We start from the raw sequence: 51,016 nt of genomic DNA, 5'->3' as shown, positions 1-51,016 counted from the left end.
CTGGGGTCGTGGTCCCGGCCCAAGCAGAAGAGGCAAGAAGAATGAGGGTCCTGAACAGGAACCTTTCCTCCGCAGATGTCGCATTTTTTGAAAGGAGGAGACATCCTGAGAGGTCGAAAAAAGCGAAATCCAAAGAGAAGTCCAATAACAGTCCGAGGTCAGATAAACGAGGAAGACGGAAAGCCGAAGTCAAACAGTCCGAGTCAAAGATACCAGTGAAATCCGAAAAGAGCAAGAGCGAAGTTCCAAGCAGCCACTAGCACGGCGGAAAAAAGGAACTGGGGAAAGAGCGGGAAGGCAGGGGCCTTATAACGGATGGGCGGGGTTACCGCCAAAAAGTTTCAATATGTTGCAGAGTTAACTCTGCCCAGTGATTCCAGTAGGTTCCGAGCAGCACTGCGCAGGCGCAGTGAAACCCCATTTGTATGATTCGCAGAGACCACGAAGAAGAAATGTAAGGTACTGCACTAAGGGCAGAAAAATGCAATGCACAGATATAGGATTCTGGAGGACACCTGGCTGAACAAGAGACTTATACGTGTGAAAGGGATCTGGAAGTCCAAGTAGACCATAAATTGAACATGAGTCAACAGTGCGATGCGGCAGCTAAAAAGGCCAATGCAATTTTAGGCTGCATCAATAAAAGTATAGTATCTAGATCAAGGGAAGTAATAGTGCCACTCTATTCTGTTTTTGTCAGGCCTCACTTGGAATAACACTGTGTCCAGTTCTGGGCAAAACAATCCAAAAAGGACACTGAGATACTGGAGCCATGTGTCCAAAGGAGGGAGACCAAAATGGTGAAGGGTCTGGAAACCATGAAGCCCTATGAGGAGAGACTTAGGGAGCTGGGGATGTTTAGTCTGGAGAAGAGAAGGTTAAGAGGTGATATGATAGCCCTGTTTAAATATTTGAAGGGATGTCATATTGAGAAGGGAGGAAGCTTGTTTTCTGCACCTCCAAAGAATAGGACACAATGGAGCAATGGATGCAAGCTCCAGGAAAAGAGATTCTAGCTCAACTTTAGGAGGACCTTCCTGAGAGTAAGGGCTGTTTGACAGTGGAACAGACTCCTTCCTCGGAGATTGTAATGGAGTCTCGCTCCTTAGAGGTCTTTAAACAGAGGCTGGATGGCCATCTGTCGGGAATGCTTTGATTTGGATTTCCTGCATGGCAGAATGGGGTTGGACTAGAGGGCCCTTGGGGTCTCTTCCAACTCTATGATTCTATAAATGGAGCGGGGGGGCTTGCTGGATTCCCCATTTCCTGGCACAGGTAGGGGCACCGCGTGCCCTGGAGACAGAGGGACTCACCTGCCTTCGGGCCTCTTCGTTCCGACGCTCCTCTGCCTCTCGTTGGGCCTGCAGCTTCCTATGGGGGGAGACAAAAATGGGGAGAAGTAACTAACCCATGGGGCCAGAGACCCCAAACTGGGGGGTGGGGGGGATTCCATAGGGCTAAGTTGTCCTGGAAGGGGTGCTATGGCTGGTAAGTTCCTGTAATACCTATTTGGGTGCCCTTGTCTCCAAGATGGACTGTCCTATGGCTGGCTAAGTGGGCACCTGTTTTAAGCTGGCTGCTTGTGGGGTGAAGGAGGTGCCTGGCTGTGGTGGGATGCATGTGGTTACTCTCCAGACTACCTAGCAAGCGCACTAGAGCTCCATCCTGTGCAATCCTGAGATTTGTAGTATGGTGAGACACTAAGGAGTGCTTTGGCTGAGAATTCTAAGTAACTCCCAAAATTACAAATCCCAGGCCTCCATTGGATGGAGCCAGGACCCTCCAAGTGGAATCCAAGTGGTCTAGTGCCAAAGAGACCATTGCAAATGAAGCCCAGGGAGCCACCCTAAGTCAGCCATCCATCTCAGTTGTCTCAGTTGCTGACCACTGAATGGCAATGATGACCTGCAGCATTCCTGGCAAGAGTCCTTTTGACCACTGCCCTCGAAATGCTGCCCTGTTTGAAAGCCCATATGTGACTGTACACATAATCCTGCACTATTTTTTTGAAGATAGTCCTGCCCTCTCAGTTTTTACAATGGGCAACATTGCTCAGAACAGGAGACGAGGCCAAAGGGATCGGGGGGGGGGGGATCTTCTCCAGCATTGCACAAGGGACCCCACTCCCATCAAGGAGGAAAGGGGGGGTGTCACAGGCAGGGAAAGGCCTTTTGGCTCCCCACCCGCTGCCCAGGGTGGGCAGATAGATGGGCAAAGGCTCCACCAGGCATTTCACATCTCCAAAAAAAGGACCCACCTCTGCTCCTGGATGAGCTGCTCTTTCTCCTGAATGTGCCGTTCCCGCTCTGCAGCCTGCCGGCGTTCTTCTTCCATGCGCTGGCGCTCCCACTGTCGGCGCTCCTCTTGGGCTCGCCTGCGCTCCTCCTCGCGCCGTTCCTCCTCTTCCCTCTATGCCAGGACCCCAAAGGGGAGTGGGGATGAAGGGTGGCTTGGGCTCCCCTTCTTAACCCGCTGTGATGGCTCCTTCCCTCTAACCATGTGCCTGCGCATATACGTACGCTCTCACCTCAGCCTGGGCCCAGAAGGAGCTCCGCTTGGTGCGCAGGATTTCCAGGGCTGGATTTGTCTTCTTGTAGTTGGTGCCCTGAGGAGGAGGAAGGGGACCAGAAGGCCTGGGTCAAAGGTGGGGTTGGGGAAAGCACCCCATTGCCCACCCAGCCCTCCTCACAAAGGCAGCCTGCACCTGGGGTGGGCAACCCAAGGCAAGGGCTTGTTCCCCCTGCACCCACACAGCTAAATTTTGGGCAAAAATGGCAACCATCAGCAATTTCCAGATGTGATTCCGGGTGTGGAACCCAAAGTGAAGCTGGGGGGATAAGGCAGGGCTAGGGATCCACATCAGAGGTACAGCTGAGGCCTTCGGGCAACCTATGGTTCCCCCACTTTGCAGCCCTTGAATTATCCCTGGAACCCCCAAAAACATCTAACCCAGAAAAGCATGTCTGAGAAGTGACTGAAAGCAAAACTGGAAGTGATTTGAGATCACACCCGGTTGCATTGGGACGGGTGGTGTGGCCCCGTGGGGCGCATGGGTGCAACAAATGACCTCTGTCCTCCTCCCATATACATTTTGGTTCATTTTCTTCTCATGCATGAATGAAAATATTTTGGAAGCCTCCTTTGTGCTAATGGGCAGCGTTTCTGTATTTATTTATTTTTAAAGAGGGGCAACATTTTTAGGACACCCCCCCCCACACACACACACACACTGTTCAAAAGATGTATGTGAAAAATGCAATCTGTGTGTGGAAAAGGAAAGATGTTTTTGTGCAGAATACACAAAAACATCTTGCATTTTTCACATTTGAAGTCATTTGCAAAGAGAAGCCTGGCCCAAATTGTGCACCTTAACAGAACAACTAAAGCATGGGGCTTCTCCATCTTGTGCAGGGGCAAAAAGTCTCATGGTGGCTAAGCATTTTTTCAAGTCCCATCATCCTGACCGATGGCCATGGCCCAGCATGGACTAATGGGAGTCAAAAGTCCAAAATGTCCTGGAGGGCCACAGGTTCCTCACCCGGCCTGAAAGGGCCTTACAAACAAGCTGGCTCCAGGGACCCCCTCTCCTTACCACCAGCTCCTCTTGGTCCCCGGGCGGACCCTTCTTGGTAGGAGTGCGGCTTGATGGAGCAGCCAGGGACATCATGCGCGACAGCCTCTCCTGGGTCACCTCCTCAGTCCGGCATGCCTTCACCACCAGGTTGGCTTCCTGCAGAAGGAGAAGGGGAGACAGCTTGGCATTGACTTGCATGGTCCGGCGGCTGGAGTAGATGGCCTCCAAGTGGCCCCTTGCATTAACAACAGCATGAGGACCATGCATCTGGAGAGTGGGGAAGCCAGGTATGGATGCATGTAAGAGCATGAGCACATGGCCACATCACAGCTGGACTCCGATTTCCCCAACCCACAGGATGCTAGGAAATTCAATATGCTCCAGTGATTTGGGTATGTGGTTATGGCAGTGGTGGGGGATGACGGTCAGCACAGTCATTTGAGCCCCAAAGCCTAGGGACAGGGGCAGCAAGACCCCCAGTGTTTCCTCACTGTAAACTCCCAGCATCCCACCTGTGACCCTTTTACACCATACAAGCTGTAGGGCTATGATCCCATTTTAACTGTCATAGTTCCATCCCATGCAATCCCGGGATTTCTAGTGTAGGGGTTATTGTTGTGTGCTTTTAAGTCATTTCCAAACTTCTGGCAACCCTAAAAAGACTCTATCTCAGGGTGTACTTGGTCATATTTTGTCAGAGTGGGCTTTGCCTTTGCCTTCCTCTGAGGCTGAGAGAGTATAACTTGGCCAAGGTCACCAACTGGGTTTCAATGACTGAACAAAAGGGATTTGAAGCCTGGTCCCCAGAGGCATAGTCAAACACTGGAACTAGTACCTCATGCTGACTCTCTAGTGTAAGGACAGGTACTTAGGGTTCTTAGCCAAAGGGCTCACCAAACTACAAATCCTGGTATCCACAGCATGCAGCCATGGAGGTTAAAGTGGAATGGTAGCGCAATGGCAATTGTAGGGCGGAAGGGTCCTTGGAGAGAGACCAGGCTGCCTCCAGACTCAGCCCTGGAGTTCTCAGCAGGGTCCCTTTGAGCAGACTGGCCTTTTCTGCCTCCCATCCAGCCCTTGTTTCCCCTCCCTCTTCCCATCCCAAAATGGACTCACACTTAGGCTGCATCTGCACTGCAGACTTAATGGTTTGACACTGTTTCCACCAACAAGGCTCAATGGGATCCTGGGGCTTGTGGTTTGTTGTGGCACCTGAGCTGCTAAATTTCTCCCAAAACTACAAGTCCCAGAATTCCATAGCACTGAGCCGTGGCTATTAAAGTGGCATTAAACAGCTTTATTTATTGGTTTGAATATTCGACTCTGGAGGCCTGGGTTCAAATCCCTGTTGACCCACTGGGTGGCCATGGAGGGCTGAGTCTTGAGACAGGTCCGAAGCCCTTTCCGCCCTATAATTATCACTGCACTACAATTGCACACAGGGACTTGTAGTTTGGCGAGCCCTTTGGCTAAGAATCTTATATACCTATTCTTACACTAGAGAGCCAGCATGGTGTAGTCATGCTCTTTCAAGGATAGGGTCACCACAGGGTTGCCATAAGTCAGGAATAACCTGAAGGCACACAACAGCCTACATAGGGAGGATGCTATTGCAGCAGGGAAGTCAGGGTGCAGAGGAAAACGTTCTGCCTTTTCTGCATCTGGGCACCCCTAAAAAGACCCTCTCCCAGGGGGTACTTGGTCAGATTTCTTCAGAGTGGGCTCCAATAAATACTCCTAGCCCATTTCCGCCCTGGACCCAGAAAGACCCCAGAGCAATGGAGAGCAATGGAGAAGGGGCAGAGCTGGGAAGGATCACGGGGGAAATATGGTCTCCAGCCCCCCTCACCCCACACATCTGTGGCTTCCTGGCCCCAGATTCCTGGCATTCTGAGCTCTTGGGAACCAGATGTCTGCAGCTGGCTGAGACCAGACAAGGAAGGAAGGAAGGAGGAAGGGAAGGAGACAGTGCCACTGGGGAGCAAAAAGGGACCCAGACATATGGATCCCATGTGTTTGTGTATGCACACACGAGTGCGCATGTGCACATGCCCTCTGATGTGGAGAGAGCAAGCAAGCCCAGGAGAGGGTGCCTACCCTTCAGGAACCAGAGATCCTGGTTGGAATCCTGCTGGTGCTTTACTTGTGCATGCGAGCGATTGGATGTTTTTGTCTGAAGCCAAAACACCTGCATTCAATTCAAGGTTGCAGAAAGGAAGTTGCGCATGTGGTGTCTGTGTATGCTTGCGCATCGCACATCGATTTGCATTTGGTCACCTTCCAATCCTATGCACTGTGCAATTCACAAATAAGGGCAGCACCTTGGCACATTGTGTGCTGCATATACAAGGTAATGGGATGTTACAGTTTTTTGTGGGTTTTTTGGGCTCTTTGGCCATGTTCTAGAAGAGTTTATTTCTGATGTTTTGCCAGCATCTGTGGCTTTGGTGTCTTCAGAGAAAATGAAGATCTACTCTGGAGCTGCCAGCCACAGATGCTGGTGAAACGTCAGGAATAAACTCTTCTAGAACATGGCCACAGAGCCCAAAAAACCCACAAAAAACTATGGAAGCTGGCCGTGAAAGCCTTCAACTTCTAATTGGATGTTGCATAAACTACAACTCTGGAGACCAGGTCAGGATTTGATTCCCAGTTTGGCCATGTAAACCCACTGGGTGCCCTTGGGCAAGTCACACTCTCTCAGCCTCAGATGGCAAGGGCAACCCCCTTCTAAATAAATCTTGCCAAAAAATGCCATGCTAGGGGGTAAATGACTTGAAGCAGGGATGTAGCCAAGGGGGGGGGGTTCTTGGGGTCCGGACCCCCCCCCTTTCATTACAAAAACGAATGGTGTGTGCTGCTGCGCCGCCGCACCCAAGCCCCATTACTGTATAATGGTGGCACTTAGTCTGGACCCCCCCTTCCTAAAATCCTAGCTACGTCCCTGCTTGAAGGTAGACAATAACAGCAACAACATCCACTAATGAGGCAGCTTCCCCTAACTCCATGGGAGTAGTGCGCCATCTCTCTGCCATAGGATCCCAGCTCCTGGATGTGGGGCAGGGCAGCTTGCATTGGGAACGGGGAGGTCATTGCTCCTCCCATTCCAGCTGGGGATTATTGCAGGGCCATTTGGGTTCCCATTCCTTCCATGCCTCCCTGAGGATGGCAAGATCTAGATCCCACCAGGAAGGGGCTTCAGAAGAAGCATCCAGGGAGGACTCAGCCCTTGCAGCAGAGTTCAAAAGGAAGGAAGTGATGCTGGGAAGATGAAGGAGGCTGGGCCCGGGGAGGTGGAGGGCTGGGTGGGACTCACCTTAAAAAAGGCCCGGATGGAGGGAAGGTGCCCAGCACAGACTTGGCGGCGCTGGTCCGAGACGTTCTCTCCAACCTGGAGGCAAAAAGAGGGTTGAGTCCTTTGCTCCCCTTTCACTCAGCTGTATTTTTGAGGACCCAAGGGAGGTGGCATTGGTCAAGAAAAGGATGCCCAGGGTGGGGGCTCCAGAATCCCGTGACCAGATGTCCTCACTGCGAAGGAGGACAAGGCACCGCAAAATGCAGACGTTCAAGAAGAATGTAGGACATGGGCAAATGAAAGCTAAAAGCACTCATATGAATATAAATTCATGCTTCTTTCTCATACTCAAAATGGAAGGCATTCTGGAATTCCTTCTGGACAGAAGGCTGGCATGTAGGACATGTCCTGGAAAAGGAGGGCATGTGGTCACCCTGTGGGTAGGCCGCCTGCCCCGCTCTGCTCAGCTGCGCCCACAGAGCTTCTTCCGCCACTGAAATGGTCCATGCAAAGCCACCTGGCACCGTCAGCCTCAGCCAGAGAACTATATTGTGGGAGTTAGAAATAATACAGAGAATGACTGACACACAACCATAGACTCATAGGGTTAACTCTCAGTGGATGGGATGCTCCAGTTTTATGGGGACTGAATAGCCCTTCAGGATACACCAAACTCTCTCTTACTCTGTGTATTTTCACCCCACAAAGGGTTGGAATAGATGCCCTTTGAGATTCCTTCCAACTCTATGACTGCATTAGTCTTTTAAAAAACATCAGAACAGGCTCGGTTGCTAAATCTCGGACCAGTCATGAGCCACAAACCTCCACCGCTGACCACAGAATTCCTGTCCCTTTTCCCAACTGAATCACCCCAGTAATTATTAACTCACTGAGAATTAAAGTATGTATGTCCAAATACTCCTCTTAAAGTTTTGCTTTACAAAAGGCCTTGCCAAGGCTTTGCCTCAAAAGGCTCAACAGAAAGAACTGCTTGTGTTTTTCAGAAGCCCCACATAGGAGCCTGCTGGGTGCAAAGAGGACTGGTTGCAGCTGCAGTAGACCTGCACTCTGCACATGCTCTTTGACACTGTTTCACACCCTTCTCCTCCGCCAGGGAAGAGTTCTGGGGCTGCTTTTAAAACCTAGCTCTGGAGCTTTCCCCAAAGAGTGCATGCACACACACATGCCCCCCCCACACAGCCTGCCCAAGGGGAGTGTGGCCCCAGGGACCCCTCAGGTCATCTCCTCCTGCCTCCTTCCCTGTCCACTGCCCACCCCCTGGCTGCCTTGAGCCCATGGTCCCTGGGCCTTAGGAAGCAGAAGGAGAAGACTTGGGGGTGAGGTCACCATCGGGCACCCGGCCAGACCCCTCCTCCCTTCCCCTGCGGCCGGACGCCACCCCACCCCACCTTCCCCAGGCATCTGGGAGGAACGGGAAGGTTCCCACAAACAGGAGCGCATCCGCTGGGGCTGGCTGAAATGTCAGCCCTGCTTGTGCATGGCACAGATGAGAGTGAAACAGGGGTGTGCACACACGCCCCACACGCCCCAGAAGAGGGTTCACAACAGAAGGGATGTGGGGAGAAGCTTGTCCCAGGTCGACCGAGGCCCCTCCAGGAAAACCACCTGGAGGGCTGTTCAGTTGGAAGAATAAACATGTGCAATGGTGTGTGAGAGAGAGATTTCTGTTTTTCCATTCCGTCTGCCTTCCTCTCCAAGTCAGCCACTGGTCCTATTTTTGAACTTGCTTTCTAAAGTTTCTAAAGAGAAAACAGAGCTCCAAGGGACCCCACAAGCCAGTGGCCCAGAAATCAAACAGGAATCCCCCAACACCCCTTTTTGAGCTCATCCTGCCATGAAAGGACATAGGCACTGCATAGCAGAGACCCCAAATCCCATCCCAGAAAGATACCATGGTCAATGGTATTAAATGACACTGAGAGGTCCAGCAGAACCAACAGGGACGCACTCCCCCTGTCCAGTTCCCTGCGTTGGTCATCCACCAAGGTGAGACTTCATCCCATAACCAGACCTGAAGCCAGACTGAAATGGATCCAGATCATCTGTTTCATCCAAAAACGCCTGGGGCTCAGAGGCCACCACATGCTCCAGAACCTTGCCCCATATTGAAGACTGGCTGATAGTTCTCCAGTACAGTGGGGTCCAAGGCGGACCTCCTCCCACCAGTGGCCTCCCCACAGCCTCTTTCAGGCAAGGTGGAAAACTGCCTTGATGCATTGGGGCATCCCTCACCCACTCGGCCATTCCCCTTTTTTAAGCCAGGGAGGGTATGCACCCAGTCCTGCCCTTATTGCTGCACTGCTGCATTTATTAACTGGAGACAACCAGCTGCTGTGCAAAGGGGGGGGGCACAGGGAATGACTATTCAAGAGGAGGGGGCCTTCTCAGCTTTGAGGCCAATTTTCTTTTTTGTGATAAAAATAAACACTGGGGGAAAAGAGCAACTCCAAAGCTGAACAGATCCACCTCCCTCTGAATTGCCATTCCCTGCCTCTTGCATTAGCCTTCAGTGATTATTCTGTGCCCCCCCCCCCAAATACACAATCCATGGAGGAGAGATCACCCCACAACCCCCCAATGGTGCATCATGGAGAGGAAGGGAGGCGGAAACCTCAACAATGCCAACTCTAACAATTATGTTCCCGTCTGGAGCAGTCTCAGGGGAAGCCACTGGAGCCCCCAGTCTGCACCAGACCGCAGCGAGAGGAAGGTTTTTGCCTTCTTTGGCCTTGTTTTGGAAAGCCTGGCTCAAGGAGGGAAGACAGAGGGAGGAAGGGAGGCCCAGCAGAGAGATTTGCACCCGAGATAAGGAGAAGTCCCCCCCCCCCCAGCCACTGGACAGGACTGTGAGAGAGGCTGCAACTCTGGTCCCAGAGAGGAGTTTCCAAAGTGGCAAGACATTTTGGGATAGGAAATGCCCAGTGGCTCCCTTTGGTCTTTAGGGCTGGGACCCCAGCTCCTGACCCCCACAGAAGCTTGCTTGCTGCCTGCAAGGACCCCCACCGAGGGCTGGAAGGAATCTCCATTCCTGGTTGTTTCTCTGCACAATCGTGGGTTTCCTGACTCTTGCAAAAACCTTGGAAGAACAATAAAGCAGAGGCAAAGATTCTTTGCAGCTTTCAAAGTCTTTGGGGGAATGATCCCAAGCAAAAATGCAGACTATTTGCTCCAGCTGGGAAATGCCCAAATGATTCAGCCCCAGTATGTTTTGCGCACTGGTCTCCCCCCAACACACAAAATGCTATTTTGAACAGAAAAACCACGGGCATTTGTGTGCAAAATAATTCTCCAAAAGCTTTCTGAGAGTGGGAATCTCAGGGGAACATCACCCAGAGATCCTGGCACCTCCATGCAGCAGCGAGAACAGTGTGGGATCCAGTCGTCCTTGGTGTGTTTGTGGGGGATGCTGTGAAGATTTGCACCCTTAACATACAGACCCCCTCCCATGGCTCACCCAGTTGATGAGGACGATGTGCTGCTGCCCTGTGGCACCATCCTGCAGACGGCACAGACCGTACATGACGCTGCCACTCTGGAAGCGCTTGGCCAGTTCATCGGGACCGCCAGCTGCAAGAGGAGGCAAGAGGTCAGAGGTCAGGAAGGGCCCTGGGGCTCTCACAGGGCCCCGATCTCTGCCTCAGCGTGGGCAAGGCCTGAGCTGCCAGGGCAAGATGCTGAGCCCATTGCGAAGGGATGAGGCGGGTTGCAAGAGGGCAGGGAGACAGCCGTGGGGGCCAGGGCCATGGTTTCCCCTCAGGCTACTGCCCACCCAGGGCTGCTGGGACTGTGGGGGAAACCCAGCAAGCAGGCAGACGGGGACCAAGAATTGGGGAGGGATGCAATTTGGGGCAGGACTCTGCCTGACCTGGCAGTATGTTCCTTGCCCTGGCCCTGACCAGGGAAGGCTCAGCTGGACATCCCTGACTGGGACCAGCTCCAAGAGGCTACCTGGAGTCAGATGGAGCAAGGGAGGGGGGTACAGTTCAGCTGAAGGTGGCCCCCTCCCCACAACAGAGGCCTGAGGCTCCTGGTCTCCCTGCCCCAGGGAGAAGGGAGGTCTCCATTGATTCCCTGGGGCTCAGTTTCTAAGGTGGACAAGGAGGAACAGACCAGGGAAGAGAGCCAAAAAGCAAAGGAGGGTTTGCTCTTACCTCCAGAGTCCAGGAGCTTGAGTTGGTTGGATTTTTCGTAGGTGAAGAGGGCCCTGGATTGGGGAGAGAAAAGAAAGGGGTCAGCATGGGGAGAAGAGCAGACTCCCTTCTGCCCACCTTTCCTTGGCATGAAGGTGGTCCTCCTATCCATGGCATCCATCCCAGCCCAGGAAGGCTCCAAGGGGCCCTCTGGCAGGTGAGGGGTGCCTCTGTGGTGGTCTCCGTCTGCTGCCTGAGCCCCACTTGCTGCCACCCTCCTTGGCGTGTGGTCCTCCCATGTGTCTGCCTTTGGGTGCCCCCAGGGCTCTGACACCCACATCACAGCTGCTGCATTTTCTTTTAGCTTGCTTTGGTATGTTTTAGGCTGTTTTGTATTTTAATATGCTTTAAGTTGATTTCATAGGACTCTTCCCTGAGATCCTTAGGAAGGAAGCCGGATGCCTTTGGGACTCTCTGTCTCAGGAAAAAGGATGTGGGAAGGAAGGAAGGAAGGAAGGAAGGAAGGAAGGAAGGAAGGAAGGAAGGGCTGGCCAGGAGCCACTGTCTCTGCCTCTCCAAACAAGGCAGAGGTTTGGTGAGAGAAACAAAGGAAGGAATGTTTCAGGCAGCACCTCCTCCAAGACAGGACCATGTGCTGCTTGCCAAAGGGGATCATTTAGAGGAGAGCTGGAGGCGCTTCTTAGGCCAGGGTTAATTAAACGGAGCCTCCATTTCCAGAGGCAGCCTACCTACCCAGTGCCAACCACTGCCACTTCCTGCTGTCCTTGGGGCACCTCAGAGGCACAGTCTGGGAAGGTAGGCCCTTCAGCCTGAGGGGTTCCTCTCTTTTGACCAACAACTCCCTCAGGGTTCTGGAGGTCTCTCTGGAGAAGGGGGGGGGCTATGGAAGCCAGAGAAGCAGAGACAGCCCCCTCCCTTCGTGACCCATCTAGTTCTCAGGCCCAGGGAGACCAACAGAGAGCTTGCTCACCAGTACCACCAGTTTCTTCACCTGAATGGGAGGAGGTGCAACTGGCCAACAGCAACCATCAGGCTGAGGGGCCCAGCCCCATGGGGAGGGGAAGAAGGTCAGGTACCTCCTCCCTACACCCCCAGCCCCCTTTCTGTTCCTTTGGAAAGGCAGGCCCTAAGGCCAAACCCAGCATACAGGATCTTTTGGGGGGCTGGCTGGGATGCTGCCATGCAGACATACGGCAGGCAGCTGCAGGCACACCCTCAGGTCACATCTGGGCCCAGCCCCCCTGGAAGCACCGCCTTTGTTGGGAGAAAGGGGTGCCAAGGGCCTTCAAGAGTGCCAGCATGGACCAAGGCTGGAGGCAGCCCACACATTTGCCCCAGTCAGAACTGGGGTGGGCCCACATCTGGGCCCAATTCGTTATGGGGTGCCATGCCAATATGTTGGGTGCCAAGGTGCTTCAGGAGATGCCCTGCCTGGGAAGGGGAGACGCCAAGGCAGAGCATGGCTGAGAGCAGCTTACTTAGTATCATCATCATCATCATCATCATCATCATCATCATCAATTGCTGGCATGTATGTCCTGCTCTTTCGAAGGGCCCTCAGAGCAGCTTCCCAATTCTTAGCTAACCGGACCTCTGCCCCCCAAGTGGAGGTTGCCCCCCATCTGGGCCCACTCCCTCAGCAAGGACCCCCCTCCCTCTTTATGGGGTGCCTTTGTTCAGGAGATGCCATGCTGAAAAGGGGGGGGGGTGCCAGGATGGGCCAATGGGGTGGGCACCCCCACCTCTGTCCCGGATGGGGCATAGTCTGGCTGCCTTGGCTGCCAGAGGAGGGGTCCCTGAGGAGGGCGCGGGGGGGGGGGCTGCAGGGAGGCAAGGCGGATCTCCCTCCCTCCCTCTCCTCCGGGGAAGAGGGCCCTAGGCGCCTCCCTTTGGGCGCCGCAGGACTCGCCGGGCCGCCTTCCTGCCCCGGGGGCCCCGGGGGGCTCCTTCCTTCCTGCCTGGGAGAGGTTTTGGGGGGCAGCCACTCAGGAGGCCTCCTTCCTAGAGGCCGGGGCCATCATCCCCAGGAGAGAGAGCCAAGGGCCTGCCCTCCCTCCGGCCCTTTGGCCCCTTCGGACCCAGCCCCCTCCTCCCCCGGAGCCAGGCAGCGGCAGGGAAGGGGCCCGGCGGGAAGGAGGGGGCCCGGCCTTGGCCAGCCTCCGGGGCCCCTTCCCGGCCTCCTTCCTTCGCCCGGGAGTCCAAACTCCAGCGCCGCCGGCCTTTGCCAACAGCCGGCGCCGGCTCCGACCTTTGCCTCCGCCAAGAGCCCCTTCCAGGCTGAAGGGGAGCCTCCCCCGAGGGCCCTCCAAGCTGGGCTTCTCTTTCTCGGGTCCTCCTCCATGGGGCCCTGCCTGCTTTCCCCTCGGGGCCAAAGAGGGGCAGCAGCGGGAGAGGCGAAGGCCGGGGCGGCTGGAAGAAGAGCCGGGGAGGAAGGAAGGAAGGAAGGAAGGAAGGAAGGAAGGAAGGAAGGAAGGGGCGAACGGGGGAGGCCCCGCGGCTCTTGGCTGGCTTTCTCCCGGGGGAGGCTTCGAGCGAAAGGGCCCCAGGGGCCTTCTCCGGGAGGAAGGCAGAGGCAGGGCCCCCTTCCCCTCTGGGACCCCTCCCTCCCTCCCTCCCTCCCTCCCTGGGTCCGGGGCTGACCCACCAGCTGGCGGCCGCCCTGCCGCTGACCACGTCGCCCTTGGCGGCCAGCAGAGCCAGGCCGTGCGCCTCCAGGTCCAGAGAGCGGCGGGGGCTGCCCATCTCGCCCGACGGAGCGGACCCTCCGGCGGCCAGGGAAGCTGCCAGGGCAAGGCCAGCCAGGGCAAGGCAGGGCAAGCGCCCGCCCTCCGCCCTCCGGAGCCCCGGCCGGCCCCCGAGGGACGGACCGAGCCAGAGGCAGGAAGAAGGGAAGGAAGGAAGCGCCGCCCGCCCAGGCAGAGAGCCCCTCCGGACAGACTCCTGCTGCCGGCAGCGAGGCCCCTGGAGCGCAAGCCCCTCCGGCCCCGAGGAGAGGGGAAGCAAGCCGCCTGGCCCTGGCTCCGCCGGAGGAGAAGGCGAAGGAGGCCCTCCGGGGTGAGGGGCCTCCTCCTGCCGCCAGGGGAGGGAGCGGGGCGGGCCCCGAGAGAGGGAGAGAGAGGGAGAAGGCAGGGCTCTCGTCGGGGCCAGGCCCTGCTTCGGCCCCGGGAGGAGGCCGGGAGCACGCTTCCCCCAAGGCCCCTCCATCCCTCCACCCCGCAAAGAAAGGAAGGGCCGGCCTTGTCGGGACTAGTGGGCCTTTGCCAAGTGCTGCTCTCTTTGGAAGGGGCTTTGGGTGCTCCTTGGAGGAACTGCTGCTGAGTAGCTGGAGCCCGGAGAAGAGGCGGCCAAGAGGGGACCATGGGGCAGCCCTGCTGATGCCATTCGGATGAGAAGGGAGCAAGCCTCTTTTCTGGGGCTCCAGAGAAGAGGCCCTAGACTCAGAGCAATGGACAAGAGAGCCCGCCTCAGCCTTAGGAAGAGAAGAAGGGGGCTCCAACCCTCTTTGGGGGCCTGGGCTGAGCCTCCCTCCTTGGAGGCTGGAGGGCCGGCTGCCAAGGGGGATGCTTTGAAGGAGAGTTCCTGCAGGGCAGAAGGAGGGCCTTGGGCTGGATCAGGGCCCTTCCAACTCTGTCCGTCTATGATTCTGGCTTCCCAGCTTCAGGGGATGGGGAAAGCCTCCAAAGGGTGGCAAGAGTCTCCTCCAGGCCTGAAGGCAGGGGAGTGTATCGGGGCTGTTTGCAAACGTGGGCCACTGGTCTGCTCTGGGTTCCGGTCCCAACTTCTGCTTGGGATCGATCAACACGATTCAGGTCTGTCTTCCCAATGGAGCAGCCCAGGACACTTTGCAGATCTGACCCCCCTAGATGCCCCCCCCCTTCCATCTCCCTAAAGGTCAGCGGACATCCTCCTCAGCCCTTGTTTGGGACAAAAGAGCCAAGCTTTCCTGAAGGAGAGCAGCAGCTAGAGCCTAACTCTGGCCTGTCTTCCCCTGAAGGAGGCAGCTCCCAGGCGCAGCAGAGCACCTTTTCCCGGGGCTTTGCTGTTCCCTCCCGCATTTGGAGAGCCGGCCTCCTATCTGGGGAATGGGAAGAAAGGGCTTCGGCCTGAACTCTGGATGGAGAAGAAGGGAAGCGCGGCCAAAGCGAGGAAGAAGAGCCATAACAGTTGAAGGGCTGAGAGGAGAGGGGAGGCCTTTGCCCAGGTCAGTCCCTTGGAGACACAAAAGCCATTCATGGCCAGCCGTTTCAGGAAACCCAGAAGGATCTGCCCCATCTGTTCCTGCCTGAGATTCCTGCCTGGCAGAATGGGGCTGGACTGGGGGCCCCTCGGGGGCTCTAGGCCTCTATGAACCCCAGTTGCTCCAACAACAGCTGGACTACTTCCACACACCTGAGCTCTTCTCCTCAAATCAGAAGTGACAGGTGCCCCAACCCCTCTTGGGTCTTAGTCCTGCCTCCTTGGTTTTGGGGTGTCAACTTTTGGGGGTGCTACCTTTAATAGAACTATAGACTCAGAATCCTAGAGTTGGAAGAGACCCCAAGAAGGGCCCTGATCCCTTCTTCTGCCCTGCAGGAACTCTCCATCAAAGCATCCCCTGCGACTGAGAGATGGCCATCCAGCCTCTGCTTAAAGACAGCCTCCAAAGAAGGAGACTCTTTCACTCTCCTGTTGAACAGCTCTTATATCAAGAAGTTCCTCCTAACACTGAGTTGGAATCTCTTTTCCTGCAGTTTGCATTCATTGCTCCATTCTCTGGAGCAGCAGAAAACAATCTTGCTCCATCTTCAATGTGACATTTATTATTACTGTCAGGAAGCTCCTCCTGATGTTGAGGTGGCATCTCTCTTCCTGCAGTTGGCATCCATTGCTCTGTGTCTTCCTCCCATCTGAACTAAAAGCAGATACAGAAAATGCAGGCCTATGGCTAACATCTACAAGTCTTTTCTCCTGTTTGCCTGATGAAGAAGCCAGTACGACTTTTAAAGCTTGCAACATCTAATTGTGCATTTTGGTTGGCCCCATAAAGACATAATTGTTTGGCTACTATTGGATCCTTTCAAATACTTAAACCGGGCTTTATATCGGCCCTTAACCTTCTCTTCTCCAGGCTAAACAGCCACAGCTCCCTGAGTCTCATGGTTTCCAGGCCCTTCACCATTTCAGTGGCCCTCCTTTGGACGCTCTCTAGTTTCTCCACCTCCTTTTTGAATTGTGTTGCTGAGAACTGGAGGCAGGATTATTCCAGGTGAGTCTTGGCCAAAGCTGTAGACTCCCTGCTGTGCCCATTAGCCACCAATGAAGCCTGTCTTGTAGCAGGGATGCGCCGTGTCAGTTTTTGGGGGCCAAAAAACACAGCATCTTGGGGAGGGTCTGCTGGGATGGCAGCCATTTCCAGCTTTGAATGCAGGCCCGCTCTCCTCTCCGTGATCCATGAAAGGAGGCCTGGGATGATGCAGGGCAGCCATGCCAAAGCAAACCTGTTCTCGTCTCTGGTGGCGCCGAGGTGCCTATGATATGCCTCTGAGCGCATTGCTGTGTTAGGCTGCCGTCCAGCCCTTCTTTGGTGAGCACTGCTGGGCCCAGGCCTTCTCTTGCCAGAGGCAGAAGGAGTGTCTGCAGGCTCCATGGGAGGCAGTGCCCCTCATGTCAGCCTCTCCCTGGAGGCTTTGCAGCAAACACCCCACAGGTCTGGGGCTGGCAGAGAGGCTAAGAAAGAAGGGCCTCCATCCTGGGAAGAGAACTGAGGAGCCCCAGGGCTGAGTCCTCCCAGGGCAAGGAGCGGCTTCCACCGCAAATGGTTGCTTTTCAAGCCTGAAGAGGCAGGTCAGAGCCCCAGGTGTGTGTCGAAGGCACATGGCCAAGGGCACATGGCCATGCTCTGCCTGCCAGCACATGCCCTGCCTCCAAGCATCCCAGACTAGGCCCGCTTTGGAGACCAGAACCCACGTTTGGGCAAATTTGGAGAGCGTCTCTTCTGCATGTTGTCGTGGTCACCATTTTGGGCGACCATGCCATACCTAGTTGCCTTCTTGGCTGGTCTTTTTGGAGGGGTCTATGTTTTGCTCTTTGGCAGTGGGAGAAGCAACATTTTAAAGCTTTTGAAAGCTGCTCTTAGTAGTGGGGACTTAAAGGTTGGGTTTTATGGAGGGGCTGTAGGTACTTGCCAGTGGGGGTCCCTAAACACACACAAACCCCATGTTTCACACAGACACATGCCACCATGGCCCACAACTCCAGCTTTGCTTGCTAATTCTAGGAAGCTGTGCTGGCTGAGCTTGAGTAGAAGCATAGAGTTACAGAGCTGGAACAAACCCCAAAAAGGGCCCTGATCCAGTCCAACCCCATTCTGCCATGCAGGAAATCTCAATCAAAGCATTCCTGACAGATGGCCATCCAGCCTCTGTTTAAAGACCCCCAAGTAGGCAGCAAGTAAGGCAAGATTTGGACCAGGTCCTTCTTCCAAGCTCCTTGCTGCTCTCTCTCTCAGAGCAATCCAAGGCATGCCTCCTCTGAAGCAAGTGCCCCTGAGTTTCATAGCATTTGCTCCCAGGTAGCTCTAGGTTTCTAGGTCTGTGGACAGGACCTTGGCCTGGGGCCTTTCCTATGTGTTTGGCTCCCTCTTTCTCTCCCTTCCTTGCCCCAAACTCCTGGCAAAGACTCTTGGCTCATAAGCAGAGGAGTCGCTTCATAACTTCTCTTTGGGGCCCAGAGCAGAGCAGAGCTTAAGGAAGGAAGGCCCCACAACAAACTCCAACTCCCAGAATTCCACAGTCTTGTGCCAGGAAGCCTAAAAGCAGTGCCAAAATGGTTTATTTTCTGCAGTGTGGATGCAGCCTCAATAACAATAGTGAAATTCAGGGAGGATCCCTGAAGGATCTAAAGACTGGGTCACATCCGCATTCACAGAAGGCAGACCCCAACAAGGGGGGGGGGCAGGTGTCTGGGAGAACATCATGTCAAGGAGCTTCTCCCTGGTTGCCATGTGCTCAAATAGCCCTTTCGAGGTGCATGCCAACACCGCAAGGACAGCTGCTGCTCCTCAGATCACCAGAAAGGGGTCTTCTGCCCCAACGTAGGGCTGTTGTCCCTGCCTCAGCCTCCCAGGTTTGGCTCGTCCCATGCGCCACCCCATCAGGTCTTTGCAGCATTTAGGTTGCATGGCTATGCAGGGACATCGTGATTTCATAGAATCCTAGAGTTGGAAGAGACCGCAAGGGCCATCCAGTCCAACCCCTTTATTCTGCCATGCAGGAAATCCAGATCAAAGCATCCCCAATGACAGATGGGGACCTTGTTTCATGGGCATTTGCATGGGCTTCATTTAGTGGGAAGTGGCACCACCTAGTGGCCGAAGGAGCATAGCAAGGCCACTGCTGGCCTTCCAGGGCTGCTTTGGCGGCTGGACACTCGCTCCCCTGGCTGCTTCCAGGCGGAGTGACCCACACTTTCTGGACCAGTCCATGGCAGAGCAAAGCCAAAGGGACTGAGTGCTCTGTGGGGAAGATGGGGGGCGGGCAATGGATAAATCCCCCGGATGCATGGAAGAAAAGCTCCTAAAGAGCAAAGACATACAACTAAGCACGAAAGTTGGAAATGTGCAAGCAGTTGTATTCCCCATTGCCATGCATGGATGCGACTGAGAGCTGGGCAGTTCAGGAAATGGACCAAAAGAGAAGTATGATGATTATTATGATTATGATTATTATTATTAACCTTTATTTATAAAGCGCTGTAAGTTTACACAGCGCTGTACATACAATCTTTAATTAGGCGGTTCCCTGCCCTCAGGCTTACAATCTAGAAAGACTCGACACAAAAGGAGAAGGGGGTGGTGGAGGGGAAGGGTAAGAGGTCCAGCAGTTCTTCTCTGCCTCCGAGGCCTGGACCAAGGCAGATGGACTGAAGGGAGGGCTTGGTTTCATAATGGATGGTTAATCTTCTTCCAGGGAGGCCTGTTGGAGCTAGCCTGCCTCTCTAGTAGGATAATACATATAAATACATAGCAATACAGGAAATGATTCAGTAAAACAGGCATCAAAAGAACATCAAATAGCAAGTGACAGTTATGCAATGCCTGGGAAGGCTTCTCTGAACAGGATGGTCTTCAACTCCGTTTTGAAGCTGGTTAAAGAAGTGATGGCTCTTGTGTCTCGCGGGGGGAAGAAGGTTCCAGGAGTGAGGGGCAGTGAGTGAAAAGGGGTGAATCCTGGATGGGGCAGAGGAAATCCTGGGCTGGGACAGCAGACCTTGACTACCAGAACGGAGGGCCCTGGTGGGAAGGTGAGGAGAAAGAAGGTCTGATAAGTCAGGAGGGGCAGCCCATGGAGGGCTTTAAACGTCGACAGCAGGAGCTTATACTGAATGCGGAAGGGGAGGGGGAGCCAGTGAAGGGATGCCAAGACAGGAGAGATGTGGTCAGAGCGGTGGGTGGAAGTGATAATGCCTGCAGCTGAATGCTGGACAGAGATTAAAGGATGGAGGTGAGAAAGAGGAAGCCCAGCCAGGAGGACGTTACAGGAATCCAGTTGTGAGATCACTAGGGCATGGACCAGGATCTTGGCAGAAGAGGCTGGAGAAGAGTGCTGAGGACAGCAAAAAGGACCAATAAATAGGTCCTAGAACAGATCAAGCCTGAACTTTCCCTGGAAGCCAAGATGACAAGACTTAAGACTGTTGTACTTTGGCCACATCATTAGAAAAAGACAGTAGTGTTAGGAAAGTGGAGGGAAGCAGAAAGAGAGGAAGACCGCAGGCCAGATGGAAGGACTGTTTGCAGGAACTTAGAAGAATAATAGAGGACAGGGAGTCTTAGAGGCTCACCATGAGCGGAGATGAGATCGACTTGAGGGTGTTTAACAACAACTACAACAACAAATGCATTTGTTACTAATGCAATGCCAAGCTCAGTCTTCACTCTTTGGAGAGCCGGCCTTTGGCACAAGGAGGGCAGGAGACCCCCCTGGAGAGGGTCCCTTCCTTCTTGTGATGAGGATTTGCAGGTAGACATGGCGGGAGGCTGGAAGAGGGGTCTGCGCTGGAAGATTCCTGGTTTCAGGGAAGCGAGGGAGGAAGAGCAGTTCTCTTCTCAGACTGCCAGGAGCAGAGGTCGAACGTCCAGCTTTAGAGGCACAGAGATGCAAGGGGCCCCAGAAGCCATTGAGTTGCTCAGTGCAGGGTCTCCAGGCAGCCATTCCCAAACTTTGGCCCTCCAGATGTTTTGGACTTCACCTCCCAGAATGCCTGAATGTTGGGCAAGCTGGCTGGGGAGCACCGCGGAAGAGGATCCCCAGCAGCAGGCAGCTGGACAGTCTCTTTTGGGAGGCATCCAGGAAGGAGGTCCCAGCACCGCTCTGGTCAGTTGCTTTCATTGCCAAACCACACTTGCGGTCAAGAAGTTCCTTCCAAGATTCAGTCAAAATTTCCCCTCCTGTAACTTAAACCCATTAGTCCTGCTCTCTGCACCCTCCTCTCTGCTCCTCTCCGGAGCAACTCTTAAGGTGGTTGAAGGCTTTCATGGCCGGCATCCAGAGTTTTCTGTGGGTTTTTCGGCCTATGTGGCCATGTTTAGGAAGAAACCCTTCTAGAACATGGACACAGAGCCCCAAAAGCCCACAAAAGCAACTCTTAAGGCACTGAAAGAGGGCCATCATGCCACCACCAAGCTGGACTTTCTCAGATCCTTCAGCCCCTCCTCATACGTTTTATCCTCCCCACTTCTTATTATCTTTGTTGCCCTTCTCTGAACTTGCTCCAACTTGTCTCTATCCTTCTTAAAACAAGGTGCCTAAAGCTGAACGCAGGATGCCAGATGAGGCCTGACCAGCGCAGGATATAAGGGAACTATCACTCAATTTGGCTTGGAAATAGCTTCTAGTAATGACATTATTTGCCTTTTTTGCTGCAGCATGACACTGCTGGCTCATGTTCAATTTATAATCAATGATAATTCCAAGGTCCTTCTCTTATGTACTGTGGCTAAGTCAAGTATCCCCTATCCTATAAGTGTGCATTGGGGGTTTGTTTGGGTTTTTGTGTGTGTGTGTGTGTGTGGCCTAAATGGAGAATTTAGGCTGAACCCAGCTTTTCTGGCCGAATTCAGCTCAAGGCGGTATGGGCTGCAGCTCCCATTGGCTCTGGTCAGTATAGCTGGCAATGAAGGACGATTGCTGGTCTCTCACTCCAGGACTCTTCAGACTTAGCTCTGCCAAGATGCTGAAACCAGGCAAGATGGGAAATGGGGGAAGACGGGGAGCTGCCCTTTGGCCAGGTCACCCAGTTGGGCCACCGGAGCCTGTTGTGGTCAGCTCTGCCTAGCAGCCATGATGGCACCAGGCCATGGTGGTATGTCTCCCATTCAAGGCCTATCCCTGTTTTGGCTCCCAAAACCAGAACAAGACCAGGCGCGCTCAGGGCGGGGCGGCATCCGTGTGATCCTGCAAAAGACATTCAGCTCCTGAAACGTTTGAGGGGGAAACTCCCAGAGATAGCAAAGGGTAGCGGGTTTAGTATGTGGGGAATCAGGGCTGTGTGAATCATCTCTTTTGCTTGCAGGCAGGAGGCTCCCAGTGTACCCATGCCAGGTTTGGGCTCCAGCCATCCCACGTTGACACCGCTTGGCACTATAAATATTGAACGGAGTCAGGTGACCAGGCGAGTGGACAGAGCGGAAAATGAGCTGCCGGCCAGAGAGGTTTGGGGCAACTCCAGAGGCAGCCTCCTGTCCTCAGGCGGCCACAAGCCCTGCTTTACTTTCAGGGTCCCCACTGACCCCAAATTCAGCCCAGACAACTAAGAAACAGAAACAGTAAAGGAATTCCCATCCCTGGGATAAAAGAAATGGAGACTGCAGCCAGGAAATGAGAAGAAGATTAAGAATGGGGAGAGTAGCTATGGAAGAACTAGAAAAGATCCTAAAATGCAAAGATGTACAACTGAGCACAAAAGTCAGAATCATCCAAGCCATCGTATTCCCTATTATTGCCATGAATGGATGTGAGAGCTGGACAGTGAAGAAAGAAGATAGGAAGAAAATCAATGCAATTGAGGTTATGTGAGGCTGGAGAAGAGAGCTGAGGATCCCATGGACAGCAGCCAAAAGGACAAACCAATGGGTCCTAGAACAGATCAGTCTAGAAATCTCCCTGGAAGAAGCCAAGAAGACCAAACTGCAGCTGTCCTACTTTGGACCCATCATGAGAAGGAGGGACTCCTTGGAAAAGACAATAATGCTGAGAGGATGGAGGGAAGGCGGAAGAGAGGATGGACTCTATAGAGGTCACTGTGGGTTTTATGGGGTTGCAGGAATTAAGCAGAGGACAGGAGGTCTTAGAGATGTCTCATCCTTAGGGTTGCCATGGGTTAAGCTCAATTTGAACAAGTGGTTAACAACCACAACCACAGCCCCAATACCGTGTGGGGTTTGAAGAAGCGAGGCTTTGTCAGGAACCCCATTCCAGCCAGAAGGAGAAAGGAGAAGGCTTCTTCATGCATCCCCAGATGTCCTCCTTTTCCTGGACTTTTCCTCCATTTCATCCTTCTGTCCAGGAGGAATTCCACAATGTCCCCTTCTGAGCATGACTAAGAAGCATGGATTTATATTTCTATGGAAGTATTCTGAGCTCTTATCTGGGAATGTCCTCCATTATTCTTGAATGTCCTGCTTTTTGCAGTTAGGACTTCTGGGCCTCATTCCCACTTACAGATAAATTGGTGTGCGATCCGAAACGATGAATCGATTCGACATTGGATCGTGGTTCCCTCTACACTTGCCCCGGTTGCATTTTCTGTCATCAAAATAACCCACTTGTGGTTCCCATTCAGGAATGAATTGATTCAAAAGGATTCGGTTGCAGCCAACCAAATGGGAAATTTGAACCGACTCCGATCTGATTGTGGTTCACACTTGCATGGAGCTTGCCTTTGGTGCAACACCGCATCCCACCCCAAGGAACCGGTTCCCCCGGCAGACCCACAGGGGCCCCTTTGGCAGACCTACAGGGGCCGTTGTTCCCCATTGGCACACTTGCGCACACTCAAAGCACAACAGGCTGAGCCCCCTTTGCTTCTGGGGGAGGAGCGGATCGCAAGGCAGAGCTTTGGGAAATGGGTTTGGCACCTGATCACCCTGTTTGCAAACTTATTTTGGGGGTTGTTTCATTTGCGGGGAAATGAACGGGGAAAAGCATGCAACTTGGAAACCAGTTGCATGTTGCAGGGAAAAGGGGAGTGAAGCTGCACATGTGAGATGATGACAAACCACACAAATGGTTGTGTTTTATCAGGAAATCTTGGTGAAATCAGGAGAAGCCAGACCTGTCTCAGGAATCCTGGCCCTTCTTTCCTTTGTGTGAGATGCATCACTGGGCTGAGACCGACGGAGGCAGGACAGGCGCCAACAGATTATCCTGTTAATTAAGGCACCAAGACTCATTAACAAACAGGATTCATAAGTGGAATTGCATGCCCTCCATCTGTCCTGCTTGGCAGCTATGGTCCCGGCTAGTCCCACTTTTTTGCCTGCTTTTAAACTGTCCCGGTTTCCCTGCTCTTCCTGCTTTGCCCCTTTTGCCCTCAGCTTCCTTCCATTGCCACAAACAGAGTCCAGAATGCAAAAGCAGTTTGCGCTCATTAGACTCCGCAGGAAAGAGAGGAGAAGAGGGCAGGACCAGGCCTTTCCCAGGAGGCTCAGGCAAAAGCAAACTGCTGCAGACTCTCCTGGCTTCTGAATCCTTCCTGAGTAGAGACTGCCATTCTGAGCACATTGGTGTTGCTTGGCCACACGCATCCCAGCTTTCTTCTGTATGGAATTGCTGTCCTTTGGTAGGTAACAAGGTGAGCCAACAAGGCGTAGTACTTTCAGTGCTGGACTGTGGCTCTGGAGACCAGGGTTCGAGTCCCTGCCTGGCTACGGAAACCCATTGGGTCACACTCTCTTGGCCCCAGAGGATGGCAATGGCAACCCCCATCTGAACAAATCTTGCCAAGAAAGCCCCAGGATACGTTCGCCTTAGGGTTGCCATGTCTCCCAAATGACTTGAAGAAGGCACACAACTCACACGCAGAAGATAGTAAGAGGGACTACTTTCTAAGGAGCAACTGCCAGAGATAAAAGGTGGGGAGGAGGAAGGAGCCTTGCCTTCCCTTGTTAAGGCTGGGGAAATGGGGCACTGGCAGCCTACCCTTTAAGAAACAACGACGACTGGCTTTGAGGATTTGTGCAGCTGAAGATCTCCTTCAAACAAAATCCTTTTCATTGGTGGAATACTGAAATAAATGCGCTAATTGGCACCTTCTGCCATCCTTTGCCAGCTCCCAGGTCAGCTCCAGACTTTCCGTGGACAGAGCTGCCCCATTCTTGCCCAGAAGAGGAGGAAAGGAGGAGCAAAAGGGGTCTTCTCCCTGCCTTCCTCCTCCTCCTCCTCTTCCTCCATCCTTTCTCTTCTGCCAGAAGGAGCCACAGCTGCTTTCTTTCTCAGCTCAGACAAAGGGAGAGGAGCAACCTGAGAAGGCCAGGAGCATTGCAAGAAGGCACACCATCCCAGCCCTGTATTGCCCAGGGCTATTCAACGTCTTTATCAATGACTTAGATGACAGAAATAGGGGCAACCTTATCAAATTTGCAGATGACACCAAATTAAGAAAAATGGCTAATACTCCAGAGGTCAGGATCAAGATTCAAAATGACTTTAAGAGATTAGACTGTTGGGCCAAAACCAACAAAATGAACTTCAACACATAGGAAAAAAAATGAAATCCACAGATCTAGGATGGAGGACCCTTGGCTTCAGGAGACTTATCTCTCTGAAAGGGATCTGGGAGTCCAAGTAGACCACAAATTGAACATGAGTCAACCGTGTGATGCGGCAGCTAACAAGGCCAATGCGGTCCTAGGCTGCACCAACAGAAGCCTAGTGTCTAGATCAAGGGAAGTCATAGTGTCATTGTATTCGACTTTGGTCGGACCTCTCCTGGAATAATGCTGGGTCCAGTTCTGGGCACCACAATTTAAAAAGGACTTTGAGAAACTGGAGCCATGTGTCCAAAGGAGGATGATTAAAATGATGAAGGGCCTGGGAACCATGGAGCCCTAAGAGGAAGGACTGAGGGAACTGCTGGGGATGTTTAGCCTGGAGAAGAGAAGGCTAAGAGGTGAGATGATGAGAGCCCTGTGTAAATACTTGAAGGGAGGCCATATTGAGGAGGGAGCAAGCTTGTTTCCTGCTGCTCCAGAGAACAGGACCCAATGGAGCCAGGGATGGAAGCTCCAGGGAAAGATCCCCTCCAGCCTCAGGAAGACCTTCTTGCAAGCAAGAGCTGCTTGGCATGCCTTCAGTGGAGTCCAGTGGAGCCACTTCCAGGCAAAGCACCAACTTGAGCTGCCAGAGAGAAGCTCGGGAAAGAGAGCCAGGGGCCCCTCTGCCAAGGCCCTGCTTTGGGTCCTTCCCAGCCCAGGGTTGCGGGACAAGGGCGGGCCTTTTGCACCCCTTGACCCCAGACCCTTCAGGGCTTTCTAGGTCAGAACCTGTCCCCCAGAATCCCATATCTCTGCATTTCGTTCTTCCGCCGGAGCTGCACTACTTTACAGTTCTCCATATTGACTTCCATGTTGTTGGCTTTGGCCCAGCTTTCCAGTCTATTCAGGCCCTTCTGAACCTTGCTCCTGGCCTCCGGAGTATTAGCTGCTCCCCTGAGTTTGGTCTCCTCTGCACATGGGAGAAGCATGCCTTCGACTCCTTCATCCAAGTCACTGGTAAAGATGCTGCAGAGCCCCACTGGACGCCCGACTGCTCCCTTCTTCCTGGAGGCCCCTCCGGCCACTGACCGCCGGCTTCCCGGCCCTGGGCTCCTTTGTTCTGCTCCGAGTGGGCGTGTCCTCGTCGCCATTGGCCGCGCGGGCGGTGGGCGTGTCGGTGGGCGTGGCCCGGCGGCGGCGGCGGCGGGACGTGTGCGCTGTGTGCCTCGGTTCGGGCGAGGCCCCAGGCGAGGGGCGTGGCGGTGGGCGTGTCCGGGGGCGTGGCGTCGGCGGGGGCAGAGGGCCGAGGAGCGGACGGAGGATGGGATGGGTGCCTCGGCGCCGAGGGTGACCCCGCAGGTCCGGCGGCGGTGGCGGCGGCGGCGGCAGCAGGGCGCGGGGTCCCCGGCGGAGGATGGAGGCGGAGGCGGAGTGGGAGCGGCCGAACGTGGAGACGATCAAGTGCGTGGTGGTGGGCGACAACGCCGTGGGCAAGACCCGCCTGGTCTGCGCCCGCGCCTGCAACGCCACCCTCTCGCACTACCAACTGCTGGCCACCCACGTCCCCACCGTCTGGGCCATCGACCAGTACCGCGTCTGCCAGGAGGTGGGTCTGCCATGGGGAAAGCCCCGAAGGAGAAGACCCCGCCCCCCGCCTGGGCCACCCCCGGGAGGCCTGTGTTGAGGAGGGGTCTCTGGGTGGGTCAGGGCCCAGGGAGGGAGGGGGAAAGAGAAGCCCCTCCCCACTCACCCCCACCCCTCACCGTCTGGCTATTGACCAGGGCAGGGTTTGCCAGGCGGTGGCTAATGGGGAGGGTCCTTAGGTGGGGGTGGGTCAAGGATCCAGGGGAGAAAGGAAGGAGAAGACCCCTCCCCACCCTCTGGGCTGTTAACCAGTTCAGGGTCTGCCAGGAGGTCTGTGGGGAGCTCAGGAGGGGGATGGGGGCGCTGGGTGGATGGGTGGGGGGCCAGGGAGGGAGGGAGGGAGGGAGGGAGGGAGAAGCCCCCTGCCCACCCAAGCCCCTCTTGGCCCCCCATGTTGCCACTGTCTGGGCCACTGGCCAGTAGAGAGTCTGCCAGGAGGTGGTTTGGGGGGAGAGGGGCCAGGGGAAGGAGGGAGGGAGGGGACAAAAAGAAGAAGCCCCTCTCCACCCACAAGGGCCACCGACCCTCATGGCGTAGGGATGGGGCAGGGGTGCAAAGCCCCTCCCCTGGACCCCTGACCCCCATTTGTCCTCCCCCGCAGGTGCTGGAGCGCTCCCGGGACGTGGTGGACGAAGTGAGCATCTCCCTCCGGCTCTGGGACACCTTTGGCGACCATCACAAGGACCGCCGCTTCGCCTACGGAAGGTGAGGGGGAGGGGAGGTTGGGACCCACCTGGGGGTCCATGGCAGCCCCCTCCTCCATGCAGACCCTTCAGACACCCCCAAAGCAGGGGGTGCTGATGTTGATGCTGGGGGGGGGCAACTGGCTGGGCAAATGCCCTTCTCTCTGCTGGGCAAGTTACTCCCACAAGACAGTAACTTGGCCAAACATTCCTCCTGACAAGTGGGAGGGGGAGGGCAAGACAACTTTGCCCCTCACAGCTGGACAGCCGGCCAGTGTTCGGCAAAACAGCTCAATGTTATCGACTGATGGATGGAGTCAGTCCCAGCCATGGGGAGAACAAGGGGGGGCGGAGGCAGGGGTTCTCTGCACCTGCGGCTGTCCCAGGGAGAGGGGGCAACTGACCCTTTGGGCAAAGCCCACCAAGGGATGAGGGGGGTCTTCCTGCAGAGGAGCCCCTCTCCCTCCACAGCCAATGGCACTCCACAGGTGGCACTTTGCCAGGCTCAGGGAGGGTCCCTTGGCTGGACGCTGGACAGAGGAACCCCCCCCCCCCAATTCTCCCCCTTCCCTTTGGAGCTTTTCTGACCCTTGAAACCCAGCACATTCCCAGATCCTGCTGATAATCCCTGCTAAACTCCTGTGGAGGTGGTGAGTGCATGGCGGACAAGGAACGTGTGCCCCAGAGCTGGGGGTCTTTTGTCCCACAGATCTCTGACCGGTTGCCCCCAATCTTCTACGGGTGCAGGGACAGTGGTCATTGCTTGCTTGACCAACGAAAGGTCTCTGGGGGGCAGTCAATGGATCCCAGTTGGCAATGCAGCTGGCCTCAGCCGTGAAGGGTGGGGGTCTCTGGCTCAGGGGGTTCTGGACCCATGGAACACTGAATGTGTGAGGATGATGCCTGGCTTCTTTTGGCCCTTGCCTCCATCCTGTCCTCCAGAGATGGGCATGGGCCACATTTGCAAGGAGCTGCAGCCTGGGGGGGGGGGCGTGCGACGTCCTTTGCTCTCCTGCCCACTGACCTTCCTCTTCCTCCGCAGGTCGGATGTTGTGGTGCTCTGTTTCTCCCTGGCCAACCCAAACTCCCTGAAGCATGTCAAGAGCGTGTGGTACCCTGAGATCAAGCACTTCTGCCCACGGACACCGATTGTGCTGGTGGGGTGCCAGCTGGACCTCCGCTATGCTGACCTCGAGGCCGTCAACCGTGCCCGGCGCCCACTGGCCAAGTAAGGGGTCTCTGTCTGTAGTGGCCAGCTGGCCTTCCTTCTGGGTGCTGGTGGAGGGATGCTTTTGGTTTTGGAAGGGAGACTCTGGAACATGTGGTCGGATGGGACGGAGAGGGAAGGTGTAGTGAGCCATTTAGCATTTGTGACAAGACAGCTGGAAAACACATTAAGAAAGCCCAAGGCAATTTAAAGCCACCTGTGTGTGCGTAACTGGAGGAAATCAATTAGGCTCCATTGGCTTTAGCAAAGAGACTTTTTCCCCACTTGGCCTCCAGAGGACACCAGTGTGGTTGGCGATCCGGCCCCCTTCTCTCTTTGGGCCCTTTAGTCCACTTTGCTCTGTTTTGTGCAATCTGGGATTTGCAGTTTAGGGTGGGCATTTAGCATCTCAGCCGGAGAGCTCCAGTGGCTCACCAGTCTACAAATCCTAGCAATCCATAGGATGGTGCCATGGTAGTGGAAGAGGAATCGTAGAGTTATAATTGTGTCGCCTAGAAGGGTCTTTGCCCCCAATAAGGTTTCTCCAGAACACTCTTCTTGGGCCAGCCATTCCTTTCTTTCCCATTTTCCCCTCCAGGCCCATCAAGCCTTCGGACATCCTGCCCCCTGAATATGGGCACGAGGTGGCCAAAGAGCTGGGCATCCCTTACTATGAGACCAGCGTGGTGGCCCAGTTCGGCATTAAGGACGTCTTCGACAATGCCATCCGAGCCGCCCTCATCTCCCGGCGCCACCTCCAGTTCTGGAAGTCCCACCTCAAGAAGACCCAGCGGCCCTTGCTGCAGGCCCCCTTCCTTCCCCCGAAGCCACCTCCACCCATCATCCACATCCCGGAGCCGCTGTCTGGGGAAGGCCGGGACCCCACTGCCCTCTTCCACCAGCCCCTTTGCGCCGATGTTGTCTTCTATCTCCAAGGGGGCCACCGTGTCTTTGCCCACCGTGTCTACCTCGCCACCTCATGCTCCAAATTCTATGACCTCTTCATGCTGGACTTGGGGGGCGAGGTGGCTGGAGGGGCCAAGGAGCCTGCCGGAAGGACGAAAAGCTTGGATGCTGCCGACAGGGGACCCCCAGGGGCCATGGCAGCCTCTCTCCGGACCTCGCAGAGCGATGACCCACTGCATCTGGCCCCAGCAGCCCGGGAGCTGTCCGGCTGGGGGCGGGGCTTCGTCAGCATGGGGCCAGAGGTGGTGCGTGACCCAGTGACGCAGTGGGAGAGGCCCATGACTGCGGTCTACCTGGATGGGCTGGTGCAGCCCAGCCCCTTCCGGGCAGTGCTGGAATACCTGTACACGGGCCGCCTGGAGCAGCATCGGGCCGACCTCATGCAGGTAGCCACCATCGCTGAGCTGCTGGAAGTCTTTGACCTGCGCATGATGGTGGCCAATATGCTCAACAAGGAGAGCTTCATGAACCGCGAAATCACCAAGGCCTTCCATGTTCGCCGGGCCAACCGGATCAAGGAGTGTCTGACCAAGGGCACCTTTGCAGGTAGGCAAGCCAAAGGGGTGCCTGACTGAGGGCAGGTGGTTGGGGGAGGTGCTTGGTTGGCCCTGGGCCCACAGCCAGCCTGGTGGGGGGAGACTTGGTCTGGCCTTGGATCTTTGGGCTCAGCAGAGGTCATGTCCTTCTTAATCAGCCCTCTCCACGCTTCATTTCTGCTCCCTTGTAGATGTGGTCTTTGTGGTGGATGATGGATCAGTGCCGGCGCACAAGCCACTGCTCCTTGCAGGGTGTGACTTCATGGTGGCCATGTTTGGCGGCACCTTCCGGGAGAGTTGCGCTGCTGAGGTGAGGCAAGGAGGAAGCGTTGAGGGAGGGGGGACTGGATCCTCCCCAGGAAACAGGAGGAGGAACTATTCCAGGGGTTCAGATACAGCTATGCTGGGCTAGGAAGGACCGCTGGGGCAGACTGACCTTTTTGGCCACATGCAGGCTCTCTTTCTTGGGGAGAGTCTCTCTTCACAGTTCAGCCTCCCATCCAGCTGACATCTCATGGTGTTGCTGGAGGAATTCCTCTCTTTCCGAGGGCCCCTTCTGATTTTAAGTGTTGAGCCACCATTGAAAAGTCCCTGTTGGTCCCCTGGACGTTTGGGGCTTCTATATAGGGAGATGGAGGTGGAGGTCCTCCTGCCACAGCTCTCAGGACGTTTCTGAGGCCTGGACCTTGCTCTCACAGGGGAAAACCTCTTGCAGGCAGGGCCTCCAGGGATAGTCACTGGAGGATACAATGAGGTCTGGGGGTGGTGGTGATGTACCGCCAAACCATCCTGGGAGCTGCCCTAAGGGGGTCTCTTCTCCCCGTCTTTCCCTGCATGGCATTGCAGGAGCCCATGGGGCAGGTGAGGACGGAGTGTGGGGAGCACTGATGGGGGGTTCAAGTGGCATGGAGGGCAGACCGCCGTCTCACAGGAAGGAGGGCTTAGCTGGCTGGGAAGTCTCTTGTGGGTGAAAAGGTCCTGTGGGGGGAATCCTAGCCGTGTTGGCACCGAGTCGGTGGGCATGGCAGGTCAAAGGCATTGAGTTGCAAAGAGGGTCAGGCACAGGATCAGGTTGCACAGCTTCTGTGGGGTGGTGCATGCTGGGCTTTCCTCTTCCCCACCATTGTCCCCCCCACCTCTTCCTCCTCCTCCTGCTGCTGCTGCCGCCGCCTAGTGCAGCTCTTTTGGACCCTCTTTTTTGGCAGGCTGGAGGCCAGCTGGTCCCAGGAATGCTCTCCCCAGCCAGTGGCTGCAGGCCTTTGCAGGGGAGGGGCGGCCCCAGTCTCCCAGGCCCCTGAGATAAATTGGGCCTCCTCCTCCTCCTCCAAGGGATCACGCGGGCCATGGCTGCAGCCAAGCCGGGCAAAGGAGCCAGGAAGCCTCCCCCAGCCCTTGCCTGACCGCCTGCCTCCTCCTCTTCGCTAGCTTCTTCCTCCTTCCCCCCCCTACTTGCTCTTCCTTCCTTCCACACCCAATTGTTTGGCTTTTGGCAGGAGGATCTCTGTCGGATAAAAACAGTCAACTCCCCCTTCCATGACTCTCCTTTCCCTGGAGTGCAGCCAAGGACCAGCTGTGGAGCTTGCAGAGCAGTATAATGTTTCTGAACATGTGCAGAGTGAACTGCCTTTGAGTACCATCCTCCCGGATCTGAGAGAAATGGCTTCCGCCTTCCAGGAGGTTGAGATCCAAAGCAGTTCCCAGCAATGAGAGGGGGAATGAGCTGGCAGAGTTGAGAGTAGGGGTTATTGCTAAGGATCCTTTGCTTTGTTGGGCTGGATGTACAGCAAGGGAGAATTGGGGGATTGGTGGACAGTGGCTTCAGCACTTTTCCTTCTCTCCAGGTCCCTCTGCCGGGTACCAACTGTGCCTGCCTCCGCGCGGTGCTGGACTTCCTCTACACGGGCCTCTTTGTGCCCACGCCAGACCTGGACGCCATGGAGCTGCTGGTGCTCACCAACCGCCTCTGCCTGACCCGCTTGCAGGCCCTGACCGGTGAGTCCGTGGGCCCAGCCGACCAGGACTGAGGGGTGATGGCGGGCTGTGAAGGCTCTGACACACAGCAACCCTGCCACTCGCTAGCTGACCAACCCATCCGTCCACTCCCCGCCTAGAGGCCTCTTACATAAGCCGCCAATAAGATAGCTGGGGCTGTGGGGACGCTGCGTCCCTGCAATCAATGATGTGCTCCGGGGCCTTGTTTTGGCTCACCAGCAGCACAGCAAGAGGGTGGGTGGGGGACATTAGTTTCTGGGGGGGAACGGAAGACTAGGACAAGTCCTGAGCCGTTGAACCTGCTCAGGAGGCCTGCTGGTATGATTGGCGGTGCACAAAAGTGCGCTCCCACCCAAAAATACAACCCTGACATGCTACGCAGTGCGGTAATATGGCTTCCACGTCAGAAGAGAGGCTTGCCAGCCAACCAGTGTGTCCCCCTTGCCCACCTGAGGTCCTGTTCCGGTCTCTTCCCCAGAGCAGTACGCAGTGGATGAGCTTGTGCATGCCAGCCTACAGCAGGTGGAAATAGACGCCCAGGTCATTCTTTATCTGGAGATGACACAGGTATGGCTTAGCCTCTGGGAGCATGACCATCTTGGTTCCTACCGGGTGTCCAACCCAAAGTCATACTTCTGGAGGCAGGTGATCCGCAGGGGTTATGGGGGGAGGTGTTTCTGGACATAGGAGCATGGGTGCATGATGCTGCTGGGGAAGAACCTGGGCTGTTGGACGGGCTGCCTTGTTGTCTTTCCTCCTCGTCTCCAGTGCAGTGTTAGTGGACTAGGACTGCCCAAGGAAGGGAGTCCCGCTCTCTCTGGCGATAGTGGGAGAGGAGATCCACGGCTGCGATCAGCCACAAGGGTAGCAGTGGGCATGTTCCACCTGCTCTTCCTCCTGCCTTGCTCCTCACAGCCACCACTTCCTCCCCACAGTTCCACAATGCCCGCCAGCTGGCCGCCTGGTGCCTCCACTATCTCTGCACCAACTACAACAGCGTCTGCCGCCGGTTCCCCCGTGAGATGAAGTGCATGTCTCCAGGTAAGGGCTGGGCCACAGCGCTTGGGACAGGGCAGGAGTCTGTGGCCCACCCACTGTCCACTGGACTGGGAGGATAAAGGAGGGGCTGCAGGCAGAGTTTTAAGGAGACAACTGTCTATGCACCCATCACCTCTACTTTTCCATCCCAAAATGGACCTGGGAAGGTGGGATTAGTTTAGCATTTGTGTCCAGGGGCCTTGTGGTCATCTTGTTGGGCTTGGCCTGGCCTAGTTGTTGGGTAGCCCACAGCACCAAAGTGGCCCACCAGCCTTCTACCCCTTTGTGCCTCTGACTGGCATCACATCCTCCCCTTCCTTCCTGGTTGCCTGTTTCAGAGCAACTCCTGTTGGGAGCCCATCATTGTTGCTTATGCCATGGGGTATGTGGGGGTGTGTGGGAGCAGGCCTTCTGCTGGAGGAGGCCACTGCCGTGGGGTCATTGGAGCCCTCAGTGGTACCGGGTGGCACAGGGAGGCTGGGCACTTGGAGGTACCACTCAGATGGTTTCTCTCTCTCTCTCTCTCTGTGCCCACCCACCCCATTGCAGAGAACCAGGCGCACTTTGAGCGCCACCGCTGGCCCCCCATCTGGTACCTGAAGGAGGAGGACCGCTACCTGCGCCTGCAGAAGGAGCGTGAGCTGGAAGAGGAGACCCTGCGCAAGCAGCACCCGCGGAGCAAGTGGTGCTTCTGGCGTCCCCACCATGCCAGCCACATCTCCTGAGTGCCTCCCCCATTGCTGTGGGGGGGAGGTAAGGGGGGTGATCCACCGTCCTGTCCGTGCCTTTGCTGGCAAGGGCTCTGGCTGGTCGATGGATTCCTCCCTGGGCAAGGGGAGACCTGTCACCCCCTTGACTGTCGGGTGTGTGGCCGGGAGGGGCATCTGCCTTGTTTACAACCTCTCCCTGCCCCCCAAAAGAGACCCCTATACACCCCTGGGGCTGCCAGGTCTGTGCCTCTTGCTGCCATGCCTTCTCTTGTTGTTTACATCCCTGCTCTGCTTGTGAAGCTGGGCCCCAAACCATCTCTCTCTCTAGTTGCTACCTCTGACCTTAGCAGTATTTTGGTGATGGAAGGGAGGCCGGTGGTGTGGAGCCGGGGGCTGTGAATTGGGGGGCAGGTGGGACGGAAGGTGGGGAATGTGGGACCTGCAGCCAGCTGGCTGCTTTGTGGGGTGTTTTGGTCTGGATCTCCTTTTGGGGGGACCCAAATGATCTGGGAAGAATTGCTGAGCTGTGTGATGGGGGGGAGTGGGAGTGGGGGAACCGTGGGGGGCTTTACGGAGTCAGTCAGTGAGGGGTGGGCTGCATGGGGGAATGGGGCCCTACCTGCCGAGGGGGGGTGTAGAGAATGTCTTCGAAGGCATCTAGGTGTAGAAGTTGCTTCCTTTTTGTGCTTGTCTGCTGGGGTGGGGCTGCCATGTTTGTGCAGCTTGGAATTCCCTCCCACCCGCCTGCCTCTCTCTGTGCCTTGGACACAACACAAGCCTCTTCCCCAAAATGGCCCTCAGAAGGCGGGGTAGGGGGCTGGTCTGGAGTGCTCCCCCCTTTACTTACAGACCTCGGTGCATTAAGGGAAGGAGTTGTTGGGTGTGCTTCAGAGCGAGGGAAGGGGCTCCAAGCCCCCCTCTCTAGCAAATCTGCACACACACACACACACACACACACGCCTATCTATGAAAAGGTTTTTACACTTTTTTCTAGTCCACGTTCCATTACCCTAAAAAAATCAAACCCTAAACTTCAGCCAAGCACAAACCTAACCCAGAGCAGGGGCTCCTCTTGGCCCTTGCTGTTCTGAAGGGCTTCTGGGTCACGTGGGGGTCTTCTTGTGGACCACGTGAACCCACGTTTCTAACCACTGTGAGCTGGGCCTAGCCATCCTCACCCTTTTCTTACACACTTCAGTATTGGACTGTTTTAACCTTTAATAAAAGCCTTTTTTTGTATTGTGCACCTGAGTGGAAGTTGGCTCTTGTGGGCTCCAGGGTAGCAAAGGCAAGCAGGGCTGGCTTGGGGCTGCTCTGTATTTCCTAAGGGAAGGAGGCTCTCTCTGAGTTGGGGTGGGCTAAGAGGGGTCTCCAGGTCCCCTCCAAGCGTCGGGTGGGAAGGCAATGCTCCTTGCCATCTCCTGGCGCCAGGGATTCTGAATTGCCACCTTCTCAGCTGGAAAACCCTACAAGCCACGTTTGGCCCAGACCAAAGGCCTCCCTGCACAGCATCATAGGAGGAACCCTTTTAAGCGCTGCTTTGAGATGGATGGGAATGGGCTTCCTCAGAAGCTCATTCCATTTTTGGAGGCCTTCCAGTAAAGGTTGAATCATGGTTCTTCTCAGGATAGTTTAAATGCCCTCCTATCTCTGACTGGCAGTGCCAGCAGAAGCTACTCACTCCAGGCTGGAGGTGTCCCTCCTCAGAAACAGAGGGGCCTTTTACTGTTCTGAACTGGGCCATCTTGCTTCCTGGCTATCTACCATAGAATCCTGGAGTCGAAAGAGACCCCAAGGGCCCTTAGCCAGTCCAACTCTATTCTGCCATGCAGGAACTCTTAAAGCATACCGTGACAGATGGCCATCCAGCCTCTGTTAGGAGTGCTGTGATGGTGTATTCCTGCCCACTGGAGGGTTGCAGTAGATGGCCCTTGGGAATCCTTTTCAACCTTGTGCTTCCATGACTCTGCTTCCCAGTTAGGCCAGTGGACTGCCTGGTGGCATGGCACTGGAAAAAGTGGGCAAAGCATCAGAGACGTTTGCTTCAGTCCTTGAATCCTCTGCCAAGAGAGGCAGCTAAGTGCCAGAACACCTCATTGCCAGGGGCAGGCCACTTTGGGAAGGGACAGGAGCAGCAGTCACTCTCTGGGGCCCCTGGCCTTTTCTGCCTTGTGATACAAGCCCCTACCCAGGGTGCCAGGCTGCCCAACAAGTAAAGGCTCTAGAATCCCTTTCCAGCAGTTGGCCAGGTAACAGCAGCAGGCACAGCCCACCCCCCAACTGCTTCCCAGCTGGGGCTCAATGCCCTCCTGGAGTCCAGCTGCAGCCTGGCTCTGTTGCCAGGATGTCCCCAAGTTGGAAAGACATGACCATCTTGTAAAAAGCATACAAGAGGCATCCAATTGTTTTTCTGTGGCGTCTCAATGTGCATACGAGGGGCATTTGTTTTCCTTACATGTTGAAACAGCTTATTCTGTATGTTCCAATTTTTTGGGTGTGGGACAGATGCAATGAAGGAGTTGCCCAGAGCCACAGCAGCAAAACAAGGTTGCACTATGAGGCATGGAGCAGAGGGTCCTGGAGGCAGACCCTCCGCCTCGAGTGGGAGCTTGGCTGGAGGGAAAGACCACGCTGGTGGCCCAGAGGTCCCAGCCCACCGCCTGTGACACAAACTTCCTCGTTTTCCCTGAGCAACAGCCATCTTTATTCATCTAAGAAGCACACGTCAGTCTCTTAGCCAGAAACAGCCAGCAAGAACAGTACACCTGTGACTTAAACATGCTTTCGTGCCAGGTGGGCCTCTGCCATCCCCTTCCCCACATTTCACTCCCTCCCTTGAACTGGCTCCTACTTCCTCAAAATCCAAAATTTGAAGGACTGTCCTGGGCAGGTTCCCCTCCCTTTGTTGGCCATCAAGATGCCTTCCTAACCAATGAGCTGGTGACTGGGTTAGGGACAGGTGTTGCTTGCATTCCCAGAGCTTTTCCTCCTATTTGTGTCAGCTGCTGCAGGAACGCATCAAGAGTATTTGCATGATCAAATTTGGGGCAAGAAGAAGGCTGGAAGGACAACTGGCAGCAATAGGGCTGGAGAAGCCCACCTGCCCCTGGAATAGCCCACATGGCTGGGCATCGGAGACTGGTGTGGTCCATGCCACCGAGCTGAGGGAGGGGGCCCTGAGCTCGGCCCTTCTTCAGTCAGGCGTCTCTGTTCAGGGGCAGCTGGACTTCACCCTGCCTTGCATTCCAGCAGTCGGTCAGCTGGCCATCTCCTTTGGCAAGACACTGCCAAGTCAAACAGGACGTCCCAGTTGTGTCCCATTCACCTTTTGAGTGATAACACACTTTCTATCCGTAGCAGAGATGCATATTTTTTTTTAATAAATAACAAAACTACAAAGCCTGCCCCTAGTCCCCCCCCCCCCGTTTTGAGGCAGTTTGTTCAGGGCTGTGGAAGTCTCTTGGCCCAGTTCATAGACATAAAGTTTGATAACAGAGCAAGCCGGCCAGTCATGAGATTCCTTCTGGTGGGAGGGAGCAGCTTGAAAGAAAGGGGACGATGGGTGACTCCTAGTCTAGAATTGGGCTGCAAGAGACTTTTCCTAGGACACCCAGCCACCATGGGAGCCCCTGGGTACTACTTTGCCCTTGGTCCCAAATGGACCCAGATTAGACAGTAACGATTGGGGTGGGCAACTGTTGCCTGGGCTCCAGTCCCGACTACCCCCACCCCCTTTTAAGGCTCCCTAGCCAGAGTCCCCTGAGCTCTGGCCAGATGCCCACAAAGCCCATCCTCTCTTTGGGCTCTGGCCAGGAGCAGCTACACCTGGATGTAGCGGATGATCTCGTTGAGCTCAAAGCCCGTGACGGCAAAGGCGCTGCCCTCTGGGTTGCAGAAGCGGGCCCCGCAGAGCAGGGTGTCAGTCACACACTCCCCATGGCAATGCTCTATCTGCAGGGAAAGAGAGAGGGGGGATGGGATACTACTAGCCTGTCCATCCCATGGAAGAGGAGGAGGTGGAGCTGTGTGTGTGTGTGTGTGTGTGTGTGTGTGTGTGTGTGTGTGTGAGGGGATCTCCTTACTCACCCCCCCCATTACCTCAATGGTCTCCGTGTCTGGATTGTGGCTCACCCTCCAGACCTGCACATAGGAGTCCTCGCCAGCAGACAGAAGCTGTGGGGAGGAAACGGGAGACAGGAGCCTCAGAACAGGCTGCTTGGGGAGGCTTCTCTGCTCCTGCTGGGGCAGCCCTTACAGCTGAGCCCAAGCAAAAAGTGGGGCTGGGGCACAAGGCCACCCCCCCCCAGCAGGTATAGAAAAAGGGCAGCGAGGGCTGGGAAGACCAGCACCTCCGAGGGCAGCATCCTTGAGGAGACCCTCCCTTTGCTGTGGCTGCATCCAAAGCCCACCAACGGGGACCCTCCACCTCTCCCCAAAAGCCTCCACCGCATTCTGAGGCTCCACAACCATGTTTGCAGCCTCAGCATCTCAAAAACGGTCTCTGTAGCAGCTCAGCAGGAGACTTCGATTTGCTTCGTATGTGGCAAGAGACAGGAGCTGCTTCCCTGCACACTTTCTCTACAGGTGCAGTCTCCAAGATGCCTGGTAAGCCTCAGCCCTTTCAGCCAGGAAGGTCGCCTGCCTCACCTTTCCTGAGAGCGGTGCCAGGTCCAGGGCATAGATCCAGCGTGCATGAGCACTAACTTCGGCTCGGAGGGCCCCAGTGGCTGCCTGGAACAGACGGATCTGCCCATTCCCGTAGCCAGCAGCAATGACCCCATTCCACAGCTTCACAGAAGAGCAGGAACAACTGAGGTTGGAAGGGAGGAATCAGGGCAAGGGGGACTGCCAGGCTCCTGACTAAGGGAAGGGGGCTGGGGCTCAGTCCGAGATAGAGCCCCTGCTTTGCAAGCAAAAGGTCCTGGGTTTGATTCCTGCATTTCCAAGCAGGCTAGTATCCCAGAGAGGTGCTAGCAGCCAGGATGGAGGATGCAAAGCTAAGCGGGTCTGAAGTGTAAGGCAGCTCCTGCGCCCCTAATCTCACAGACCTTGACACCATTAGAAGTTCCCACAGATGCCCTTACAGCTTGCATGTCTCATCCCCACAGCTGGAGCCGAGGCAGTGGGGGGGGGCACAGGATGTTGTGCTTCCTCCTCTCGATGGCTGATCCTGCCATTTCTGGTCAGTGCAGTCAGAGAGGAGCAGGAGCATGGAGAGTTCCTAGGGACTTGGCCTGTGATGGGTCTTCCTCTTTCTGTGCAACGGGCTTGTAAACCTCAATCCCTTCCCCTCTTGCTCAAATAACAGTCCTTACTCAGAAGCTGAGATCTGGGTGAGCAGCTTGAACTTCTCTCCAGAACACCAAACGCACAAACCTCCAGAGTCATCAGCCGTCACCAGGTCAGGGGCTCCCTCCTGCAACAAGAGAAAGAACAGGCTCGACCCCTCTGCCCCCCTCTCCCCATAGAGGCCAATGAATCAGACCCCCAAAGCTGAGGCAAGTGGGCTGGGGAGTGATGGGGGTCAGCCCTCTTGCAAGAGCCCAGCTGGAGATTAAGTGAATGCTCCGTCTGCCGAAGAAAGGGCTGGCTTGCCCTCCATCTCTGAAAACTTTACATGACTCCAGCATCCTAGCAGCCCTGCCTGGGGTTTGGTTTCAGACTGGATGAAATGCCAATCCTCCTATCTGAGTTTTCTATTTTGTGATCTGTAAAATCCTCAGCCTCAACAATGGCTCTTTTTCAGCCTGGAGAGAAGTGACCAGTGGGGTCCCACAGGGCTCTGTCCTGGGCCCAGTGCTATTCAACATCTTTATCAATGACCTGGATGACAGAATTGGGAGCATACTTATCAAATTTGCAGATGACACCAAATTAGGGGGCGTAGCTAATACCCCAGAGGACAGGATCAAGATTCAAAATGACCTGAATAGACTTGAAAGCTGGGCCAAAGCTAACAAAATGAACTTCAACACAGAGAAATGTAAGGTATTGCACTTAGGGCGGAAAAATTAAATGCATAGATATAAGATGGGAGATACCTGGCTTAAGGAGAGTTATATGTGTGAAAGGGATCTAGGAGTCCTAGTAGGCCATAAGCTGAACATGAGCCAACAGTGTGATGCAGCAGCTAAAAGGCCAATGCAATTCTAGGCTGCATCAATAGAAATATAGTGTCTAGATCAAGGGAAGTAATAGTGCCACTCTATTCTGCTTTGGTAAGGCCCACCTGGAATACTGTGCCACCCCCCCCAGGGGCCAGAGTGTGGTGGGGTCCCATCTGGCACTGACCGCTTCTGGCCACCTTACCAGCTGCTCGCAGAGCTCGGCCCCAATGTCTGTGATGGAGCTAGCGTGCTTTTCCAGGACTTCGCTTAGTGTGACGTTGGTGCCTTTGGCAGGGACGTCAAAGATGAGGACAGCTCCGGAGGACGTTCCTGTGGCAGGAAGGAGAATGAGCGCAGGGCCTCAGCCGGCCTCTGCTTTCTGGTGGAGGAAGAATTTCCCACCTACCCATCCTGGAAAACTGAGAGATGCAGGTACACCTAGGGATACCTCATGTTTCATTTATTTCCTATCTCTTGCAATTCCTACCTTCCCGCTCCAGGTCTCCCAAAATCTCCCTGCTCCCCCAGAAAGAAGACTTGGTCTGACCTCTGCTTCCCCTGCCTTCCTTTCATCTAGAAGCCCATTCAGCTCACTTACCTACACAGACGAAGCGCTGCCCAGTTGCCGCAATCCCACGCGCAAAGGCCGCCTTGCCTGGAGATGACAGGAAGGGAGAAAGTGGAAAGAGTGGGAGCCCCTCGCAGCTGTCCTGCCCACCCCTTCCTAGCACTTTGCACAAACAGCCTCTATGCACGAACTGGCAGCAGCATGGAAGTGAAGGGCACAGGCATCTAGCATGCACAGCCCTTGGTACATGGGCCTTGGAACGCACCCGGCTGTGCTGCCCACTGGAGCCCAGCCAATTGGGCAGGTTTTCAGTGTGTGTGCCCCTGAAAGGCCCATGGCTGAGGCCTCTGTTGCCCCTCCACTCCCTGCTTCTCAAACGACTTGATCCAGGAGAGATGCAAAACAGAAGAGGGAGCAGGATTTCCCTTGAGACCCCCACAGCATTCTGCAATGTGCCATGAGCTCCTCTAGATCCCAAAGGATTAAGGAGGGAGGGGCAAAAGCTGCCTGCTGTGAACTGTGGGACGCCCTTCCCAACTTGGCTGCCACCACTGGCTCCAAAATTTCTGGAGACAGGGAAAAGGGAATCCAAGATCAGCATTGCCTGCCTTTGTGACCCAAGGGCTGGAAGGGAGTGGTGGGGACTGGAGCCACTTGAGCCACAATCCCCAGCCAAGTCCGCCAAGGCCAGCATGTGACCCAGCACCACATGGAGGCATGAGCAGGTCCTAAAGGAAATGGTACCTGGAGAGGACGTCTCCATGCCCTCCAGAGCATGCCAGTACACCATGACGGATCCATCTGGCTCATACATCTTGGTAGAAAGATGGACCAGAGCAAGAGAGAGTGAAAGAGGGAGAAAAGATGTGCTTGTGAGTGCAGCAAGCAGGCCCATAGTCCAGAAGTGACCAGGACCGGGGTCCAGGGGGTCACCAACTATGGGGTCATCAGGCTGAACGGTCAGTTGCTGAGCCCAGCCTGAACCCAGGAGTGTCTCTCACCTGGATACCTTTCCGCGACGTGAGCACCAAGAGGATCCGGGAAGGGAGGATGCACCAGGCCGCCTGGGAGGAAAAGAGAGGAGGAAAGGTGAACGCACCAGACTCTCCTTCTGCAGCCCCAATTCAGCTCCAGTTGGGGAAAAAGAGAGGGGGGCTCAAGTGGCATGCAAGGCCCCCTCCTCAGGACACACTCCCTTTGAGATTTTGGTGGAGTCTCCTTCCTTGGAGGTCTTTAAGCAGAGGCTGGATAGCCATCTGTCAATGGGGATGCTATGATGGAGAGTTCCTGCATGGCAGAAGAATGTGGTTGGACTTGATGGGCCTTGGGGTCTCTTCCAACGCTGTGATTTTATGATAGATAGCCAGAAAGCAAGATGGCCCAGTTCAGAACAGTAAAAGGCTCCCCTGTTTCTGGGAGGAAAACCTCCAGCTTGGAGTGAGTAACTTCTGCTGGCACTGAGGGCATTTAAACTTTAAACTCCTTGCAAGGAACCTACCCTAAGGAAGGAGATTTGTGGTGGGGCTCTTGCCTATGGAGAGGTCCGTGGAGCTTAGAGGTGCCTGGATGCTGGGTGGTCAAGTGTCCAAATGAGCCAGGGTCCCCCTGTGTGCCCTTCCTCCTAGCCTGGAGTTGGCACGCAGCCCCCATTGCAGAGCACAGCATGTCCTTGGGAAAGGAAGCAGCCAGGCCCAGCACTCCTTGCGCAGCTGAAGTGGCCTGGACTTTGGTCTTGCAGGGACAAGGTGTGCAATTTAAGGCCAAGGAGGTTGCCTGGGGGCACTGGCTGCTCGCTCCCTCTTTTCCTCTGGCCGTCCCTGGCTCAGTCCAGGAGGAAAAAGCCCTTGGCCCGGAAAGAGCCACTGCCTGCTCTCCAGCTTAGCTCCTTAGGTTACAGGTGTGAGAGGTTTACAGGTGTCTTGTTATTGAGGACACCCTGGAGGTGTTCTGACCATGCTGGCGGTCAGTGGGCACAGAACGACGACTGCTTCACTGTTGCTGCCACTGTCACTTTGTCCATCCTGGGACTGGATCCAGGAAGCTGGGCAGTGGGACGCCCCCATGCTATGCCAAGCCAAGCCCCCCAGGGTAGCTGCCCCCTGCGTCCCCTCCTGTCCCCGTTGCCCCTTTGGTCTGGCCAGTGTTTCTGCCCCGGCCATCGATCGATTGGACTGACCGGGCAGGACTGGACTGCTGCTGCCCACCTGGGTCCCTGCCTACCTGCCTCCTCCTCCTCCGGCTGCTGCTCACCTGGGTGATGAGGGTGGCTCCCAGTCCCAGTCCGTGGCCGCCCTCCTTGACCTGGAGCTGCCGGTGGGCGCAGGTGGCGGCCAGAGGACCCCCGTCCCCCTCCTCGTCCCCGGGGGTGCTGACCATGTTGACGGTGGGCCCGTGGACGGAGGCGTAGTAGGTGGCCCCCCGCTTGCCCTGAGGGAGCGGCAGCACCGCCAGGTTGTTGGGCAGCGCCAGGCTGCTCTCTTTCAGGGGGAGGCTGCGGCCCTTTCGGTACATCGCCAGCGCCACTCCGACGACAACGACGACGATGCTGCGGAGACGGAGGCGGAGGATCAGGGAATCCTTGAGCTGGAAGGAACTGCTAAAGACCACCCAACCCAACCCTCTTCCATAGGCTCCTAGAGGTGGAAGGGACTGCTAAGGGTCATATAGTCCAACCCTCTTCTGCAACATAGGAATACAGAGGATCCCGGAGTTGGAAGGGGCCCTCAAGGGCCACCCAGCCCAACCCCCTTCTTCTGCCATGCAGCAACACAGAGTGTCCCAGAAGTGGAAAGGACCCAAGGGCCACCCAGGACAACCCTTTCTGCCATGCAGGGATACATAGAACTCGAGAGCTGGAGGAGACCCCAGAGGACATCCAGGCCAGACCCTTTCTTCTGCCACGCAGAATCCGACATAGGATCCTAGAATCCATAGCGCCCTCAGTCCCACCTCGCAGGGCTGGCGTTGGGGCGCTCCCTCCCTCCCTCCCTCGGGGGGGGCGTGGCCTAGAGGAGGCGGGCCTCTCCGCGGGAGAGAGAGGCGTGGCCTGAGGGCGCGCGCGGCCTGGCATTGGGACGGCCCAGGGGCGTGGCCTGCCTCAACGCCAGCGGCCTGCTTCAGAGGAGCCGCTCACGATCCCGCCTTCCTTCCCTCCCTCCCTCCCTCCTTCCCTCGCTGCCTCGGCGGGACTCCTTGCTTCCGGAAGCGCCCGGGACTCTTCTGTTCCTTCCCTCACCGGCTCTCTCTCTCTCTCTCTCTCTCTTTCCCCTTCCTTCGCTCGCTTCCCCCGCCGTCATGGAGACGACGCACGGGCGCGATGACGTCAGGCGCGATGACGTCAAGCGGGCGGGCGCGCGCATGTGGGCGGCGGCGGCGGTGGTTGCGTCGGCGGCGCGGCGCCGAGCGGGCGGGGCCGACTCGGACGCAGGGAGCCGCGCAGGCGCAAAAGACGAAGAGGTATTCTCTCCAAGCCCCGCCCCTCTTTTGCTCATGCGCAGACGCCAGTTCTAGGCGGTGCTCCCCCCCCGCAAAGCTACCTTTCCAGCTGCAGGGAGGAAGGAAGGAAGTGTGAAGCGCCCGGAAATAGAAGGCGTCGCAAAATAAAAGCCAAAAGCGCTCCTATGAATTCATTTCACAGGGTTTATTTGCAACTGCTGTATAGTGGAGTTTGTTGTCTGGCTCAAGGCTATGGAATTCTGGGAGTTGGAGTTTGTTGTGGGTCCAGAGCCGAGCAGAGATCTGGACCCCAGAACAAACTCCAACTCCCAGAATTCCATAGCCTTGAGTCAGACAACAAGTTAAAGCGGTGCCAAGCCGGGTTATCTCTCCAGGATCCATCCTCAACCTCCTACTGTATTTGCAGAGCATAGGAAGCCAAGCCAGACACAGTGCTACTCAATGAGCTTCTTAGCCATGCTCAAAATGGCGGACAACTTGGAAGGTCAGGGCCTGGAAGAGGAGGATCCTCAGGCCGCCATGGATGGGAACCCAATGGGGCTCCTAGGCGGCCCCACAGAAAACACCGCTCCCTGGATTGCTGCCATAATAATAATAGAGCTTTGATAATAGTAATGATAATGATGATAATAATAAACAGAGGCTGGGTGCCCTTCTGTCACAAGGGATGCTTTGATGGAGAGTTCCTGCATGGCAGATTGGGGTTGGCGCTTTTTGGGGTCTTTTCCAGCTCTATGATTCAGTGAATCCCTCTTTCCTCTCACAGGTCTTTTGTGCCAGACCTCGGGGCAGTGGTCCCTAGGGAGCGGGTCTCATGGGGCAGGGGCAGGGTGGGCTCAGCCCTGCTTCCCTTGGCCTCTGGCGATGGGCCACAAACCCAGCAAAAGGGCACCCAAACTTTACTGGGAGGTAGCTCTCAACTGGTCCAAGGAGGGAAGGGTCAGCGGCCAGAACTGAGCCCCTTGGTCCTCCCAGTGCCAGAAAGCGGTGGATGCTGGGGGAGAGCATCAGAGAGCAGAAAACCCTTAGGCCAGTCTTCCATGGCTGGGTTTGAAGGTAGAGCTGCAGTGCCCCTGGATAAAAGCCATGCCCCATGGCAGTGAGCCACTGTGCCACTGGGCAGAGGGTCCAGATGGGCTCCAGAGTGTGGGTTCAAAGGTCCCTGAGCTCAAGTTTGGTGGTGAAGCCTCCACTTTGTCTGCAGGCAGCGTCCAAGTCAGTGCCCTCGTCTCCAGGTGATGGAAGCGGCCCTCATCTGTGCCAGAGGAGTCCCCAGATAATCACTGCTGCCAGTCAGGATGGGCACCCCTGGGTGGGATGGATGAATGGACCACTGGCTGGAGCCGCTACAAGGCTGCTCTCTAAGGAAGTTGTGGGCTTGACACCTACCTGCAGCCAGGGCCTAGGCCTTTTCTTGCTTCTGTCCACAAGGGTTTTTTCAGAGGGGGGCTGCCCTTTGCCTCCTGGGGCTGCCTTTGGAACCCAGGACCTTGGCTGCATCTCTGTCCCCAGTTGCCACGGCCCCATCAGGAGCCCTCCCCAGCGTCCTGAGTCCTGACCAGGAGCATGGAACCCTTGGCCGGCTCCCTTCCCCGCAGGAGTTCTCTGTTCTCTGAAGGACCTCTGCTGGACAGTGGCCGCAGAATCTCCTCTGCAGGTGTCACAATGCGTTCTCAGGTCACCAGGCAACGGCCCACACCTTGGCACACACCTTGCCCGCAGCGTCACTGGAGGAGGGCAGCTCTGCTCCGAGGCTCTGTCGGCTTCCCTGTCCGGATCTTTGGTGCTGAGCGGCCCCTTCTGTTTTCCCCTTGCAGAAAATGGCATCCCGGGACCGTGTGGCTCAAGCCAAGTCGCGGGCGGAGCGCTCCCGTCCGCCCACGGTGCCCGTCCCCCAGATAGAAATCATCCCTGGGCGCCTCACCGAAGGCGACTGGCTCTCTATGCTCAGTTTCGAGGAGGCCGAGGACAGCGTGGGTGAAATTTTGGCTGGCATGCTGGACCAGGTCATGGATGAATGCTACAAGGTCTACCTGACCCGCCAGGTGAGATGAGAGGTCCCTTCCTGGCGCCGGCGCATTTGGCAGGGCTGTCTGTGAGCAAGTGGGCTTTTGGAGGGCCAGGATGGTGGTCCTGGGCTGCGGGGGACGCATAACAGGGTCCCCTTGACCAAGCAGCTTCCAGGACAATCGCAGCCTTTGGAAACCTTTGGGGCCTGACAGATTTTATCCGAAGCTGTTCATGTGTCACGGTTTTAAATTCTTCACACTGGTCCAAGTCACCTTGACTGTCTTGGTTTAACTCACCTAATCGTTTGTCATGTTTTGAGTCTGTTTTATTCCCTTCCACCTTACAATTCTATATTGTTTATATTAGCCAAAGTTTATTGTTTGCTGGCCTGATTTTGTATGTTAGGATACAAATATTTCAATAAAATGAGATTAAGGTTTCATCCAGGCATCTGAAAGCAAGGCAGCCCAGAACTCCCTGAGGGCATGAAAGCCCCAGCTGACCAGCTTGGACAAAGGCCCCAACCTCTGCCTCAGTCTAAGGGGAAGCAGAGAAGCCCACAGAGTCTCTGGAGCACTCAGTTGGCGCTTCCAAACAATCCATTTGCTCTGGCATTGCCCAAATGGCCAGTCAGCTGCTGTTTTCGCTTTCCTGCAAGAAGGACAGTATGAACCTCTGCACAAAAACCTCAAGGCTGGAGAATCCGTCCCCTTCTGAGGGACTCTGCTTTTCCACCTGCAAACAGCCCTTAAACTCAGGATTTGATCCTGGTCCCCCCAGGAGAGATGGGGGGGTCTCAGCCCTCTGGCCTGTGGGGTGGCTATCCTTTGGCCTGGCTCCTTCTGGCCACCTGCGCCTGGCTGACCTGGTGCCCTGTCCACCTGCTCTCCCCTGCAGTGCATCCCTTACGTCATCAACCAGGCCAGGGAAGCCATGCTCCAGATCATCGAGTGGCGCTTTCTGGTGCGGGATGAAGGTGAGATGGAGGTGCCCACGGACCCCGCCTGGCAGGAGGATGAGGAGCCAATGCCCTGCATCACAGATTCCTGGGCGGAGGGCTCCGTGCCAGTCGTACAACCTGCACTGGAGTGTGAGGTAAGTGGGCCACAGCAGCAGTCTGGCCACAGGGAAGTGACTGCCTGTGCCCTCTGCCCAGTGGGGCAGCTGGGCCAATGGAGGAGGGAGGGGGCCAGGAGGCTGGGAAGGAATCAAAGGAGAACCAGGTCGTGGTGGGATAGGGTGGGGGCTCGAGGTCAAATTCTGCCAGGAGAGGCAAAAGGGGCCTTTGGCCCACAGATAAGTCGGATGGAGAGGAGGTGGCCTGGTTGGACCTGATAGGACTGGACTTAGAGTGGACGCAGAGGGAAGGGGCGTTTCTCCTCAAAGGAAAAAAGCCAGTGTGATGTTTTGGATGTAGGGCCAGGACTCTGGGAGAGCAGGATCGGATCCCCTTAGCTCAGCCATGGAAACTCACTGGGTGACTTCAGGCAAATCCCAGTTCTGAGGAATGCGCAGCTGGCAAACCTCCTCGGAAGAAACCTTCCCAAGAAAACCTTGCTTACTGTACATTGGAGTCAATGTAAAGGCCTATAACACCAGCAGTCAAAAGGGGGGAAATGTCTCTCTGCCCAATTTGGGACTCGGCTCCTTGCTGACTCATGTGGCCCAGGTAGGAAGGTGAGGCCAGGCCTCCCTCTAATCCTGGCATCTTGATCCTAGAAATGAAGAGTGGAGTCCCCAGTTTGTTTTTTTCCCCAGGGATGGTGATGGCAGCATCAGCCAAAAGGGCTCCATGCTTCACGGCAACATGCTCTGACAGCCCTGGGCTTTTCCCCCTGGGAAGGGTGCATGTTTGCCCCTTCTTCCCCAAGGTGTGAGAAGGGCCCAACAGAGTGTTACCCTTTGTCTGGGTGTCACCCGGTATGGTCTGCACCCCCTGCCCAGTGATGCCCCTGGACATGAAGAGCGCGTCTGGGCTTTGGTCAACTGTAGACCCACATGGGCTTCTTGATGGGATCTGGTCCCTTGCAACCCCCTCCTCATCTGGGGTCTCCTCTGGATGCCTTCAGAAAGAGGCTGGGCAGCTACTTGCTGGGGATGCTCCATTTGGAGATCCTGCATTGAGTGGGTGTGTTGAATCTGATCGCCCATAGGGCCCCTTCCAACACTAATATTCTGTGACTACTCTGGTGGTCCTCTGTGTGGGGCTGCCCTTGGCTCCGGTTTGGGAGCTGCAGCCATTGCAGAATGCAGAAAGCTGGAGGTGCATGCACTTCTTCACATAAAAGATCCCCATTGTGGACCTCAGGCAGGGTTGGATCCAGGGTGCGTGCGTGTACGTGTGGATGTGGATCCATATAGCCCCATATTGCCAGCTGTGATGGGCAGCATGGCTCTCCTAAAGGGTGCCTTTCAGGCAGGATTCTCCTCCTGGCTCTTGCTGGGGTTTCCAAAGGCTCCAAGGACTGGGACAGGATGAGAACAAGAGTGTTTTCGGGGAGGGATAGAATCATAGAATCGTAGAGTTGGAAGAGACCCCAAGGGCCATCCAGTCCAACCACCTGCCATGCAGGAAATCTCAATCAAAGCATCCCCGACAGATGGCCATCCAGCCTCTGTTTAAAGACCTTTAAGGAAGGAGACTCCACTACATTCTGAGAGAGTTTGTTCCACTGTCGAACAGCTCTTACTGTCAGGAGGTTTCTCCTAATGTTGAGCTGGAATCTCTTTTCCTGTAGTTTGCATCCATTGCTCCATTGAGTCCTATTCTCTGGAGCAGCAGAAAACAAGCTTGCTCCCTCCTCAATGTGACACCCCTTCAAGTATTTAAACAGGGCTATTATATCACCCCTTAGCCTTCTCTTCTCCAGGCTAAACATCCCCAGCTCCCTCAGTTGTTCCTCATAGGACTTCATGGTTTCCAGACCCTTCACCATTTTAGTCTCCCTCCTTTGGACACATGGCTCCAGTTTCTCAATGTCCTTTTTGAATTGTGGTGCCCAGAACTGGACCCAGCATTATTCCAGGAGAGGCCTGACCAAAGCAGAATAGAGTGGGACTATGACTTCCCTTGATCCAGACATTATACTTCTATTGATGCAGCTTAAAATTGCATTGGCCTTTTTAGCTGCCCACACTGTTGACTCATGTTCAGCTTGTGGTCCACTTGGACTCCCAGATCCCTTTCAGACGTAGTTTCATTCAGCAGGTGTCCCCCATAATCCTATATCTGTGCATTTCATTTTTTGCCCTAAGTGCAGTACCTTACATTTCTCTGTGTTGAAATTCATTTTGTTAGCTTTGGCCCAGCTTTCTAGTCCATTCAGGTTGTTTTGAATTTTGATCTTGTCCTCTGGAGTATTAGCCATTCCTCCTAATTTGGTGTCATCTGCAAATGGTCCCTCTGTGATTCTGAGAATGATTGCGATTGTAAGAAGAGGATCGGAGGGATAGAAGACCCCGAAAGCAGAACCATTGAATGCAAAAGGCAGAGAGGAGTATTGTGTGGTGACTGGGGGTTGTGGGTTTGGTTGTGCTGAGTTTATGAAGAGGAGGCTGGATGTGTCTGGGATGGACCTTTCCTCCAAGAGATTCCCTTAACTCCCATGAACCAGAAATGTTCCTGTTTGGCCTTGCCAGGGGTCCCCTTCATACCCAGCGTACTTTTGGGGCCTCTCTCCGCTCTTGAACTCTTCCATTTTCAAATGCTAATCCTGAATCTGCCAGTGTGCTCTGGGCTGGGCTTGGCTGGAGGGGCTCTTGGGCATGGGTCTTCCTGGCCTGGCATTTCTTCATGGTGCCCCCTTTCCCTCCAGGTGCTGCTAGCCAGACTGCTGGATGAAGTCCCTGCCATGGAAGATGAAAAGGAGCCTGGCGGAGACACAGTGGTGGGTGTTGCTCCGGCACCTGGTGTTGCTCCGGCAGCCCTGCACACCCTACAGCAAGAGGCAGAGGCGGAGGAGCAGCCTTTGCCTGCCTCCTTGCCGGACATCCAGACGCCCAAGACCCGCAGCAGCAGCAGCAGCAGCAGCAGAGTACGTCTCAGGGCCCCGGAGGATCTCCCGCTGGTGAAGGAGGCCCCCTCCCCACCAGCCCCGCTGGGTTCAACCACCAAGCTGAGGGCCCACCCTCAGGACCATGAGGGGTCGCCGCGGGCAGCCCGGTTAAGCTGCCCACTGATGGGCCCGGAGAGCTCCGAGAAGAACCTGCTCCTCCTGCGGAAGCACTCCCAGTTCCCTGTAGTCGAGGATGAGGATGAGGATATGGGGCGACCCCACCTCCTGCCCCCCTCCTGCAGCAACCTGCTGCGGATCCAGGTGGGCCGGCCCCCCATTACCAAGGACGTCTTCTATGACGAGCATGGCCGCATCACCATGGTGCCTCGCCTGGACCCAGCCCGGCTGCCCAAGCACTGGATCCGGCCCACTGTGGAGGTGGTGGACCCGGACGTGGAGTCCCGCCGGCAGGAAGCCCTGAAGACCGTCTCGGGACGCTGTACCCGGCGCTGGCGCTCCCGCCGCCACCCCGCCAAGGCCCCTGAATTGGCTAGGAGGGGCACAGAGGTGGGCCCTGGAGCCATCCTGCCTCCCGGGGTCCCTACAGTGCTGCTGTGGGAGGGTCCGGCCAGGGCCATGCGGCAGCGTCTCTCAGAGCAAGTTGCCCACCGCCCGCCTCCCCCAGGGAGGGTCTTGGAGCCCACCGCCCTCTTCTTTGTCAAGCCCACCTTGCTGATGGAGACGGTGGAACTGGCCCCGGGGGTCACTCTCCGCTGCAGCGGCAGCACCACCCAGCACCTCCCGCCGGTGGCTCCTCGGGAGGAGGTGATGGCAGGAGAAGCCCACGGGGAGCTCCATCTCCTCCGCCCACAGGTGACCTTCCCCATGGCAGCCCTGGAGCAGATGGCAGGCCCTCCTCAGCCCCTGCCCCGGCTTCACCCAGGAGCAAGTGCACGGCCAGGCTGCCCATGTTAGGAGGCTGGGACCCCCAGGGCAAGAACCCCCTTGCCCGCTTGTATTAACCCCCCCCCCCTTTGTGGAATAAAAGGAAGGACTTTGGTATGGCTCTCCTTCTTCTTGTTGGCTGTCTCCTTGGGTTCTCACAGCTACTAGCCACCTTCTTCCCCACCAGCCTAGCAGGGAAGGGGTTAGTCAAAGGAGGAGGAAGAGGAGGTGGCAGCGGCCAGAGGCTTGTGTTGGGCCACTCTGGCTTTGGCCCAGAAACGTTGCCCTGGATCTGTTCCTTACTCTCTGGAGATAGAAATACTCTGCAGATGCCTAAGGATACCCTTGTGCATACGTTGGGTGCCACAACAAGGACAAAGGTGGGC

The 51,016-nt window shown here is 55.7% G+C and overlaps 4 protein-coding genes across 9 annotated transcripts; 2 read left to right on the top strand and 2 right to left on the bottom strand.

Moving 5' to 3' along the window:
• Window positions 1-1,195: 1,195 nt before the first annotated feature.
• LOC121930525 (drebrin-like protein B) lies at window positions 1,196-14,250 on the bottom strand. The gene is made up of 8 exons (XM_042466981.1): window positions 13,686-14,250; window positions 11,042-11,094; window positions 10,345-10,457; window positions 6,891-6,965; window positions 3,593-3,730; window positions 2,528-2,605; window positions 2,258-2,409; window positions 1,196-1,371 (listed from the first exon to the last, which is right to left on the bottom strand). The coding sequence occupies exons 1-8, from the start codon at window positions 14,243-14,245 to the stop codon at window positions 1,227-1,229; spliced, it is 1,314 nt and encodes a 437-aa protein (XP_042322915.1). The 5' UTR covers window positions 14,246-14,250; the 3' UTR covers window positions 1,196-1,226.
• Window positions 14,251-26,063: 11,813 nt separating this feature from the next.
• Window positions 26,064-33,691, top strand: LOC121930514 (rho-related BTB domain-containing protein 2-like). 3 transcript variants are annotated; one of them, XM_042466949.1, is made up of 9 exons: window positions 26,064-26,379; window positions 27,019-27,122; window positions 28,143-28,328; window positions 28,906-29,819; window positions 30,001-30,119; window positions 31,651-31,801; window positions 32,280-32,368; window positions 32,737-32,842; window positions 33,389-33,691. In XM_042466949.1, the coding sequence occupies exons 1-9, from the start codon at window positions 26,188-26,190 to the stop codon at window positions 33,562-33,564; spliced, it is 2,037 nt and encodes a 678-aa protein (XP_042322883.1). In that variant the 5' UTR covers window positions 26,064-26,187; the 3' UTR covers window positions 33,565-33,691. The 3 variants fall into 3 exon arrangements, 2 of the variants coding, with proteins under 2 accessions (XP_042322883.1, XP_042322884.1); XR_006103964.1 differs by lacking the exon at window positions 33,389-33,691 and having other exon boundaries at window positions 32,285-32,368; XM_042466950.1 differs by lacking the exons at window positions 32,737-32,842; window positions 33,389-33,691 and having other exon boundaries at window positions 32,184-32,300.
• Window positions 33,692-36,264: 2,573 nt separating this feature from the next.
• WDR54 (WD repeat domain 54) lies at window positions 36,265-45,245 on the bottom strand. 3 transcript variants are annotated; one of them, XM_042466988.1, is made up of 10 exons: window positions 45,070-45,245; window positions 42,475-42,769; window positions 41,226-41,288; window positions 40,969-41,038; window positions 40,255-40,311; window positions 39,859-39,986; window positions 38,865-38,965; window positions 38,197-38,359; window positions 37,648-37,722; window positions 36,265-37,500 (listed from the first exon to the last, which is right to left on the bottom strand). In XM_042466988.1, exons 2-10 carry the CDS (start codon window positions 42,733-42,735, stop codon window positions 37,369-37,371), a joined length of 1,050 nt encoding a protein of 349 aa, XP_042322922.1. In that variant the 5' UTR covers window positions 42,736-42,769; window positions 45,070-45,245; the 3' UTR covers window positions 36,265-37,368. The 3 variants fall into 3 exon arrangements, with proteins under 3 accessions (XP_042322922.1, XP_042322924.1, XP_042322921.1); XM_042466990.1 differs by lacking the exon at window positions 45,070-45,245 and adding an exon at window positions 43,174-43,225; XM_042466987.1 differs by lacking the exon at window positions 45,070-45,245 and adding an exon at window positions 43,460-43,553 and having other exon boundaries at window positions 36,958-37,500.
• On the top strand, window positions 43,519-50,744 carry C5H2orf81 (chromosome 5 C2orf81 homolog). Of its 2 annotated transcripts, none has more exons than XM_042466952.1 (4): window positions 43,519-43,680; window positions 45,498-45,725; window positions 46,588-46,785; window positions 49,506-50,744. In XM_042466952.1, the coding sequence occupies exons 1-4, from the start codon at window positions 43,519-43,521 to the stop codon at window positions 50,658-50,660; spliced, it is 1,743 nt and encodes a 580-aa protein (XP_042322886.1). In that variant the 3' UTR covers window positions 50,661-50,744. The 2 variants fall into 2 exon arrangements, with proteins under 2 accessions (XP_042322886.1, XP_042322888.1); XM_042466954.1 differs by lacking the exon at window positions 43,519-43,680 and adding an exon at window positions 43,744-44,164.
• Window positions 50,745-51,016: the final 272 nt, after the last annotated feature.

This window comes from Sceloporus undulatus, chromosome 5 (genome assembly GCF_019175285.1).
Source record: "Sceloporus undulatus isolate JIND9_A2432 ecotype Alabama chromosome 5, SceUnd_v1.1, whole genome shotgun sequence".
In the NCBI taxonomy this organism is placed as follows: domain Eukaryota; kingdom Metazoa; phylum Chordata; class Lepidosauria; order Squamata; family Phrynosomatidae; genus Sceloporus; species Sceloporus undulatus.
Note: the sequence above shows the minus strand (reverse complement) of the source record. Positions and strands in the feature narration are given on the sequence as shown.

Coding starts and splice junctions, on each gene's coding strand:
- LOC121930525 (XM_042466981.1), bottom strand. CDS start 14,245: ATGGAGGGGCCTTGGGGGAAGCGTGCTCCCGGCCTCCTCCCGGGGCCG. Junction 10,458..11,041: donor CAAGCTCCTGGACTCTGGAG/GTAAGAGCAAAC, acceptor CTCCTCTTGCAG/CTGGCGGTCCCGATGAACTG. Junction 1,372..2,257: donor CAGCTCATCCAGGAGCAGAG/GTGGGTCCTTTT, acceptor CTCCCCCCATAG/GAAGCTGCAGGCCCAACGAG.
- LOC121930514 (XM_042466949.1), top strand. CDS start 26,188: ATGGAGGCGGAGGCGGAGTGGGAGCGGCCGAACGTGGAGACGATCAAG. Junction 26,380..27,018: donor AGTACCGCGTCTGCCAGGAG/GTGGGTCTGCCA, acceptor CCTCCCCCGCAG/GTGCTGGAGCGCTCCCGGGA. Junction 27,123..28,142: donor CGCCGCTTCGCCTACGGAAG/GTGAGGGGGAGG, acceptor CTTCCTCCGCAG/GTCGGATGTTGTGGTGCTCT.
- WDR54 (XM_042466988.1), bottom strand. CDS start 42,735: ATGTACCGAAAGGGCCGCAGCCTCCCCCTGAAAGAGAGCAGCCTGGCG. Junction 39,987..40,254: donor GCAGCGCTTCGTCTGTGTAG/GTAAGTGAGCTG, acceptor TTCCTGCCACAG/GAACGTCCTCCGGAGCTGTC. Junction 38,966..39,858: donor CCGAGCTCTGCGAGCAGCTG/GTAAGGTGGCCA, acceptor CTCTTGTTGCAG/GAGGGAGCCCCTGACCTGGT.
- C5H2orf81 (XM_042466952.1), top strand. CDS start 43,519: ATGGAGACGACGCACGGGCGCGATGACGTCAGGCGCGATGACGTCAAG. Junction 45,726..46,587: donor AGGTCTACCTGACCCGCCAG/GTGAGATGAGAG, acceptor TCTCCCCTGCAG/TGCATCCCTTACGTCATCAA. Junction 46,786..49,505: donor AACCTGCACTGGAGTGTGAG/GTAAGTGGGCCA, acceptor CTTTCCCTCCAG/GTGCTGCTAGCCAGACTGCT.